This window comes from Pinus tabuliformis, chromosome 2_2 (assembly GCF_031772625.1).
Source record: "Pinus tabuliformis cultivar Carrire ecotype Pingquan chromosome 2_2, CPIR1, whole genome shotgun sequence".
Taxonomy (NCBI): Eukaryota; Viridiplantae; Streptophyta; class Pinopsida; order Pinales; family Pinaceae; genus Pinus; species Pinus tabuliformis.
This window is the reverse complement of record NC_142300.1, coordinates 369,547,550-369,619,638: the sequence shown is the minus strand read 5'-3', so window position 1 is coordinate 369,619,638 and position 72,089 is coordinate 369,547,550.

Genomic DNA, 72,089 nt, shown 5'->3' with positions numbered 1-72,089 from the left:
TGGGCATTGACACCTTGAGGAATGACTCTGCCACATGTCCAAACTCGCTCAGCGCAGGTAGTTAGTGTTGGAGTTGAAATTCAACGCAGGTAGCCAGTGTAGCAGTTGACATTCAGCGTAGATGCTCAGTGGAGCAGTTGACATGATCCAGAATTGGCTTGTTTTTGAGTGTTTTCAGGTGGAGAACTTCTGTGAATTGCTGTGGTTAGTTGGCCTTGTTCCTCTAGGGGTAGGAACAACATGTTTAGGGACTTTGGATCCCTTAGATTATGGACATTTCATGCTCGAGGCTGTGGGGCACAAAAATGTCTATAACAGTTGCCCCCTAAAGTATGAGGCCGTTTATCGGGTGAAATGCTTTATCCAGGAGGGTCCGAAGTTCATCCATCTGCTGGGAGGAGACCTGTAATAAAATACAATACAATACATTATGATTCATTCTGCTTTCATGATCTAGCTGAGGCGGGCATTCCCATGCTCAGCTTTATAAATTCATTTTTGTACATAGAACAGACGATCGTCTGATGGTAGACTTGATAATTTTGGCGAAATTATCATCCTTTGAGTAGGATGATCATCTGCTGCAATGATGTACATGTCAAATGTCTTTATCTTTCCTGAATATATATCGCAGCCCGGATGGATGAAACTAGATCCGGGGTCTTCAAACTCGTTCGATCTTCACTCTAAGTACAAGTCGATCCATGTGAGAATTGCGCTGAAGTCGAACATGGAAAGACATCGCTTGATTACCGGTCAATGATGTAAACCGTTAACAAGCACGAGAGGAATCACCGATAATGATGATGACCCTCAAGGTACTGCAGTACAATTCACGTGGTGTGAATAAAGGACTTGGCGTCGAACACCACGCAAAATCTTCTGGTCGAAGGTCATTGATGTATACCTGTCGCCGGAAGTGAGAAACTTGCCATTGAGGCATGCAAGCTTCAAAGTACTGAAGGGGTTGTTCCTAGATCAACTTCTTGGATAATGAGCTGATGTCGACAAGAAGCGATCCGTCAAAGGAGGGCCTTGATGAATCCCACATCAGTGACACGGAACGGAGCTAATGATTTTAATGGAGGTGAAAACGATCTGTGACATATGATTCAGGGTGGCGGTCATGGATGGATGAAGGATAATGTATGGCAGTGGATGGGACCCGGTTGACTCTTTCTGAACGACTTCTCTTGAACATATGGCGACACTGATGCGATGGATTGGTAGCATTACCCCAAATATGGATGGTATGGCGAGACCATGGTGATGTGACCGGTGAATGAAACAACCCAACTCGAATATGGTACGGAGGAAAAGTGTCATGTTCAAGAGCGACCTGCTACCATCAAAGTTTTCTTGATTTTTCCCAATTTTTTCCCCAGTCATTGCTGACCAGTACCTCTTTATTTTTGTCAAGCTTGAGGAGGATAACATATGCTTGTTCTATAACTTGCCCTTCGGGCAAGCCCATCGCTATGTTTTAACGAGATTAGCGATAGTGAAACTCGTTCTCGTCTAAAGACAAGTTTGTCGCTATTTAATAATTTTAACGAGTCTAACGACAAGGATAACTCGGTTCTTTTCATTTTTAGAGAGTCTGAAAAGATACATAAAGTCAACTCCAAAATTCCTTTTTCGTCATCTAATCTCTTAAGTCCGAAAAAGTATAAAACAATACAGAAGGGATGAGTTTTCGATAATTTTAACGAGTCGAATAAAACAAGCGCTCGACCTTTTTGTGCAATAATCCCTCAGGTCCAAAAAGATTAAAATCTAGAGGAGGGATGGCTCTTCCTGTCCTTTAACGAGCTGGAAGGCCAAAACTCGGCAATCTTTTCATATTTTACGAGTCAGTTGAAAAGAGCTTAAAGAAGACTCGTCTTTTGAGGAACGAGTGATAAACAGGGATAGCAACTGATTCCAGGTACAGGTTGGAATTTTCCAATCACGGTAGTGTCACAAGGATGGCTAGGTGAAATCAAGGGAGCAACATTGTAACTTATGTTTTTTTTTTTTTTTTTTCTCGGTAAAGCTATCTATTCTATTATATTATGTACAGGAAAACATTACATTCAAAAAGACAGGTTGCCCAGGGCCGACCGTGGCACTTTGGGTGGCTTTTCTCGACTCAGAATTCGCCCTCGCAGGGGCAGCGCTACCAACATGACATAACACAGAATTGTTTTCAGACCATACCAAAATATCCCGCGCAGGGGCTTCAGAACAAAATTTCTCCCTCGCGGGGGCATCAAAAGACTCGTAACAGTATCCTTGCAAGGCCTGCTGCCCAGACCATAGTAAACATGGACATAAACAAGGACTAGAGAGACACAAACAGAGATATATAACCTAATCCAGACCCCAACAGAGACCAAGGACCTATACCAGACCTGAATGAGAGAAATGGTTGACAGAGTGTGCCGCTGGAAGCTATTCCTCTGGCTTTTCCTCAATAATTCTGCACCACCCGTGACCTTCTGGGTAGCCCTCCCACATTGCCATGGGGTTCTGCATGGATGTCGACGCCTTCTGCTCTTGAGGTCGAATAGGGGTCTGCTCAGGTTCCTTCGCTGGCGCTTCCTCTGCAATTTCCATTTGCACAACTGGGTGTTTCTCCCCACTGCCCTCTGGGTGTTCCTCTGCAATTCCCGGTTGCGCTCCTTCGTCATCTTCCGGAGGAGCCTTAGTGAAAAGAACCGATATGTGCGCGTTAATGCCAGAATTGTCCCTCGAGCTGCCAAGGGTGAATATGGCCGAGCCAAACGCTGGGAGAAGGTGCGATCCAGCATTGGAACTGCCAGCCTCCATGAATTGACTGGCCTGTATAGGAGTGGCCCCTGCCCTTCTATAGCAATAACAACAGCAACAGTGATGGTGGGCATCCGCAGCAGGGTGACGTGAAGAACCACCTCGCCCCGAACCTCTTCTACTTGGCATCCTCTCCCTGGGTCGTGCCATGGTTGCAGGGACGCCAACGGTTTGTAACCGGGCAACGCTTGAGGGCTTGTCTGGTTTGAGTCGCCCGCCAACTGAATTTCGTCCCCAAACTGTTCCGTGACAGAGCTCAGCCGCACAAAAGCAGCAATCCCCCGAATAAACAAGCAAGAAGTTTTCTTTGGCAATTTGAATGCCGTCACTACCAGCAAGAACAGAATCCTTAAAGAGACACTTACCCTCAGAGATCTGAACTGCGTGTTCTGCACTCTGAGTCTGAAACCGCAACATTCCTTCATACTTAAAACTACAGACATTCCCTCGATTCTTGCCCGCTTTAATTGCTCTCTGCAGACTCGCCATAGTACCTTGCTTCCTCATTAAGAGCTCTGCTCTGCGCCTCCCGTCTTAACTCCTCGGCGGCGAGGGGCATTAAACTCCCATTGCGTTCACGAGGTGGCACATGTCTGGCATGTGGCTCCTCACTGCCTGGCATGTTGACACCCGCATCCGGGGAACATTGTAACTTATGTTGGTATAATAGAAATATCAAATTCCCCCCTAGCAACATGTTTTTTCTATATTATAATTAATGTATGTTTATGGGTTTTCATGATGTTCATGTTGATATATATATATATATATATATATATATACGCAGTGGTTTTATGCTTTGTAGGTTATACGTGAAAGGATCTAAAGGTCTAAGATATCTAAGAGTTTCACCACCGAAAGAACCAAACACCCACGTTCCATGATAAGGTGCCCTCCCTTTCTTCTCCCTTTTTAGTTTTATTAGGCATGCATCTGTCATCCATATTTCGAGTTAAGTAGATATCTAGCACACTATTTACCATAGGCCCTGGGTAGGCCTATGGGTCAAAAGTACTTTGCTATTGCAGAGGAAATAAACAGAATTGGTGACTCCACTAGGGAGTCTCAATGACTCTCTTTGTGGCTTTTATTTTCTCATTTAATTGCTTTTGTTTATTTTTCTTACTTTTGAGTCATCATTATGGGTCTTAGAAGACTATTATATATATATATATATATATATATATCTCTCTCTCTCTCTCTCTCTCTCTCTCTCTCTCTCTCTATTAAATTAATGCTTGAAAAACTTTAGAATGAGGTCTAAAACACATCAACTCTCCTTTGAATTCTTGACCGAGTATTAATGGCTTGTCCAATGCTTTGTCTGCTTGTGATAGAGCATTGCAACTTTCTATTTACTCTGCGACAAAGCATTGGAGCACTCAAAGTGGGGTTTTCAAGGCTTTTCTCTAAAATTTATCATGTTTTCTTACATCATTTTGAGCCCTAGGTTAGGCCAAATTTACATCTAATTATTTTAGTCCTCTTCTCAGTTATAACACCCTAAAATTCACTTCAAATAAGTGGGCTTGCAATATTGTATAATGGTTTTGAATCCACTTATGTTTGATTCCAACAATGACATTGGGGGCTAGGTGTCTCTCTATCACCATTGTCTTGTAGCCCTTTTTCCTTTTTTCCTAATGTGTGAGTATGATATAATCTCTGGGTCTTATGTTTTGAGTGTCTTTCTTTTTGTTTCCTTTGGATTTTTATTTGATTGCATGATCTTTTCAATTATGATCTATTATTATATGTCATAGTGATAAAGGTGAGAGTTGTAAGGACGGTATTCATACTACATATGAATGATATAACTCTCTTATTGATATTTTTCATCGAAAGAAAAGATTGCACTTTCACATTTTGCATCTCTTTCCTTGAAGCAAGTCAAAACACCATTGAGTTTCACGCCATATAACTCTGACTAAAAAAAGCAGCCACTAAAAGCAATGATTTAATAAAATCTATCAAACATTTTTCATTTCTCTAGTAGCACACCAACATTAGCTTAGGATTTTAGGGCCTTGGAATAGGTTGGTGAGGACACTCTCTAAGGCCATAAAAAAAATGATAGAATCTTGAGTTAGGGAGTGTAAATTTAGTTATAATTAGATGTTACCTGGGAATCCCTTCTAACACAAGGGTCAAGCACTAGGTCACATTGGGGATGGTGGAGTGACCACCCCACTTCATTTGGTCTTGGTGGTGTGGTATTCATACAAATTAGGATCACTTTTGAGAGGCTATAGGCTTGATACCCTACCCTTGTGTGTGGACCTAAGCCATGACTCTTCCCCAAGGTCGATTGATTGTAGGTGGAAACCATAGTGGCCATAATCTTAGGTACATTACATAGTTGACAATAGGAAAGTTATACTTGTTGTACCTTGGATAAACGTTGGTCATTATTCACTCGGATCCCTAGAGGATACTCGTGCATAATCAAGTGTACTTGCACTAGGTACAAAACCATTAAGTAGGAGGCCAGGGTAACTGTCCCAACCATATATTCATGGCTAACTTGGGCCCTGATCAACCAAGCTCCAACTGTGGGAAGATCCCTTTGATCTATCGGTTTGCTTGCGTTCACCTTATATTTGCTCAGTGTGTGTTGTTTGGTCGAGTTTGGTTGACATCATGTGTCATTTATTTTTTATTTTATTTTTGTGTACATCCTTTCTAGCTACTATGGTTGGGATTAATCCATGTCATTATTGTTGTCTAGAGGTCCATTCTCCCAAGGAGGAGGGTCTACCTCACCGTAGACATAGGATCAACTCCACTACTACCATAGACTTACCTACTTCAAGGGCCTCTTTGGGTGATTCTCATGGGGTTGAACCCATGGTTCATGAAGTGGTTGATGAAATTCCACTACATCATTACTATTCAATATGATCCATATTCCATCACTCACCTTCCTCGGCAGGGATATAGACTTGACTAGACCTTTCCACTCAAACGATCTTTACCAAGAGTCAATTACGGCTTGTGTCAACCATATGGCATAGCCTAGTGTGTCCACACCTAGTGTCACTAGAGTTGTCCCCAAGACAAAGTCCATACCTTCAACCACTACCATAGGTCATGTACATACCACATTCGCTGAAACTATCTTCTCCTTATGGAAAAATATGCCAAGATCCCATCTCCCTTTGCTTAATACATCCAACATATGTGCTTCCACATCATCAACTATGGTCCCTCTATTCACATTCAAAAAAATCTCTTGTTCAACTATGAGTAGCATACCCTTGTCAATTGTAGGAGGCTTGAACCCTGCATCCACATTAGGGTCTCTAGGTCCATGTCTTGGTCCTCGTATATTTATAGGTAGTTCATTCACACCTAATGTTGGATTCCATTTTGGTTGGAATAAACACACTTGGTCCATGTTGTTCCCTAACACATATGGGGGAACACACATTTTCAGTGTGTTTATATTTCCTTGGGGTAGTCAATCATTAGGGAGGTAAGCTTTCTAGGGGAATATTCCATTTCCCCGGAGTGTCCAAGGGTTTGGGGTATTTTCCCCGGTAATGTGTTCTATCCTTGGGGTACTAACTATTTTAGTCAATATTTTGGTCCAGGAGGATTTTCTCTTCATGCACCCTTTGGTCATGGAGGTCCACAAACTTTCAAGATTCCCTTTGCTACTGGGGGCCCATCTTCTAGGGGCACTAACCCTTATGACACCACCATGGGTACTGAATCTAACCTGTCTAGTAAACCTAATTCCTCAAGTACCACTTCCAATTTTGGAAAGCATGTTATTGGCAGATCACAACATCCATTTTGGATGAAAGGGATATCCATTCCTCTCTAGACATCGTTCAATTCACCTTTCTTAGGAATTCTTGCATTTCCTGATCTCTCAAAGTTAATGAATGATCCCATTGTCAGGCTAATCTATGGGCATAGATCAAGGCATAATATCTAAATCAATCCAAGTGTTCATAAACTTAGAAGCACATTGCAATATATAGGGAGTTAAACTAGGGTGGTTTGTCACATTAAATTAAGACTAAGTGGTAAAGTCAACTAGCAAAAGTTAAGGTCTAAAATTCTAAAGGAGTAAGTTAAAGAAGCATGAAACAAAACTTTCAAAAGTAAATTTAATCTAATCACACTGCTTGGAAAGTAAAGCACACATACTTGAAATCCATAGGGTGATTGGGCATGCACTAAGGTCCCAAAACATAGAAATTCATAGTCTTCTACGCAATCATGTTCAATCTATTTGCAAATTTTCACACTGAAATGAAATGCTTGTAAATGACAAACAATGGAAATGATGCGTTAAGAGGTTTTGTTTGGTGGATTGCTAATGCATTAGGGTTTTTTCTATTGGTGTGAGGAGATGAACACTCCAATAGTCTTTTATTAAATCCAATAAAGTCAACCTAACACTACTTGAAAAGTCAAGACTTCATTAGGACCTTTTCCACTTGTGAGAGAGAAAGTGGATGGACACTATGGTAGTGTTTTACTCAACTTATGAGTTAGTGTATGGTTAAGTCATTGAATAATCTAGGAAAGTAGGGAACTATGATGCCTTTTAATGCATCACTAAGTGAGAGGCTAATAGATCATTAGGGCCCTTTTCGCCAAGAAAGGTAGTGGATGGGCACTCCTGATCCTTTACTTAACTTATTAATTACCTTATCCTCATAAGCAACAATTATTCTATGATAATTTTGGTTTATGAACATAAATTTAACCAATTAAATAAGGACAAAAAATAAAATAAAATAAGTATTGACAATAAAAAAAAATGAACAGTTAACAAAATAAGTATGGACACAAAGCTTTGTAAACTAGTTATGAGCAATTATGAGCATATCAAGTATAGAATTGTAAGTATATACAAGATAACTAAGAAAGTACAAAAAAGGAAAATATGCTAGCATCAAAATAACATGAATAATATATACCATAAGTACACATGATAAACAACAACAAAAAAGGAAGTGTATAAGTCGAGGTCATGGGGGCCCTCCACGCCTTAGCATGCACACCTTTAAGGCTACCAGTCAAGAAAATTCAATAAGTTTCATATATTGATGAAATAACTATGTATAGGGCTACAACATAACCCTAAAGGTCTGGTACTAAAAATCATTTTCTCAAGACAGAAATTTAGAAATTACAAACTTACTAGTCTTCACACACTTGGGTGTTTATATGCAAAGTTTTGAAACTGAAAACGATGTGAAATCTCAAGCCATAAGTCAAAATACTAATTTAAAGAGCTATTTGGTTCGAGCTTCACCCTTGGAGGTCCTCAAAATCTAATCAAATCCCTTATAAACCAAAACAAGTTTGATTTTTAGGCTTAAAGAGGGTGTTTTCTTGAAAATTTGCTTGAGTTGACCAAGCGTTGACCAGGAACATGTGAGTTTACTTTTGGAAAGAAAAATAGGTATTTATCCATATATGATTCCCAAGGAATAAAACCCATGTTTTAGATTTTGTCCATTTTCGTGCACATATTCCAATGAAAGAGCATTTACGAAAAGGTTGATGTTTTGATAATTTTTTGATTAGATTTATTTTCCTAATGCAAAAAATTTGTTAGAAATTCATAATTTAAGAAAAAATGTCTTGAATACCTTGTTGATGTATTTGTGGGCCAAAATAAGGATAAAGTAAGCAACATGAGGTGTAAAGTAGGTTTATTATCCTGTATTTGGGGTTTAGGCTAAGGAAAAATGGTCGTCAAAATTGTACCCAACATCTCCCCCAAAGTTGAGATGTTGCATGTCCTCATGCAACCAAGAATTTTTATAGATCCCTTGCTTCTTGTGTTTCCTTTAGAAGAACATCCATATTAGACTTTGTTGGGTTGTGAACCTCTTCCTGAACCTGTCCCTGTTGCATGAGCAATCTTACCTTTACAGATTTTTTCTTAGACTTCAATGTTTTCTTTTGTTGGAACCACTTGTATGTTTGTTTATATATTAAAACATTGTTCTTCTTATGATTTTTATTTTCCTATTTCAACCTCTCATTTTCTTCCATAATAATTCTACTTTGAATTCTAAGGAGCTCATTTTGAACTTTAAAAAACCATCCAAAACTTCCATTTCCTCCACTTGCATTTTTAACCTTTTTTTTTTTTCCTTTGGATTTATAAGAGCTTTACCTTTGATTTTTTCTAAAATTCTTCTTACTCTTTCTTGAAGATTTTCTCTTCTTCAAATTGTATATGTTCATTAAACTTTCCCTCTTCTTCAAATTTTTCCTTTTTTTAAAATGGTACCTGTTTTTCATGTGAAGAGGGTGGTTGCTCATCATATTTTTCATAAGTTATGTCATGCTCCTCATAGATGGCATCATGCGCTTCACAAATGGTTTCATAGAGCTTTTAATAAATTGCATCATAATGAGCCTCCTTAGCTTTCATCTTTTGTATCTTATTTGGAAGGTTTTGGTGGCTTTGGTCCACTTATTGACTAGAGGTATTGGCTGAAGAATATTTGGTTCTTGGTCTCTTAGCAATGGTTTTTTCATCTGTAATTTTTTCTCATTTTGGTTTTCTTGCTTCTTGGCCATTTTTCTTGCTACTCTACTACTAATAGTGGCTTTCCTTGTCTTCTTTTGTGGTTTCTGGTTGATAGATTTTGGTGGACAAATTTCCCCCACTTCTTCTACTTCCATCTCTAACTCTTCCTTATCACTCCCTAGTTCAACAAATTGATTTCCAATCAGAAACTCCTCCCAACTCTTATTGACTTTTTGAAATTCACTTTGGATCAATATTTTTATCAAGCCATAGTGGTACATACTCCTCTCTGCATTTCCCGATTTCCTTTGTACATTTTTCACCATTTTGGTGAGACTTTTAAGGAGGTAAAAATGCAAATTGATGAGCTCTACCTTGTAAATATGTTGAAATAATCTAATATGATATAACGAAATTAACAACCAAATAAACCACATCATCCCAAGGGTGTTGCAGTTAGGTTCTTGGAACTCGATAAGTCCATTTCACTGATTTCCTATACTTCTCAACGAAAGGAATCCATATATTTTCCTTGGACTATGTATTTTTGAACCATTTATCTCCTCCTTGTAACAATCTCGTAGCTTGAGTAATGGTATGCTTTGAGAGAAGTAATTTCAAATTCTTAGTCTTAGTTATGAAACCACCAAAACTATATGCGAATTCCTTGGTTACTGCATTATTATATCCTTCAAATTTATTCAAAAATTGTGTCCATCCTGCTTGTTGGAGGAAAGTTAGAGTTTCTTCACTGAAATTTTGAGCTTGAAATCTTTGTGGCTCATATCTTACAACCATTAAGATTTCCTTCAATTTGATGCCACTGTAAAAGATTTACAAAATGCAACCAAAAATAAAGTTTCAAAATGAATTCTGACCTAAAAAAGGTATGCGCCGTGCTTTCAAAAATGGGATATGCTCATAATACTTTCTTTGTTTAATTTTTTTTATCATTTACTAGCACTTGAGACAAAATTCAAGGCAGGCCTAGTTTGATCCAAAAACCCTAGATTTAAAATTTTGATCCTGGAAGCCATGCTCTATAATCTCTATAATTATTTAACTCTTAAAAAGGGTAAAAATTTAGTTCTCTTATACATTGTGGTGTCTCATAAATACAACCAGAAAAACAAAGCTTTAAGTTCTTTTGTCATTTATATAGAATAAATTTCAAAATATTGTGGGTAAAGAACTATATCCTTCCATAAATGAAACAAAAATCATTCTTGAAGTATGTCTTTGTTCATACATGTTTTTTTTAAGACAATTTAGGAAAGAGGAATATTGTTTGAATCATACTCGATTCAACTCTGAAACCGTGATACTTGGAAACTTGACTTTGAAACTTTTGCATAATACATTGTAAATATGTAGTTCTTTGAAGAAATTGAGAATTTAGTTTACCCTATTTAGTGAAGCTTTTATTAATTGAAAAAAGAAATGTACCACGACAATCATAACAATACATATTCTCAACATACAGCCAGAATATGAAATCTCAATGTATCAGCAGTGGAATAAAGTATCTGGGCTTCCGGATTAAAGCAAATGGCTACTCGAGATCCGATTGGGACTGGATTGTGGACAGATTCTACAGGAGAATTTCAGCTTGGGAGTTTAGATGCCTTTCCTTGGCAGGGAGAATTATATTAGTGCAATCTGTTTTAAATCAGCTCACTGTTTACTGGGCGCACCTATTCCTCTTTTCGGTGAGTATCATTAACAGCATGAATAGGCTATCTGCTAATTTTATATGGGGGGTCATGCTGAAAGGAGAAAATTTCATCTTATAAAACTCACAAGTATTTCACTTCCTAAGAATATGGGGGGTTGGGGTTTATCCAATTTGCGAATTTTTGGAAAAGCTCTACTGTGCAAGTCGTTTTGGAGAGCCATTCAGGGTGAGGGTCCGTGGAGTCACATGATTCAGACGAAGTATTTAGGTAAGAAGAGCCTCCATTTCTGGTACCGGAAAGGTTCTATTGGTGTATCATATGGATCTCCAATCTGGCTTAGTTTCCGGAGGATTGAATCTTTCTGCTTGAAGAATTTAATCTGGCATCTACAATCGGGAAATAAAATCCTTATTGGCAAAGACCGCTTCAAATGTGGTGCTGAAGTTTTAGATATCCCTGAATCCTTACTAAATTATTTCCACAGAAGAGGTTTCTTTTACTGGGATAGTTTGATTGCTGAATGGCTTGGCCCCATCCCGCGGTGGAAAGACGCTGATGATTTGAATATGCCACATGAGATCGCGCAGCATTGGAATCGCATCAAGTTGAGGCTTCAGAACAGCGGTATTTTCAGATCTAGGGACTCGGACTTCCTTTCTTGGAACATATCGAAAGAGGCAAATGATGTGACAGTAAAAGAGATTTACCAATAGTTGATAATGCAGTAGTCTCCCGGCTACTCTATATTTCCTCAGATTTTCTGGAAGGATGGTTGCCCATCGAAAATGATCCTATTTGCTTGGCTTGCTTTTCGCAATACAAAATTTAACTTGGGAGAATTTAATGAAACGGGGATGGCCCGGACCAAATGTCTGTTCATTATGCAGATTGGACGAGGATTCAAATTTCCATATATATTTAAAATGTAAAGAGACATTTCAGATATGGCAGGAATTAGAAAAAGCTTTTGGTTTTATTCTTGGTGCGCAGGACTCAATTCAAGAGTGGATAATATGGTGCAGCGGGCAGAATGTACAATGGCGAAGGATCTGTATACTTTCCCTGTGGTTTATTTGGAAATGGTGCAATCACAACATTTTTAACAATTCAAGTTTATCATATGCGCAAATCATCGATTGGATCTCTGTAAACTTTGAATCCCTCCCACAGAAGACTATCAAGCAAAAGAAAATTATTCCCACCCTGCCTTCATCGGATCAGCCTTCACTGCCTACTGCTTTCTTTGACGGGGCCGCACAGATGGGTCAATGTGGTTGTGGTTTCTTCATCAAGATAAATGAATCCACACAATATTCTTCCTTCTGGCACGGCGGTCACGGCTCCAATAATATGGTTGAAGCTATCGCACTCGCTGGACTATTAAAATTTTGTATCTTCCTTGACATACAACAGGTTGCTATTTTTGGAGATTCGAAAATTTTGGTTGATTCGGTTAATAGGAGAAATCACATATTGGCATGCACCTGACAGGTTGGAGAGATAGGATCAGCTATTACTGGGACTGCATGGTTGGTAGTACTATTGAGCACACCAGCAGGGTCAAAAATTCTTCAGCTGATACTCTTTCTAAATTGGGACTCCATTCTACTCCTGGTCTATGGTTTCTCAAGATTTTCTCGGAGGGAATAACATTCCAGATCCATGAATTTACATTACTGGAATTTTAGTCTCAGATGATTTATAGCTTTGTCTCATCTGCATATACTTTTCTATTTTGTATTTTCATAATGCCCCTCTATACTATGTGTTCCTGTACTGGTTATAGGACATAGGTAGTTATTTAGTTATTTTGATGTTCTGTTATATCATCCATGCAGATCATAGGAGCATATAAGACATAATATGGCTTATAGACTATATTAGACCATCTCGGATGTATCTATTTTTTGGACTCTTATATTTCTCATATAATATATTGAAGCTTTTTTTGTTCTGAAAAAAAAAAAAAAAAAAAAATAATAATAATATTCCCAATGCAATGTGACTCTTTGTTGAATTTATGCCATTTCCAGTGGTTTCGAATTCACTCCCACGCAGTCTCGATTCACTCTTGTCAAATATTGCTTAAATTTTGATGAATTTGATCACATATGGTCACGTAATCCCTTAGATTTGGGTTGACCAATTTAACCCAGATCTGAGTAGAATTTGGTGCAACCATAATGAGGATAAAAACAACTCTCAAGAAGCATTTACCTTGTTGTATTTAATGATAGTTAACATAATGTAATTTCATATCAAATGCAGACTATGTGGAGTGTTAAATGACTGGATGCATAATTTGAAAGGCTAACATGTAGCTTCGACCTAGATTCAACACTTGCTTTTGGTATTATCTGCCTTTGTCTCACTAATTAAAAAACTGCACCCTCATTCCAGAAAACGTTTTTCATACAAACTCACATATTTTTTTGAAATGATACTTCAGGCAAGGAGAAAACATATTGTATGGAAACAATGTTAGAATTGGGCCTTTTCAAACATCATATCATTTCGTAATACCTCTCAACACTTTTACCAATGATAATATCATTTCTATATATTGCGAATATGTGCTTGCAATTTCATCATTGAAATAGGTTGCATTTTCTAATCATTCCTGTAGGTTATGAAATCACTCTAAAAACAAAACATTCTTGTAGGTATATTCCTTCATAAATAAAGCATTATTTTAATAATGGCTCATCAAGATTTAGCTTTCAAAATAAAACTTCTCGTATCACATGAATTTGTTGTACTTCCATGAAATAGTTTTGTAGTATTTCTTGAAGTTTGTTTCCATATAGGTAGAAGATAATTCAAAACTTCTTCTTGGTTATAAAATGGAACCAACCAGCAAAAAGCATTAACGCTGCAAAGATCAATGCACCAATTTCAGTGCAGTAAAGTTGTAATTCACTGGTTATTCCAGATGCTCGCCAAATCTGGAAGAACCCAGAGGTTATTTGTATCCCTCGAAAACCTCCACCTACATCCCCATTCAATGTCGCAGGTTCAAATCCTGTCATCCCTACCTTTCCCTTCTTTTCTATGGAAAGAAAGGAATGAAAGATCATTTGATATCGATTCGACGGGAACATCAAATAATTGAATCGTATCAGATGCGAAAGTGTTTTGCTCTAAGAGTATCAACAAAAGGTATTTTTCCTTCATCTCCGAATATTAAAGAAAGCGTGCTTTCCTACACGTTTGTATGGTATATAAAGGAGACTAAGGGTTCTTAGAAAGTAAAATGTTTAGTTTTTATAGGTCTATGCTAAAAATGTAAGAGATTTAAGCTAGGATGAATTTATAAGTAGGAACAAGAAAAGGTTATAATGGAAGATGATATAATAGAATGAAAGTTGGATTTGAATACAATGTGGTGTTGACTTTTGAAAATTGAAAAATATCGAGGATTTAACCATCAAAATTTTTGGCAAAAATGGCATATAAAAATTATTTTTATCATCATCTTTTTAAATGAAAAATTCTAGCAAAATTTGGGAGTATTAAAAATTAAACCTTACCAAGTTGTATTCACATTCTTTGATCCTTGTGATGTATGTCCTTTCTTTGGTTTATGTTAGAGCAATTGTACTTTAAGGCTTTTACTCTTGAATTGGAGTACTTTCTTTCTCTAATGAAGCTTCTTATTTTCTTCTTTCAACTATTCATTTTCTTTCTTCAATTGTTCAATTTATTTTACCAAAGTCAAATCATGTCCTAGAAGTATTTCATTTTGAGCTTTGAGATTTCGAGGTATATTTCCTATGAGTTTTCCAAAAGTTGTAATATCATAGAGCACAAGAAATAGACTCGTAACTCTCTACAAATTCCAAGAGAAAAATTGTAATTGTGATGCCTGTACTCTTCAATTTTCTTCTTTGATTATTATTGTTGTATATGGATTAACTTATTGTTAGTGGACTTCTTTGTCTTTACCAGGTCACGATCTTGTCTTATTTTGGAGATTTAAAAGAATTTGGCCATCTTGAGTTGGCCATTTACAAAATTCTTCAAAGATGAGAGTAGTTGCCTTGAAGGTGGATAAAATGTCGATGGTATCTCTATATTAGAAAAATATTAGAGCCTCTCAAAGTAAATATAGTAATGCTGATAAATCCTTTATACAACATTCTCTTGAACTTATATACAACCTCTGAAAATAAAGATACGAACTTATGTATAAGAACTGATTTTTGTTGTTGTTGATGTTGTTGTTTATATGAAGTATTCCCCTCTAATTATCATCTAATCGTCATTAGAGAGTAATTACAACTTTGAAACATAGATGAAACTACTGGATTGATCTTTTATTTGGAATTTTCATTAGCTAATTGCTTGGGTTTTTTATGAAAATCCAAGTTTAGTTGTAGTAAACAAACTGTAATTTGTTTGATATTGAAGAATTTATATATATAATTTCAAATAAAATAAAATTGGTGATGCTGCAAATGAGGGCCCCGTTATAAATACTAGGCGGGGTTCCCTTTCATATGAAGAGATGTGTCTCTTTGATAAAACACACCTTTACACTTTTTCATTAATTATTATTTCTTATTCTATTTGTTACATTGTTGCCCTCTTAAGGAATGCTTTGTCCTCAAAGCATCATAAGAAAAATTCTCTTTAGTTGTGCACGTCTTTTATCTATTTTTTTTAGGTATGACTTCGACATGTCGATGTTGATCTTATCTTCTTCTTTTTCTTGTTTTTCGACATACCAAATTCATACCTATAAAAAATAAATAAATGACATATGTAGATAAAGATAATTTCTACTTTATTTTGATGGTACGTTCAATGTACCATACAATGTTTATCTCTAATGGTCACACTACACAAATCTTTGCCATTATTGTGCCTCATTCTTTGCTTTTTAACAAAATCTCTGGTCACTATATCTGGACCAACAAATCCTCAAGAACACTGTAGCCATGGCAATTGATGGCTTAGATGCCGAGAACATTGCAACTTTTTGACAAAGCTTTTGAAAAGATGTTTGGAGTCATGGTTGTTATTTGAGCCCACAATCTACTTTCCAGTGTCAACCTACTTAAATACTTTCATAACTTGAGATGGTTGTGCATCGACCCTTTGGCAAGTGCTATCTTGGTTATGTCCCTTTGCATGTGTTTCTTCCTTTTGTAAGAATTTCCTATAAAGCACTTGAAAGAGTCCCATGGTTTCTCAAACTTTGGAGTGAGTGATTGTTCCATCCCCATTAGATTGCCCGTGTGCATTACTAATAGTACCATCAAAGGGTATTAGAGTGAAATTCACAACATGAATCTTGTGATTCTTCGTCTTAGATGTGCAAGAGAGAATATTTTATTCAACTTCTTATTGATAGTACGATCACCATAACCATAATGTGCATTAGAGGTTTTTGTTTTTGACTTATCCTCAATAGTCTAATCAACAGGACCATAATGTTTGGGAAATACTTTTGTTTTTGGCTTCTTGTTAATACTATGACCACTGGCAATATTTCCATTCATTTTGAAAGTTTGTGGGTTTTTGGGCTTGGGCAGAGATCACGAAGGACTTTGTGAATCCATTGATTCTTGTCCACCTTGTAGGTTATCTAACTTCTTTTCAACGATCCAATCACTCTCAATCTCATTTGGCATGGAGGGGTGCAAAGTTTTCATCTTGGGAGGAGATTGTTGATGAGCCAATGAATCCATAGTGTTGATGGCATCCTCATGTGAGATATTGTCTCACACAACAACTAAAGGAACAATGACTTCTACATTGATTTTGTGAACCAAGGACATACTATTCTCAACATATTTGGGGGGCTAAGGATCCTTGAAGGTTTCTTTTGTTGGGAAGACTTGGACGTGTGGGAGGATCTGGTGTGAAGAGCTACAACATATTTGAGACACTCTTTTATGGTTGTTGGGGGGCATTTCGTCTGCATCCAAATTGAAAATCACAGAACAATGATATATGGCATGAAAGAAGTTTAATGGGTGGCGTTGAAGGAGAAGAGGCTTCCATTAGTAAAGGGAAAATACCCATTTTAGCAGCATAAGCAATAGGAGGAGAAGATGGACATGAATATAGCTTTGTATAATTATTCTCATTTATAACTTTTACATCTTTAGGTGTTTGTACCATAGAAATTTCTACTATGCTTTTATTCTCTAAGCTCTATGTTGAAGAAATATCCGAAGATACATGTTTTTTGGTATCCACAAACTTGGAGACATTAGGCTTTGTAGGTGGAGTAATTTCCAACACCTCACTTAAATTTAGTGACATAGGCCATTTAGGCTCTTGGTATTATTTGAACTTGCGTTTAGGTTCTCTATTTTTCCTTACAGTGTCTGCATACGCTGGTTAAAATTCCATCCTCTGCGCATCCTTTTCCTCGATAGAACATTCTTCATTGCTAGTTTCTTTTATGTTAAAGTTAACTCTCATTGTAGGTGTTGAATCCAATGTTTCAAAAATATTTAGCGATTTTGTAATTGTTTTTCCACATTTCTTGTAGTGATTCTTGAGTCTCACTTAATTCTTTGAAATACGTGTTCATGATTTCAGGACCTAGAGCATACAAAGGTAGCCTAATGTGGCTTTGGTGCAACGCTTGAACGACCAGAGGGTCGAAATAGCTCTGATACCACTGTAGTGAACAAACATTATGCTATTTGATATTGAAGAAGTTGTATATATATAATTGAAAAAATGATAGAATTGATGAAGTTACAAATGAGGGGCCCCACTATAAATATTAGGCGGGGTGCCCTTTAATATGAAGAGATGTGTCTCTTTGATAAGACACACCTTTACATCTTTCATTAATTATTAATTATTATTATGTTTGGTACATTACTTTGTGTCAGAAACTTGGATTTTCAGTACAAAAGTTTTTATTATATATATATATAGAAAAGTACATTTCCCGATGGAGGGGTAGGAGTATTGCTGATAATACCCACAATTTGTTGAAATATTTGGGAAATAAATTCTCTATCATTAGGGGGATTTGTTGTAAAGCTTTAGTCTATGGCCATTAACCACAAATGAGACTCCTTCCTTGTCAATTGTCTTTATTTTGACTAATCCATTATTGAACACTTCTTCCACTCCATATGGGCCAAGCTATTGAGTGGTAAACTTTCCCTTTAAGTCATTGTTTGGAATCAAAGAGAAAAGCCCAATCACCAAATTTAAACTCCTCCTTTTTAATGAATTTGTCGTGCCATATTGATCTCTATTGTTGGATCATCATGTTGTGATGCAATGCTTCTTGCCTGATTTCATCTAACCGATTTAACTGCATGCTTCTTTCCTTTTGAGATTTTGATAAAGCTAACCCTAGTTCTACTGCTAATATGAAGGTTTGGATTTGGAATTTAATAAGAAGGAGATTTTTCTTACCAAATACTAGTCCATAAGGAGTAAGACTAGTAGGAGTTTTTGTTTTATATGCCTACGAAGCCTTTGGGAGTCTATTTGCCTAGTCCTTTCTACACAACTAGATTGTCTTAGTCATGATTATTTCCATAATCTTATTAGTAGATTCCACTTGGGCATCGGCTTGTGGGTGATAAGGAGTGGATTTTCTATGCTTGATCTTGTATATTTCCAATATTTCTTGGACTAGTTTGAACGTGAATTGTGCGTCTTGAACAATGCAAATTTCTTGAGGGAATATGAAAATGACAAAAATGTCCTGGGAGAGAAAGTTGACTACTAACTTCTCTGAGGCTCTTGTTAATGCTTTGTATTTTACCCATTTGGTAACATAGTAGGTACATACTAGAATGTACCTCTTTCCTTTTAACATAGGGTTGATTGGACCAACAAAATCTATAGCCAAATGGTTCTAGATGAACTTGTGGCTGCAGGGACATATCGTCAAATGTTATTGGTTGTCCCATATGTTGGCAACTATCATAACTTTGAATAGGAGTGACCAATAGTATCCTTGATGAGTATCTTGTAAGAAATACTTTTATCTACAAATTGTCATCCATAGGGTTCATTATGAAAATATTTTAATATTTATAAGATTTCATCCTCTCTAAAACCATTTAATAACAAAATCAGGTCCTGCATAGAATTTTTTTCCATTAGTACAACTATATTTGACACTTTGAAGTAAGGTTGAGTAGTAAATTTCCTAAAGAAAAGTAATTTTCCACATCAAAAAACCATGATGTTTTAATAGATATAGCAAATAGATGTTCATTTGGAAAATTATAAAAAATCGAAACAATCTCACCAAGGTTGTTAAGGCGCGAGAGAAATTCCGCCACTTGGTTTTCCCTTCTAGGATGATCTATGATAGTGATCGTGAGCTCTTGGAACAATAACAAGAATCGTGTAATCCTACCATTAGTAATTGGTTTATGAATCATTAGATATTTAATGGAAAAATGGTCTGTATGGATAAAGATTTCATAACCAATAACATTATGTCGGAATTTGTTCATTGCATGCACAACTACCAACATCTTCTTCTCAGTAATAATGTAATTGAGATCAACATGGGTTAAATTTCACTGATAATTTAAATGACATAGGTCTTAATATTTTCATTTTGACCTCGTGATGCCCCTATTGCTGTATCAAATGCATCCATAGAAATATGGAATAGTAAAGCCCAATTATGCCCTCTTAACATTGGTGTTGTAGATATTTTTTCTTTAAGTTTTTAAAAAGAAGTTTGAAAATTGGAATTCCAATAAAATTCCATGTCCTCAACGAGCAATTTAAACATTAGCATGGTTATCTTACTTTCTATGAATCTATGATAATACCTTGAATAACCCAAAAAAATGGACTTCTTGTTGATTGGATGGACTAGACAAGTTGACAATGACTTCAATTTTGGCCAAATCTATAGTCATTATTGTGTAGATATATGGTGTCCCGAAAAAATTCCTTCTATTAATAGCATAAATTATTTCTCATTGCTAAGGGCCATACTAGTTTCTATGCATCTTTTTAGAATTTTTTCAAGGTTAACTAAAGATTCTTCAAAAGTATCACCATATAATGAAAAATCATCCATATAAATTTCAACGCATTCATATATTAAATCAACAAATATGACTAGGATTTCTCTTCGAAATGTAGTTGGTGCATTACACAAAACAAAGGGTGATACCTTGTAGGAATATGGTCCCCAAGGACATGTGAAAGTGGGTTTGTCCTGATCTTCTAAAGCTATTTTTATTTGATTTTAGCCATTAAATCCATTTAGGAAGGATAAATATTTCTTCCTAGCTAAGGTATATAAGACTTGGTCAATAAATGGTAATGGAAAATGATCTTTAAGAGTAGCTTTGTTTAATTCTCTACAATCTACATAGACTCGCCATTTACCATTTTCCCTGGGCACAAAAATTAAGGGAGAGACCCATTGACTGTTAGGGATAGGGTAGATGAAGTTTATTTTTAGTAATTTTTGAAGTTCTTCCTTTACTATCTCCTTCATCATTCGATCCATTCATTGTTGAGACTACCTTATAGATTTTGCATTGTCTTCTATATATATATGATTAATGCATGTGTTAGGATGAATGCCCTACATATTTGTGTAATCCTAAGGAAATGCTTTGAAATACTTTTTTAACATTTGAATCAATTAGTTTTTTTGAAATGCTTCCAATGTGGAAGTAATATTTATAGTTCTCCTGTAACCCCTCCTCCCAATTTTTACCCATTTCTACAAGCTCGTCAGGGTAAACATGAGACAAGTGAGACAAGTGTCACTATGATATGACCTGACCTCCAAGATCTAGTTATGGAAGTGGGGCCAGCACACCAAAAACTTATAGACATTGTTGGGCATGGGATCCTCCGTAGCATGTTTTGGGGCTCAAAGCCCAAGTTTTGGTCAATTGTATTGTGAGACTCCGCGAATTGCGAGCACAAAGCGCGAAGTCTAGGATGAGGCAGAGGGCTGTCTACCCTAAAATATTGTAATTTAATGTAAAGTTGTGTCGGCCTACCCATGGTCCGCAGACCATCGGATTGTATAAATAGAGCGAGGCTCTAAGTGTAAAGATAGCTTAGAAGAGGAAGAATAGATAGAATAGCGAAGGCATGGTTAGAGCATAGAGTGGAATCTGAAGTGTATTGGGTCGTAGTAGTAGGAAGAGGCTCTGCAGCTGAGTGCGTAGAGGCCTAGTAGAGTCCGCAGCTGAGTGCGCGAACCCCTGTAGCTAAGTGCACAGGGCGGAGTCGGGTCTGTACTTGGAATTGGAAGTTAATAAAGAGAAGTTTATTCTGTGCATTTGTTCTTGAATCCTTATTTTAATGTTATACATTACTTTTACTCTATTTATTTACTGCGCACACTTGATGAATACTCGTATGAATTCTTATATGTGAATTTAATCTAAGTAATCAGCTAACGGAGACTAATTAAGGAAGACTTGGGTAAATAACACGGGTCGCGTTGCGGCTAGAACTGCGCGAAGACAGTATCACAGGGCGTGGGGTGCCCGCAGGTGCGCATAGCACAGTAAGTGCAAAGGTTGGGCAATGTACCAATCACCTCATATCAGACATCCCTAGGGTGTGGAAACCTGGTTCTAGCACCCTCCCATACTACTTTGGGTGAGACCTCAGTCCGTGCTCTACGCACTGTTGCCGAAAGGGCCAGTAGTACCAGGATTTGCTTAGCTAAATCACTTCTGAACCTGGGTCAGGCCCCACTAAGCCAACAAATGGTTCTGTTGCTGGGACTAGGATCTGCATAAGGGATGTCTGATGTCGTGCCATTGGAACCCAACAAAGAAAGAAATTGAAGAGTGATTGGATAAAAAGGTTCACGAGTTCGCGGCGCAGGAAAACAGAAATCCGTGAGTATCTAAGGAACAATGGTTGGATCGCTACTTGTACACTGAAATCCATGAGATTTTCTTTGCATCTTTTCCGTCGGAGCTATACGAGTGGATTGTGAATCTAACAGGAAACCTAGGAAGGTGTAGGCTCGATAAACCAATAGTGTGGACTCCGGAACTAGTGCGCAGACTAGAAGCCTCAGAGGATAAGATATCGCGAGCTGTGGACCACTGGCTCGACTGAATCATTGGAGGATTTATCACTGAGTTTGCGGTGGACACGACCATCAGTTAAAGCGAGGCAGAGCGACGTTTCCTCAAGGGATCACGAGTTAAGTATATTAAATCTTTGAACACCTGGATTAAGATGTTGTTATGTGAAAAGTGGGTTATGCGAATAAATTAATGTTTGGGACTACGCGGAGTGAAAAGATCTACAGAAGAGGAAGTAATGAAGAATTAGAAAACAGTCCCTTAATTTCACCCTCGCGGGAGAGTGAGGACGAGCTTGCGAAGGTTTCTTCGAGAAGCGCGGTCAGTTTGATAAGGCAGCGGATTCCGCGGTTACCACCTCCACCCACACCGCCACTCGCTTCACCTCCCTCACCTCCATCTCCACCCACTCCACCTCCATCACCTCCACGGTTCAGTATGGTGAGCGCGATCAAGCTACCAATATTCAGAGGAGTAGGGAATGAAGATCCGAACCAATTTTGGTTCATGGTAAGAGCAGTATGGGAATCACAAGGTGTCATGGATGAAAATATTAAGAAGGCTACATTGGTGAGCATGCTGCAGGATCACGCATTGACATGGTACATCAAGCACTCTAACGATCACCCAAATGCAGGGATCGCAGAGATCCAGAATGCGCTGAATAGGGAACTTAGCAGGCAAAAGTTAGAAACACAATCAATCATCGGGTTTAAAGAAATCGCGATGCTCTTGGGAAAGACTTGATCCGCCAGATTTAAACAGGAACGCAACAAATTACAGAGATAACCATATACACAAAGATGCAGCAGAAATAATGTTGGGTCCCTATAATACTAGTGATTACCCCATTACTATTGTAGTTATACCCCTTATTTATATTGATGTACCCATGTAGTGCCTATATTGTTACTATTGTGCCACATAGAAGCCCACTATTGTTATTGTTGTGCCCTACAATATTATTGTTATGTAGGCTTTGATTGTATTGGGACCACTTAGACTCCTATATATAGAAAGGAGGTATTTTCATTTGTATCATCCAAGAATTGTTCATTTATGTAATGTAAAGGAGGTTGCCCCCTCGAAGAGGCTGAATTCTAAGGCGTGGATCTCTCTTTTCTATCTTTTTGTGAGCTGGTTTCATAACATTTGGTATCAGAGCTTTGGATTCTAGGGTTTCGCTGCTCCAAACAGGTCATCGTGGAATTTTCGCTATAACTTTTTTTCTGTGACGTTTCAGAAGTCGCAAAAAAAACCCATTTGAGAAGAATTGGCGTTGAACCTTGGGTCTAAATTTCAGAGCGTTTCGCGTGATATTTTCGGAGATATGATCTGAGGAAGTTGGCCTTTTTGCAGACTCCTGAATTACATTCAAACCAGGTGACCTAGGGAAAATCGTCATAACTCTCTCTCTGAGGATCGGATTGAAATTTCATAAAAAGGTACAGAAAGAGGACGGACTGTAGTTTCTTGTATGTGTGTTTCAGATTCAAAAGTTGAAATAGTGACTCGTGGCACGTCGTACAAGTTCTCTCTACTGAACCAGTCTAAAAGCAAGTCACTGTGGGAGATTTCACATAACTCTTCCTTAGAGAATCCAATTTGGCTCAGACTTGTGGCATTGGAAAGAGGACGCAGAAGGCTACTGCAGGTAGCAATTTCAGAATTGGATGATCCGAAATTACAGAGATACATCAGATTCAATATCAGGCTTCTATAAAGTGAAAAAAGGTGTGTAGTTTGTTTTTTTTAATTTTTGTGTAAGCTTGGTTTAACGGAATTCAAAGGGCATAGTAAAACTTTATTATCGGTAACTGATGCCCCGAGGAAAGAAAATGCAAACACCTAGTAAGGAACCTGAAAGCTCTAGCATGACTCATGAAGAAGAGGAAGAAATGCTACATGATATATCAAAATTACAAGAACAAGTGCAACAAATGTCACGCTCACAAAAGCTAACAGAAGCTAAGATAAGTGGCGTGGAATCTAAGGTAAATGGCGTGGAATCTAAGATAAATGGAATGGAAGCTAAGATGGATGGCATGGAAGCTAAGATTGACGCTAAAATTGATGGCATGGACGCTAAAATTGATGGCATGGATGATAAGATGGATGAATTGAAGAAGTTGCTACAAGAAAGGGTCACTAATGGTGAAAAGGTAGTAAAGGAAACTCATGATGAGAATAAAAGAAATGTTAATCATGATTCCATAGACTCTAATGTTGGATCGAAGACTCACCATGTTCCAAAAATTGATGTGAGGAAGTTTGATGGCAAGGATCCCGCCACATGGATATTACAGATGGAGCAATTCTTCGATCTCAATAATGTGCAAAACACACAAAAGGTACGTATGGCAACTTTATATTTGGAACCAAATCAGTTTGTATGGTATCAATGGCTTTGTTCTCGTAAACAATTTATCACTTGGGCAATTTTTACGGAAGAATTGATAGCACATTATGAGGATACAAAAAGCAACACTTTTTTTAGCCAATTGATAAGTCTCAAACAAAAGGGTTCAATAATGGAGCACATTGATGAGTTCCAAAAATTGAACATAAGGGTAAAAGATATTCCAGAGGAGCATAGGATTGATGTGTTCATAGGGTCTTTAAAGGATAATATCCAACATGATGTGCGCCTTTGGGAACCTGATTCATTAGAGAAGGCATTCAGGTTAGCAAGAAAAATGGAAAGCAAAATTATGGCAACTAGGAAGCATACCGTTCACAACTATAAAGACGGAAGTGTTGTTGCCCATAGTCTTCCACAACCTACAAGGTTGACACCACAACAATTGGAAGAAAAAAAAGCAAAAGGGCTTTGTTACAATTGTGATAGCAAATACACAAAAGGTCATAAGTGTGCTGAGAAGAAATTATTCTACATAGATTGTGAAGAGGAAGAAGAAAAGGAGCAAGAAAGGTCAAAAGAAGAGGATATATTCCAGGAACAAAGCCTAGATGAAGAAAAAATAAATCCGACCATATCTTGTAATGCATTGGCAGGAATTACCACTCCTCAAACCATCAAGATAGTAGGACAAATCAAGAAGAAAAAGGTAATAGTGTTGATTGATTCAGGAAGCACCCACAATTTTATTCATTGTAGGGTAGCAAAAGAATTGAATTGCTTCCTATATCCAGCACCAGAGTGTCAAGTGATGATTGCAAATGGAGGAACAATAAATTGTTCTGGAAAGTGCCATAATATCAAGCTATCCATGGGAGAATATGTATTGACTAGCCCAATGCTTTCCATTCCAATGGGAGGTGCTGATGTTGTACTAGGAGTCCAATGGCTACAATCCTTGGGTACAATAGCTTTTAATTTTCAAGAACTTTTCATGAAATTTTCTGTGGAAGGAAAGGAAGTTGAATTAAGGGGTATTGCAGGGAAACCAGGAAAGATAATCAGCTCTAATGGTATGACAAAGCTTCTAAAAAAGGAGCAAAGGGGTGTAATTGCACAATTATGTTCGCTAGATGTTTCCACATTAGAATCATCTATTTCTCCAGATCTCCAAAAAGTCCTGGACAATCATTCCAAGGTATTTGAGACTCCCAAAGGTCTCCCACCTATGCGTGATCATGATCATGCTATTCATCTGATTCCAGGAAGTGTTCCTCCAAACATCAGGCCGTACAGATATCCCTATGTCCAAAAAAGTGAAATTGAACGTATGGTTGCAGAAATGCTAGAGGCTGGTATAATTCAACCGAGTCAAAGTTCTTTCTCTGCTCCAGTAGTATTGGTGCACAAGAAGGATGGATCATGGCGCATGTGTCCGGATTATAGGGAGCTCAACAAGCTCACTATTAAAGATAAGTTCCCCATTCCTGTCATTGATGAATTACTGGATGAATTGCATGGATCAATTTACTTCCCCAAGTTGGATCTTCGTTCAGGATATCATCAAATCAGAATGAAGATTGAAGACATTCCGAAAACGACATTTAGAACTCATGAGGGTCATTATGAATTTTTGGTCATGCCTTTTGGCCTTACCAATGCACCTTCAACATTTCAAGGTTTGATGAATTCAATTTTCAAACCATTCCTTAGAAAATTTGTGTTAGTATTTTTTGATGATATACTTATCTACAGCAAGTCTTGGAAGGATCATGTTGAACATGTCGACAGGGTGCTACAACTATTGGAAGAGAAACAATTATATGCCAAAAGATCCAAATGTTTCTTTGGAGTCCAGGAGGTGGAATATTTGGGTCATATTGTATCTCATGAAGGAGTTAAGGTAGACCCTACCAAAATTAAAGCCATTAAGGAATGGAAAATCCCCACATCCATAAAGCATTTGCGCGGATTTCTTGGGTTGACAGGGTATTATCGCAAGTTTGTTAAGAATTATGGGAGAATAGCAGCACCTCTAACGACATTATTGAAGAAAGATGCATTTTCATGGACTCCGGAAGCAACAAAGGCCTTTGAACATCTTAAAGAGGCAATGTGCCAAGCACCGGTCTTAGCTACACCGGACTTCACAAAAACCTTTACTGTGGAATGTGATGCTTCAGGAAATGGAATTGGTGCTGTTCTAATGCAAGATGAAAGACCCATTGCTTTTGAAAGTCGTCCAATCAAGGGAAAGTTTCTAAGAAAAGCTATTTATGAGAAGGAAATGTTGGCAATACTCCATGCACTTAAGAAATGGCGACCCTACCTAATGGGAAGACACTTCAAGGTAAAAACATATCATGATAGCCTTAAATACTTTTTAGAACAAAGATTATCCTCTGAAGAGCAACAAAAGTGGGTCACAAAGATGTTGGGTTATGACTTTGAAATCATCTACAAAAAGGGGAAGCAAAATGTGGTGGCAGATGCACTCTCAAGAAGGATGAGGATGTGGAAGCATTGTTGTGCGCTATTTCTATCATCCAACCAGATTGGATAAATGAAGCAAGGGAGGAATGGAAGAATGATGAAGAAGTGTGGGCACTTATTCGAAAGCTACAACAAGATTCCAGTACGTCTGATACATTTAGCTGGAAAAATGATTCGTTATGGTACAAGGATCGCTTATACCTCTGTAAGAATTCCCAGCTAAAACAAAAGATTCTTATGGAATTGCACACTTCTCCCTTAGGAGGGCACTCAGGATTTTTAAAAACTTACCACAGGGTTAAGAAGGAATTTTTTTGGGATGGCCTTAAATCAGATATTCATAAGTTTGTGGCAGAATGTTTGGTTTGCCAACAAAATAAAGTTGAAACAATTAAGACACCGGGTCTATTACAACCTTTACCCATTCCAAGCCAACGTTGGGAGGAGGTATCAATGGATTTTATCACAGGTTTACCCAAGTCTGAGGGAAAGAGTGTCATCATGGTGGTAGTTGACAGACTTACCAAGTATGCACACTTTTGTGCATTATCACATCCATTTAAAGCCAGTACAGTTTCTACTGCATTTATGGAAACAATTCAAAAGCTACATGGAAACCCAAAGATTATTGTAAGTGACAGAGATCCCATTTTCACTGGAAATTTTTGGACAGAATTATTTTCTTGTCTTGGTACTCAGTTAGCTCATAGCTCATCTTATCATCCTCAATCTGATGGGCAAACTGGGATAGTAAACAAATGTTTGGAAGGATATCTTCGTTGCTTTGTATCTGATAAACAGAGACAATTGGTCAAATGGTTGCCTCTGGCTGAATGGTGGTATAACACTTCCTTTCATACAGCAACAAAAATGACCCCATTTATGGCACTTTATGGGTATCAACCACCATCCATCACATCATATTTAAGAGAAAATTCTAAGGTTCAGGCAGTGGAACATCACATCGAACATCAACAACAAGTCCTCCAACTCTTAAAGGATAACCTTGTGTTGGCACAGAATAGAATGAAACAACAGGCAGATCAGCATCGCAGTGAAAGAAGTTTTGATGTAGGTGATTGGGTATTCCTACGGCTACAACCATATAAGCAAATGTCCCTCAAGCAAGCTAAGAAGGATAATAAATTATCACCAAAGTATTATGGTCCGTACAAGGTGTTGCAAAAGATTGGTACTATGGCATACAAATTGGAGCTTCCTGCAGCTTCTCGATTGCACCTAGTTTTCCATGTTTCATGCTTAAAGAAGGTTATAGGCGACAAGCTCCCAATTCAAACAATATTGCCAGAACTTGACGAAGAAGGAAAAATTATATTGGAACCGGAAGCAGTTATAGAAACAAGAACTCGACAGCTACGAAATCGATCAATTTCAGAGTACCTTATCAAGTGGAAGAACTTATCCACTGAAGATTCCACATGGGAGGACGAGAATTTTATGCAGAAGTATCCTGAACTACTCAAGCGTTGAGGACAACACTTTTTTGAAGGAGAGGGGCATGTTGGGTCCCTATAATACTAGTGATTACCCCATTACTATTGTAGTTATACCCCTTATTTATATTGATGTACCCATGTAGTGCCTATATTGTTACTATTGTGCCACATAGAAGCCCACTATTGTTATTGTTGTGCCCTACAATATTATTGTTATGTAGGCTTTGATTGTATTGGGACCACTTAGACTCCTATATATAGAAAGGAGGTATTTTCATTTGTATCATCCAAGAATTGTTCATTTATGTAATGTAAAGGAGGTTGCCCCCTCGAAGAGGCTGAATTCTAAGGCGTGGATCTCTCTTTTCTATCTTTTTGTGAGCTGGTTTCATAACAAATAATACTTCATTTCATTAATGGAAAATACTGAAATATGCTTACAACCAGAAATGGAAATAAACCAGCTAGGGCGATGGTAGCTTATCTCTGAGAAGAGATGTGGTGGCTACATGCCTCTGAACTGTTCTCCAAAAACTGTGTTACAATGAGGCTCGAGGGCCTATTTATTGTTGAGAAACAATGGAAAACCCTTCACATTCCAAAACCTAACCCTAGAAGATGAAACGCCAAATTGTGGGCCCCGTTTTTGGGTAAGTTGGTACATCAACTTCCTGGGGTCGCGAATTGGTCGTACTATCTCCGTTTGACACGCATGATAGCCCGTTGGAAAGATCTCTCCGAGGACTACGACGGAAAAGACGATTTTTAGGTAGAAAAATCGTTGGCGGTGGATTTCCCAAAAAACGTCGTTTAGGGCCTCAAAACGGCTCCGGAAGTTTAGGACCCGAAAAACTGCTAAAAATAGTAAACTGTGCTATAATTAAGGAAACAGAAAAACTGAAAGAGACAGTTGTGGGGGTCCAAATGGGATAGGTGGGTGGCCACCAACATCCACCTGGATCATTCCTTCCCCCTTAGGAAGCAATGGTCCCCATTGCGTTGAGTTCCTCCTTGATATGAGGAAGCTTCTGCTAAGCTGGGTCTCTGGTGAGCTGTTCTGCAATCTTTGGTGTGTCTAGGAATGGTGGGGAGCATGGTCGGCGACGGCCCACATTGAACACTCGGTGCAAGCGAAGGAATGGAGGAATTCTGTGCTTCAAAGCATTGTTTCCCGTAGCCTTGTTACTGGTGCAAGGACCATGTCGAAGTGGTCTGAGTTTCTGATGGGTTCTGGTAAGGCACTCCCTCTGCAAATGTAACCAAACTTTGTCGCCCACCTGAAACTTGTGTGGTACCCCTCTGGGTAAGGAGAAGTTGTTCCTGTGTTCTGTCATGACTGTATTCCTCTGTTGCTGCTGCTGCGTGGAGGAACCCTTCACGGGGGTCATGGATGTAGCAACGATCTTCCCCTTACTTTGGGAGCGAACCAGACAGAAAATAAATTTCCTAGTCTGTGAGATGAGCTTGCTACCTTTCTTAGCAGTGATCAAAGAGGTGGAAGTAGGTGGGGCTACCTCCGGTATCCTGTATAATGAATTATCCAAAGAAATGATGATAGCGCGAGGCCTCGACTCATACACAACATGTCACCTCCACAAGTATGGTTGGCCTAATAGTACATCACAAACATCCAGAGGTGTAACATCACACAATACCTCGTCTGTGAAGGGCTTGATGCTGTAGGGAAGGCGGCACTGCTGGCGAACTTTGAGATCTCGTCCTTCGTGAAGCCAACCGATACTGTATGGCTGTGGGTGTGGTGTAGTTGGTAGGCCCAACCGCTTCATGACCTCTGTTGAAATGAGGTTCTTTTGGCTGCCACCGTCGACAATGAATTGCAGCGGCGAACCCTTCACCCACATCTGTGAGTGGAAAAGACGTTCCCCCTCCTCTGGATCTTCGGGCTCATTTTTCTGGATCTTGGTAGTAGCAACAGTGGCACTGGGATCTGCATCAATGATCTGCTTCCCTTTGTCATTCCCCTTGTCGGGTTTTGACTCAGAGTCGGAACATGCATCTGATTCGGAAGCCTTCAACTCGGCCACCAGCGACTGCTTGGTCCGACACTCACTTGTGTAATGAGTGGGACTCTTGTGGAACTCACACCACTTTCCTGTGTCCTTCTTCGGCTTCGTGGTGTTGTTCTTTTCTTGCAGCTTCGACGGGTTGTCTTGGGTCATCCCGCCTTGGCTTTGTCCTTTGGGCTTCGGATTTGCAGATCCAAAGTCTCGCTTCTTCTGTTTGAACTTTTCCTCGATTTTGACAGCGTATCGGTATGCTGTGCCGAGTGAGGAGATGTTCAAGAACTCCATCTCTTCTTGGATGTATCTGTGTAGGCAGCCACGGTATTTGAGTACCAAATGCAGCTCAGAATCTTTGATACCCAATTGTGTGCGAAGGGTATGAAAAATGTTTGTGAACTCCGGCACATCTTGGTCTCGTCCTTGCCGCAGTGTGGTCCATTTGATGTATTTGTCCTCATAGCTTTTGACAGGGTAGTACTGCTCCTTGATGGCATCCCGGAAGTCATTCCAAGTGGGTGCGGCTGAAAACAGTGAGCCTGTACTTTCATCCTTCTGTTCGCAGTAGGTTTCCCACCAGTCCTTGACGTGGGGGGTTGCTTTGAGAAGAGCGAAAACAATCTTTTCCCGACTTGAAAATTCATGAACAGAAAAATACCCATCGAGCAGATTTAACCATTTATCTACGACATCTGCGTCTATTTGACCCTCGAAGATGGGGATTTCAAAATTAACTTGTACCTTAAATGGTGTGGCATTTCCAGAGTAGCTGTTGGAAGCCGATGCGTCGCCTCTAGGTAGCCGCTGAAGGATTTGGGCAAAGCTGTCCATCATCGCGTTCCTTTGTCGCTCGAGGGCTTCTTCGAGCAAGATTTTGATAGGATCTCCTGCCCCCTCGTTTTTCTTCTCATCTGCCATGGGAGGTCGTCGAGATTTGCGAGGCTGGTCTTGCAAAGGTTCGACCAGTTCCAGACCTAACTCCTTATATCCCGACCTCGTTGGGGACATGCAAAGAAAAATAGAGAAAAAGCAGACCGCTCTGATACCACTGATCCGGATTTAAACAGGAACGCAACAAATTACAGAGATAACCATATACACAAAGATGCAGCAGAAATAATACTTCATTTCATTAATGGAAAATACTGAAATATGCTTACAACCAGAAACGGAAATAAACCAGCTAGGGCGATGGTAGCTTATCTCTGAGAAGAGATGTGGTGGCTACACGCCTCTGAACTGTTCTCCAAAAACTGTGTTACAATGAGGCTCGAGGGCCTATTTATTGTCGAGAAACAATGGAAAACCCTTCACATTCCAAAACCTAACCCTAGAAGATGAAACACCAAATTGTGGGCCCCGTTTTTGGGTAAGTTGGTACATCAACTTCCTGGGGTCGCGAATTGGTCGTACTATCTCTGTTTGACGCGCATGATAGCCCGTTGGAAAGATATCTCTGAGGACTACGACGGAAAAGACGATTTTTAGACAGATAAAATCGTTGGCGGTGGATTTCCCAAAAAACGTCGTTTAGGGCCTCAAAACGGCTCCGAAAGTTTAAGACCCGAAAAACTGCTAAAAATAGTAAACTGTGCTATAATTAAGGAAACAGAAAAACTGAAAGAGACAGTTGTGGGGGTCCAAATGGGATAGGTGGGTGGCCACCAACATCCACCTGGATCAAGACTCCCTAGTATCTGGATCAACGACTAAAGAGTATGATCGCGAAGCCAATATGAAGTTGACAGATGGACAAGATCGCGCATGGTTTGTAGCATCTCTGGCACCACACTTGAGGGTGGCACTGCCACAACAAAAACTTTCCACCTAGGATGAAGTGTTGGAAATAACAATGAGATTACATGAGACCTCGATACAAGACCCTGGGTTGGGAGTTCAACAAATCCACGCGCAACTATAGAACCTGTGTTTGGAAATGCAAAGCTTGAAGCAGGACAGGGCACCGTGGCCAGAGGCGCGTGAGGAAGTATGGTGCATAAAATCCAAAGGCCAGGGCCATGACAAGGATCATTGTCTAGTGTTCGTGAACTACTTAGCAGGAGGAGGGCCAATGCCGTTGAGACCGGAGGTGCAGGCAGGGCCGAGTGCAACACCTACTTTATGGTGCGCGATCTGTCATATAGGAGGGAAACATACGACGGATAATTGTCATTTGTTACAGAAGTATACATAGATACCCCAACAATTGTTTTTTAATTTCTACAGGTCGGTAGGCCATGATGAGCACACTTGCTGTAGTTATGAGCTAATGATGGATCAGACCCCAACCTATAGGATGTAAACCAAAATGTGAGCCCTCGACCCAGATGCGGGGATGGCGTGCACTGGATTTTAGGGGCGAGGTCGAGGAAGAGGTGGAATGGGACCAAGAAGGGGCCGTGGACAGTTAATTTGTTACAATTGCGGAGGACCAGGGCACTATGCCCACTACTGTACCAACTCGATGAGGATATCCTATTCGTATTATGATCAGTTTGATCATGAAACAATAGACTTTCCTACGTTGATCACAAAGATGCGCGAAAAAGGGGTATTCCAGCCTCCCTCGACTCAGAATATACAAATGATGAGGTCTGAACTGCACGAAGAGGACCCAAATGTAAAAATGATGCTCATAAGCGGTACGACCATGGGAGAAGATACGGGGAAGTAGCCAGAGGGAAGTACATGGGTTTGCAAGGCTCCTGCAAAGGAACCCGAGTTTGATTTAGAACGCGCAAAGGAGACATTCATGGAAGCTAAGAAGAGCTTCGCGAAGGCCTCCACTTCGGGTAGTAAGGATCAATCAGAGCCAGGAATGGATCCTGCAATGTTCACTACCTTTTTGGAGACATGCATGAAATTGCTGCACGATAACAAGGCGGTTAAAGGACTACAAGAGCTGATCGCCAGGTGCGTGGGGTCAGGAGAACCGCGCGTAGTCAGGAAATTGGGAAAGCATGCATTGTGCACTGGAAGGGAAATGAGGTTGACTGCACAGATTGGTGAGCATGAAATGGATCAGGTAATCCTAGATTTGGGTTCGGACGTGAATGTATTACCAAAGCAAACATGGGAACGCATGGGCAGGCCCACATTACAATGGTATCGTATTCAATTACAAATGGTGAACCAACAGAAGATTTTGCCCATGGGGAGGTTGCAAGGGGTAACAATTGATATTGAAGGTGCAAGCGCGTAGGCAAATTTTGAAGTAATAGAGATTGTTGATGACAACAATCCCTATCTTGTGCTGTTAGGAATAAGCTGGGCCACCGATATGAACGGAGTCATCAACCTAAAGAAGCGCAAAATGATCTTCAAGAAAAAGTCACTACGCATAGTAGTCCCACTGGACCCAGCCGAAGGAGCGCGATACACTAAACCAGTGTGCGACGATGATAACGATGATGATCTTGATTGTATTTACAAGATAACTGCACGAGACCAGGATTGGGTGAATCCAACTATAGATGGGAGGATCTTGTGGTAGTGTGAAAGCTCCTGCATTTCAGATTCAGACGAAGAAGTAGAGCGATGGCAGAATCAGTTGCACGAAGTGACGGTGCTGAATTGCAACATGATGATTAGATCACTGCGCTGTGTGACAACAGAGGCAAGAGAGGTGCCGACATATGATGGATTAATGGCGGTGGATGAATTCCTAAGAAAATTTGAAAGCGTAGTACCAGAACAACAGCGGTTCAATGCATTGAAGTGGGAACTATGCGCAACACCTGCACGATGGTGGGGTACACATCAAGGAAATTTTGAGGACTGGCACAAATGTAGAAGGATGATGCGCCTATGGTTTGGAAGCCCCCAGCTTCGAACCAGAGTTGGTTAACAAGGATGAATCAATTTGCGTGCCCACTTTTCTTGATGAGTACAGACATGTGCTGTGCAGCCCACACAAATGAACACCAACCTCAGGATCGAAAATCGGAACAGGACGCAGCAGCAGGAAAGGCGATGTGCACCACAAACGTTCCACATGGAAGCATTCAATAAGGTATGCAGAGTCCTGAACAGGGTTCACAAGGTGAGACAAATTGATTGGGACCTGCACGTACCAGCGATTCGATGGGCCTATAGGGCCATGTGCAAAAACCTGAGTGCGGAGATGATTCCAAAGTTGAGGAGCAGAGTCGAGACCAAACTTTTGGAGTAAAGGAATCCCCACGCTATAGGTCCCATAGTTGGGACAATATGCGAGGACTAGGGCAAAGGAATTATGCAGCTACGCGAGGGAAAACATATGGAGATTCAGGAAGCCATTCGGCGAGGGAACCTTAAGCTTCGCGAACTCGAAGATGGTTGGGTACAACTGAGGAAGAAAATCATGTTAATGGATGCGGAGATCAAAAAACTGGAAAACGAAATTGCGTAAGAAGGTCTCGTCGGTAAACTAAGAATGACAGGACAAGACATGGACAACCATACTACTGCATTAGAAAATTGTTGCCGAGAATTTGTGGCTCTGCTACCATGGCTGCGATCGCACCTTACCAAACAAAGTAACCAAGGGAGTGCACCACATAAGGAAGAACGCACAGCACTGACTGTCGTGAAGATAATTGAGGAATGCCCACAGACTAGGCTGGAAGGTGAATTGAAGCCTCACACAGGTGGTGCGACCACTTGACTATCCGTAGGGAGCATAATCTCAGTGCATCAAGCAGTTGAAAGAGAGCGCGGGACTATAAAAGAGTCTATGAGGGAGGTGCGCAATAAGGAGGTTGCGTGCAGGATCGGCATGTCACAAGGGTCTCGCCCATGTAGAGGGGGCTGCACTGTCACGCGGGTAGGCTGGGAAATGACCATTGGTGTCATTGTTCATGACAAGATATCAAATTTAAGACAAAGAGGAGCGGGCGACAGGTAATTAAGACATGAATTAAGAGCTATATTTGGGACGATTTGCCGCTAAGAAGGCATCAATGACTCAGAAGTGGTGGGAATGGTCGAATTCAAATTCAAAAGATGCTTATAAACCCCCGGGGCTAGCCACGAGACAACACTTCGTTGTTTGAGATTTGAGCAGTTACAGAGCATTGAGTGTCAAGCACTCTTACCACCTTTGAGTACGTGAGCAAACAGATCCTGTGAAAACACGATGACTGCTACCAGACTAGGAGTGCGATTCGCCGAAGATACCGCTGGTGAGACCGCGAAGCCCCATATGGCCCATGAGGAGCTCAGAGAGACTGTGGTTGCGCTAGATGTTCCAAAATCACCACGGACACTGCGGCCGAAGAAAGATAAGCAGAATATGGGACAAGTCTGCGTATCCCCAAGAAACCCACGGTTCGGAAAATTGTCAATGGAAGAGAAAGGCAAAGCCATCACCGTTGAATCAGATGCAGAGGAGGAAGACTTACAGGCTCTAATTGATCACATAGAGGTGCAAGACGATGTGGAGGAGGATTTTCCACCAATGCCTTCTGCAACAAACTTACCCACGTACATCCCTCCGTGGAAAGGGAAAGTTAGGGCAGCCAAAGACCTGGAGGCCACGAAGAGTATGCTCCAAACCCCGCTCCTCCCCGACGGTATTGCTTTTGAAGGTCTGCCCCTTGGCCGGGTGCCTACTTTGAAGTTCGAAGATTGGGACCTTGCAGACAGCGAGAAGTTCCCGCACCTGACGATGGAAATCTTGATGAAACAGAAGGTGGAGGGGCCAGTGATCATGTTGGAGCCGTAGAAATGGCTATGCGATGTGGAGAAGGCTAGGATACTTCATCTACGATGGATACCCCACTTTCACCGCGCGCCCATCACCATTTTCATCATGAGGCAGCCACTGTGCCTGGTGCATGATGGGTATCTATGGTTGGAGGAGCCGATTCCCATCACGACGGAACTTATTCACAAGATTTCTTAGCTTCCCTGTAAGGGAAGGGACCCCGCAGAAATAGTTGGTAGAAGCAGTGATTTGGCTCTCGCGAAAGCCATGAAAACCAAGTACAAGCTAGAGAAGAAGAAGTGCGGCTATGCAATTGCGAGTATCAAGGACAAAGGCGTGCACGTAGCCACCCAGCTCCTGGATGACAAATTAATGCGAAAGTACCGTGTCGATGAAGTACCAGTTCCTGTGGTTGCGCTGGCCGAGCAATGCATGGAGGGGGTCCAGTTCAACTGGGCTGAGTTCCTCTGTGAGGAATTTTTGATAAATTGCAAGGAGGCCCAAGAGCAGGGTAAGACCTTCCACTATGCGTGGTTGCTCTTATCCATTGTGCTGGTAGTAGGCGAACTACCAGCAGATAGCTAGTTCCCGCCTATCGACCAGGACCTTCCTGAGGCCGCGAAGTATGCTTCGCTCTGGGCCACGAAGGACGCAAAGCGGATTCACGCGGTCAAGGTGTTTTGGGTGCTGATGGAGGCGAGCATCTGGATATGGATCAATAGAAGGCCACGATTGTCTCCCACAATGTATGCCACTCTGTGGAGCTTTGCAGAGTTTAAAGCGGACATGCACAACATTCATGTCTGGGCGCGGAAGGATCCAGCGAAGGAATGGACAAAGCTTCCATTTATTGCTACGGATGACGCCATCTTCACAGCATTGGAAACATGGCCTCTGGAGTGGCATGCCCTAGACTTGGCAGGAATGGAGAAGGCTGCAACCCAACAAAAGAAGAAGGACACCAAGCTGCGCATCATGCAGTTGGCCGAAAAGAGGCGCCAGGAACAAGAAGTAGCCGCACAGTAGAAGACGGCCGATGCAGCAACAGCGGCGCAGACAGCAGAACCAATGCCAATAAAAGAGGCAGAGGAGGGCCATGAAATGTCCATAGGGAAGGAGGCTGAGGACATCGACCTAGATAGAGAGCACACGGATCCAGAAACTGCCTCGTAACAATTGAAACGACCGCGCATCCATGAGAAACTGGTCCCCAAAAAGAAGACGAAGGCATCTAAGACGTCCATTGACCCAATCACGCTTACAAAAGGCGATCTGTTTGACACTGGCAAGATGGTTCGCGGTGTCACTAAGGACGCACTCGAAGAAGTGAGGATGGAGCAGAACACTTTGTTGGGGGTGCTACAAATGCAGTTACAAGGACTACAGGTGCAGCCCCCACAAACAGGAACGATGGCTTGATATGTCACAGTAGCTACATCAGCGACATAGCAAATGTTGCGTGCTAGCGTGACCAACACTTTCGTGTTCGCTGAGGGCACGTTAGGGGCAGTAAACGAAGTTGACCAAGTTGTGGTGGGCAAGATTAAGGGGTTGAGAGTAAACTTGGCTGCCCTTCTGTGAGAAACCCTGTACCAGTTACAGGATGGGGTCATAGCCAAGCTCCGCGCCAGAGAGGGCCATGCACTACAGGTATTGAGTGAACAAAATATCAATATGGAATAGCTCAACCAATAGCGTGATGAACTCGTTTCATAGACTCAAGGACTGGCACAAGCGATGGACGATGCTTATAGAACTATCTTAGAATTGGATGTCCCGAGAGATCTACCAGTAGGAGAGCGAATTCACAGATTGGTCAGTGGATTCCGTGAGGCAAAGGAGGAAGCAACGAGTATACAGCTGGACCTCAACCTTCAGATTGTCGAACTGCGATTAAAGGCGTAGTCATCCACACCCCCGGAAGTTTGGGAACAACGTGCTGACGCTATCCAAAATGGGCTGGAGGAAATAGGACAGGCAGTGCAAACCTGTATGAGTACGTTGGAAGAATCATTCGCTGTCCTGACTTCCTTACAGGAGGACCACACCATACATAGCTTGGAAACAGAGGTGCAGGAGCTTCAAGTGCAGTATGATAGTGTGCGTGGAAGGACACAGACAGTTGTCCTGACTCAATGGTTGGCGAAGCTACAATAGGCGAAGGCATTGAAGGAATAGGTGGATGCCCTGCAACAGAAAGACACTGTACTTAAAGCGCGCGTCCAGCCTTGGATTGATGAGGCCTTCCTCATCACTGCCGATATCAAAGGAAAGCTCGCAAAGATGAAAGTGATGCATGTCGTAAGTCAGGGATCTACCCCTGACAGTGAGCATTCGGCAGAAAAAGTAGAGCAGATCCAGCAGACGACAGAACAGTGCGCTGCAAACCTTTGCGCAACACATGCACAGTTGGAGGGGCTCCGTGCCAAGATTGCCGCATCAGCAGAGTGACTCACGATGAGTCACAATGATTGTGTTGGAGGCCTGTTGGGCATGGGATCCCCCGCAGCATGTTTTGGGGCTCAAAGCCCAAGTTTTGGTCAATTGTATTGTAAGACTCCGCGAATTCCGAGCACGAAGCGTGAAGTCTAGGATGAGGCATAGTGTTGTCCACCCTAAAATATTGTAATTTAATGTAAAGTTGTGTTGGCCTACCCATGGTCCGTGGACCATGGGATAGTATAAATAAAACAAGGCTCTAAGTGTAAAGATAGCTTAGAAAAGGAAGAATATATAGAATAACGAAGGCATGGTTAGAGCATAGAGTGGAATCTGAAGTTTACTGGGTCATAGTAGTAGGAAGAGGCTCTGCAACTGAGTACATAGAGGCCTAGTAGAGTCCATAGCTGAGTGCGTGGACCCTTGTAGTTGAGTGCGCAGGGCGGAGTCGGGTCTGTACTTGGAATTGGAAGTTAATAAAGAGAAGTTTATTCTGTGCATCTGTTCTTGAATCCTTATTTTAATGTTATACACTACTTTTACTCTATTTATTTACTGCACGCAACTTGATGAATACTCATATGAATGCTTATATGTGAATTTAATCTAAGTAATAAGCTAATGGAGACTAATTAAGGAAGAGTTGGGTAAATAATATGGGTCGCGCTGCGGCTAGAACTGCGCGAAGATAGTGTCACTGGGCACGGGGTGCCCACAGGTGCACGTAGCACATTAAGTGTGAAGGTTGGGCAGCGTACCAATCACCTCATATCAGACATCTCCAGGGTGCGGAAACTTGGTTCTAGCACCCTCCGATACTACTTCGGGTGAGACCTTAGTCCACGCTCCACGGACTGTTGCCGAAAGGACCAGTAGTACCAGGATTTTCTTGGATAAATCACTTTTGAACCTGGGTCAGGCCCCACTAAGCCAACAGACATCCCTCAGGGACTATAGATCACTCAAGGGCCTGGAAACCACTCCAAATGGTTAATCCATGATATGGAGCTCTTTTCATATGCGAAACCCCCCAACTGCACCCACAACACAACATCAATGTGGTTATGGGGTCCTAACCACACACAAGCCTGCTTCCATGCAGTTATGACCTAAAATCTCTAGTTCTGTGCCAATGATTCCTAGATCTAAGCCACTTTTTTAGGCTATCCTCCAGACCACATCCCATAATTTCTTGTAACTTCTCAGAAACATAAACAAGATGATGACAAGGCCAATCAATCGAAACTCTAACAAGAACTTGACTTAGATGTCTAATCTGGGATAGACATTTCGCCAAACATATGGTAAATATAGAAGCTATAGGTCATGAATGCATATATGCTCATAGGGATCTAAACTTCATCTGAGAATCATCAAGAAGGTCTAATGCCCTCTTAAGATAGCTGCAATAACACTTGTTAGCCCATGCATTCATCAACCATTTAATGAATTATCAAAACATGTCAAGAGCCATAGATATACAACATCATATAACCAACATATAACTAGAATAAAGACCATAATAAATTATCCATAATGTCAACATGATAACCAATACAAGTGCTCATAGATCAGGATAGGAAAATAACTCGTATTAAAATATGAAAATGCCAACTAAGTTAGGGACTTCCACGGACCACTCGACCATAGATTGGGATGAACCAAATCTCTCTTTCAGCCAATCACCCTCGCACCATATTCTAAGCATGAATATGGGGTCATAAGGGTTAAACAAAGAAAAAAAACTAGGGCTTCCAAAGGCCAAACCACCTCAACCCTCAACCATAGTGATCTCACCTATACTGTAACACCCTCCTCCCATATCTACCCAAGTAACCATCCAACTGGGGTAAACATGTAACGAGAGGCTACTATGATATGATTCAACCTCCTAGGTATCCTTAAGGAAGTGGAATCGACGGAAACCCATAAAACATACCTTTCACATCAGCAATAACACTCTGAGGAGCCATCCCAACGATATAGGTATCATGGCCCTGGATCCCATTGATTTTTTAAGTTATTAAACCTTTGGACGCTCCCATGTTATGGGCATGTTAGTGTCCAGAGATATTTGGATGCTCCCACAAGCCTACATGCCTGCGTCCAGGGACTATTTCCAACAGACCTATACTAGAGTCCGCGGGATTTAAGGCACTTTTCAAGCCCATAATTCCGGCCACTGCCTAGAACTTGCTATAACTTGCAGCATCCCTTCCAGTTAGAGAACCAGCTTCCAACATTTCTTCCAGGTCGAGAACTAGCAGCCAGTGGAGATGAATCCATTAAACACATGATGAAAAGACTAATAAACGAAAAACTACCTCGAGGACTAGGCTTGACCATCCCCAACCGGGATTGACATTCTGTCAAACACTTGGCATCAATGCTATCTACAGGTCTAAGATACAAGAAAAAGGATGAAAGACTGAAAACTCTTATGAGACATGACAAGAAGGATCACCATCTTCTCCCTTGAACTATTATGACATCACTGTAGGTCTTGCATCCATTATCCTTTCAGTTACAAGTAATTACATGCAATAACAATGACAATAAACAATTAAATAACCATGCTTATAACCATCATTAAACCATGAAAATAATAGTGAGATATTAGCCATTAAATCCACATATTAATGGTAAGTACAAAAGCAAGAGAACTTAGCGTTTACTAAACATAGGATAATCCTACCAGGTTCGGGACTTCCACATACCACCTGACTGTAGACATGGATGAACCAAATATTTCTTTCAACTAGTCACCCCTGTGCCATTCCAATTATGAATGCGGGATCTCATGGATAAACTAATCCAAAAACAACCAAGGGGATCTAGAGGTTAAACCACTGCCACCCTCACCGAACCGTGATCACACCAAACCGGTGCTCCGATCACAAAACCAAACTAAACTTGGAATGCCATCCAGATTCCATCACTATCCTTGAGGAATTTTCCATCTCCTTGTCTCTTAGTCTTTACTGTAATCTAATCCCGGATCACTAGGCCCTAAATCGAGACACCTCCCTCAGGCTTTACTGTGTATCCCGCCAAAAATAGGTCCAGGGATTCCTAAGCCTTTGGGAATGAACCTTGAGACCAACTCTGCCCCAGATTCCAAAATCCATCCGGCAATTCCAAATCTCAAAACCAAGACCAACATCCCAACACACCATGGCATCCGGAAAAAGGCAAGGCTAGTGTTGAAGCCCAAAATTGTCTCTTTTTGATAACCTTCTTACACTCCATCCTCCTTCTTTTTTACTCTAATAACTCTAATTGAGAATTGGTTTACAAGGTTCATGGCAATAGAAGGTACTTAAACATATTTTATTTCATAAGTTTCATTTTTCTTTATTATTAAACTTAATATTTGCATAAGTTACTGAATTGCACCAATTCTGCAACTAATGATTGATTATGCAGCACAGTTGAAGGTTCGATGGGTTCCGAAACTCTAGCCGAGGAACGAGACATATGGGCAGGTGGCTAATAGCTGGTATAATGATATTTACCTATCTTCATGACCTGGATCGATGATGATAACATCGCATAAGCCCAGCCAACGCGGAAGTCAACCAACGAAGAAGGAGTCGAAGGTGAATCCGGCAAGCGAGAAAATTAACGGAAGCAAATATTTAGCCCCATTATTTGCTTCTCCGATAGCAAATCATGAGATATTATCTTCTTATGTTATTTTTAGTCTCTATCGAGTAGGGTAGGCTCGTAAATCTCTAAAAAAATTATTGATGGAGGTTATAAATCTACCTCTCAGCATGATAAATGACAAACTTGAATATTATTTTTGAAACACTGTTTACAGTTATAAAAACTCTATTTTATTTGATACCTTTTCCGTGCGTTATCTTAACATGTATATAATCCTTTGAAGAAGTCGTGTTGTTACCTGCATCTCGCAGGAGGGCCCCCTAGAGCTGTAAGGTTTTATTTATTTTTAGACAATATTCAGTTTTGCATTTTAAATCACTTTGAATTATTTTATCTAACCTTTCAGGTTCGATTGTTAATGAATGCTTTTGATAGTGATAACAAAGTATGTTTTGTTTAATCATTTTTCTCTAGGATGAATGAGTGAATCCGAGATCTCTTATGCACATGAAAAATAGTATGACAAAGTGTGGATTGATTTACATTACATTTGAGTGAAGAAAATTTCAATTTCTAATTACTGTGATTATAGACTTAATTTCTCTTTTTCTCTTAGAGTGATATAGATTTAATTTCATTATTTAGTTAAGCAAGTGTGATATTTATCTCTACAAGTGTGATCTTTCTTTTGAGCAAGTATGATAATTCTAGTTTTATATTTCTTTCAAGCAAGTGTGATAAATCTAGTTTCATATTTCTTTTAAGCAAGTGTGATAAACTTAGTTTCATTTATGTTAAGTGGGACATATTTACTTTCATGTAAGAGTGATCGCTGTTAGAGAGAACTTGTGCATCTCGATATCTCAATTTAATCTAGGAATTGCTTGAATAATAAGGACTTATAGTACATACAATGCACATACACTTCATCAATATACTAGCCCTGGTCGATAATTTATGTAGTAATTTAACATCAATTAAATTACCAAAAATTTTGGTGCTATTTCCGGGGAAGTGTATATAATAGTCTTTTTGCTTTTATAAAAAAATTAAAAATGATATGCATAGGGAAAGAGATTCTGGAGGTAGATTCGTAAGTAGAGGTAGGAGTTCGATTCCAACATCACCACTTACCCCGTCACGACCTCGTAATGCCATACCATCCACCCAAACTCATATTCCATCAATTGCAGGCAAACATAGACTTCCTAAGGTACATAGATATGAAATCCAACCTAAAGATTCACCAACTTCCTCTATTGAAGCTGTAGTAGAAGAAGAAGATCCTACATCCCCAAAAGAAGGAGTAATATTTCTATCTTTAACTGGAGAACAACTTCTAGGACAAGAACTAGAAATCCCCAATGAATAAGAAGAAAAATAAACCTATTTTAACATTCCATTGATAGAAGAACTAGAGGAGGAACTAGAAAATCCAATTGTCAAACCTTATATTAGCTCCGAGGAATCTACAATGGTAGGAGAAGGGGAAGGAGAAGTGCATAATGTGAATGATGAACATAGGATTGGAGGTGGAAGAGGAGGAAATAGAGGAGGTGGAAGAGGTGGAGGAAGAGGAAGAGGAGCTGGTAGAGGAGATCCATAACCTTTTGGATTTCCCATCTTTGATGAAGATACCACAACCATAATGAAAAATATCTCACCCTCTATCCTCCCTAATTTCCATGGATTAAGAAATGAGGATCCTGAAACATTTCTCTTTGAGTTTGAAGTCTTGTGTAGATCCTATGACTACTTTCTTGATACTCAAAAGTTGAAATTGTTTCCATCCACTCTTAAAGATGCAACATTAAAATGGTTTATGGGCTTAGGAGCACATTCTATAAGAACATGGGAAGAAATGAAAAATGTGTTCTTAGAAAAATACAAGGATTATTGCATGCCCCATAACCTTAAAGATGAATTCTTTAAAATGATGCAAAAAGAAGATGAAAATCTTGAAGATTTCATTGAAATATTTGCTTATAATGTAAAAAGGGCTGAAATGCATACTTTAGATGAAGAAACTTTGAAAGCTCTCTTACTGAAATCTATCATAGATGAGTTGATAGATATTCTCAATTTTATGGGTAAAGGAGACATTTCTCAGTTATCATTTGGAGATATTTGTGAGTTATGCATACATATTTCAAGAGGAAAGGCAATAACTAGGAAAAATCCAAGAGATCCTATTATGTCTAGGATTAATAAATCTGCAGCTTGGATAGTAAGTAGGGCTGAAATAAGCAATTTGCTTGATAACTTTAAAAAAATATTTTAGGGAGTCTTAGTGAACGAATAGATACCCTTAAAATACAAAACAAGAAAAAGGTTGAAAATGTTGCTTTATCTATCTTTTGTCCAAAATGTAGAAATACGCATGCCTTGAGAGAATGCCCTCTTGACTTAAAACGTGTAGAAACCTGTGTGATATGTGCATAAAATCATGATACAAAGGAATTCCCTTCAATACTAGGGCTTAAAATGTCTATCAAGAGGAAGTAATGCTAAATCAAGTAGAACCTCTTTGTTTTATTGCTAAGAGACCATGGCAAAATCCACAACCAAATATGACTCAAGGTTTCAACACTCAAACATATGCACAACTACCACAAAGTAATTGGACTGCACCCATGCCTTGGCAACCTTGGCCTCAACCTTGGGCACAAGTGTTGTTGGGAAAAGTATCCAATTCGGAATGCCCCTATCCCACTCTAAGAGGTGATAGTGCCTTAGCAACAAACAAGAGAAACTAATTGAGTATTCTTCTTTATGAGATGTAAATGAGGAAGAAGGATGTAACTAACCGGTGTCTTCCGCTAGTTTGTCGATCCAATTGCTCCTCTCTTCAGCAGCTCCCAGCTCCCAGCTCCCTCACCGGCCCAGCTTCACTAAATTCCTGCAAGATCACAAGAGAGAGAAACTACAAGAAGATACAGATATACATTCATAAAAAGCTCAAGATCAGATTAAGCTAAACATGTAAGCATAACAAAACATCATTGGTACACAACATGTAGGAGAAACTCAAATAGTTTATTGATAGAGTAATAAAGTCCAAGAGGAGATACAACCAAGTGAGGCCCGATCCAGCATCTACCTCCCAGCAAAGGAAACCCTTCCTCTCCTCCAACAAAGCATAAATCACCCAATGTACTAATCTCAATCTCAAACCAACAACAATTCTCTGCAAAGTACAAAATTCCAGCCTCCTGAACCTCTGGGTGAGAGATCCATATATAGATGTAAGCAGAGAGGATGAGTCAGCTTATGTTTTGACTTGTGGCTTCTCTCTGTCAGTTCTTGCTTCCACTTGGAGGTTGAGAACCTCTTACTCATCACTAGTCGAATCCATTGAGGCAAGTGTCATTGGAGAAGATTCTGGAAGCTTCTAGGGTCTTTCCACCTCGTTGAATGAGCTTGCCATTTGTCATTTCCTGCTCAGCGCACCCTGGTAGTGCTTCCACTTGCGTTGCAGTGCACCTAGCTAGTGCAACTTCTGCATTTCAACGCAGGCAGCTAGTGGAGCCTCTGAATTGATCCTGAATTGACTGTTTTTGAGTGGTTTTTGGTGGAGAACTTCTGGGAGAAGCTGTCATTGGTTGACCTTGTTCCTTTAGGAGCTGTAACAACATCTTTAGGGACTTTGGATCCCTTGAATTATGGACATTTCATGCTTATAGTTGTACGGCACAAAAATGTCTATAACAGTTGCCCCCTAAAGTATGAGGCCGTTTATCGGGTGAAATGCTTTATTAGGAGGATCCGAAGTTCTTCCAATGCTGGGAGGAGACCTGTAATAAGATACAATACAATACATTATTTTTCATACTGCTCTCATGATCTAGCTGAGGCGGGCATTCCCATGCTCAGCTTTATAAATTCATTTTTCTGTACATAGAACAGACAATCGTCTGATGGTAGACTGATGATTTTGATGAAATCATCATCCTTTTGGTAGGATGATTATCTGCTGCAATGCTGTACATGTCAGTGTCTTTATTTTTCCTGAATATATATCGCAGCTCAGATGGATGAAACTAGATCCGGGGTCTTCAATCTCGTCTGATCTTCACTCTAAGTACAAGTCGATCCATGTGAGAAATGTTCTGAAGTCGAACATGGAAAGACATCGCTTGATTACCGGTCAATGAGGTAAACCGTTAACAAGCGCGAGAGGAATCACCGATAATGATAATGACCCTCAAGGTACTGCAGTACAATTCACGTGGTGTGAATAAAGGACTTGGCGTCGAACACCACACAAAATCTTTCGGTCGAAGGTCATTGATGTATACCTGTCGCCGGAAGTGAGAAACTTGCCATTGAGGCATGCAAGCTTCAAAGTACTGAAGGGGGTGTTCCTAGATCAACTTCTTGGATAATGAGCTGATGTCGACAAGAATCGATCCGTCAAAGGAGGGCCTTAATGTATCCCACATCAGTGACACGGAACGGAGCAAATGATTTTGATGGAGGTGAAAACGATCTGATGATATATGGTTCAGGGTGGCGGTCATGAAAGAATGAACGATAATGTATGGTAGTGGATGGGACACGGTTGACTTCTCTGGATGACTTCTCTTGAACATATCGGCGACACTTGTGTCATGGATTGGTAGCATTTACCCCAAAAGGTGGATGGTATGGCGAGACCATGGCGATGTGACCGGTGAATGAAACAACCCAACCCGACTCAGGCACGGAGTGGAAGTGTCATGTTCAAGAGCGACTTGCTACCAATAAAGTTCTTTGAGTTCCTTCCCAATTTTTCCCCAGTCATTGCTAACCAGTACCTCTTTATTTTTGGCAAGCTTGAGGAGGATAACATATGCTTGTTCTATAATTTGCCCTTCGGGCAAACCCATCACTATGTTTTAACGAGCCTAGCGATAGTGAACCTCGTTCTCGTCTAAAGACAAGTTTGTCGCTATTTAATGTTTTTAACGAGTCTAACGACAAAGATAACTCGGTCCTTTTCATTTTTAGAGAGTCTGAAAAGGTACGTAAAGTTAACTCCAAAAGTCCTTTTTCGTCATCTAATCCCTTAAGCCCAAAAAAGTATAAAACAATACAGAAGGGATGAGTTTTCGATAGTTTTAACGAGCCGAACAAAACAAGCGCTCGATCTTTTTGTGCAATAATCCCTCAGGTCCAAAAAGATTAAAATCTAGAGGAGGGATAGCAATTCCGGTCGCTTTAACGAGCTGGAAGGCCAAAACTCGGCAATCTTTTCATATTTTACGAGTCAGATGAAAAGAGCTTAAAGAAGACTCGTCTTTTGAGGAACGAGTGATAAAACGGGTTAGCAGCTGATTCCAGGTAAGGGTTGGAATTTTCCAATCGCGGCAGTGTCACAAGGATGGCTAGTGAAATCACTCTTTGCAGCTGTTCCTCAAAATGGGTAAACAATCAATATGGAGGTGAATGATCGGCCAATGGAAAAGTGGAGGTGACAGTGCAAACACGACCAAGGCTTTAATGGCTGATAATGTTACATTCACAGTGGTTATTTACCGGAGGGTAGTTCATTTTTTAACGAGCTTAAACGCGGAAAAACACTGCTCGGTCTTATGTTTATTTTTTAACGAGCATGAACTATGTGCTAAAACTGCTCGATTATCCAGTCATATGATAAGAATGTCTCATGTAAGATTCCATTTTTTATGGAGCTTGCGCCTTACCAAAGCTATGCCCCGCATCCTTTTGTTATGCAAGTTCGGAAACGACTAATCCTACGAGTTTAAAGGGTTAGAGGTCCTAAAAATTTAAAAAATAAATAGCCGCCCCTTGCTTGCACTCCAAAAGGTTTGCATGCCCCCAGGTATAAAGTACGATTTCAAGATTACCTCTCAATTTGTAGATAAAACATTTGTTCTACCAGGAAAGGCCTACCTCTTTCAGGTTACCCAAAGATTGTTCCATTAATCTTTCAAACAAAACACTTCTTCGGCAATGTCTACCGAAATAGACAAAGTGAGAGACTTCGTATGTCAACTCACATAACTTTGACAAAAGAATCTTATTCTAGAATAACCCTCTTCCAGCATGGGCGGGGTACAGACTAGTCATATTCTCCCGCGGAAACCTACCTTATACCCAAAGTTTTCCTGCCGAAGCAAACCAGGACGCATGCCCCCTGGGTTCCAGTCATATCCCTCCGAATTACTCGCGCTCATCGGGAGGACGGACCGTGGGTTGAGACATTTCTTGCGTGAAGAGACCATTTAGGGATGGTATATGACTATTTGTGATGCGTGATCCGGGAAATGAAAGCTGGTCTACGAGCTTGACCACTCTTCCTTCGTGCGGAAAACACATTACTCTAAAGAGTGAGGAGACGATGGCTCCCATGCAATATATATAGTCTCGTCCAAGGAGTAGGTTATAATCCAAGGGTCCTTGAACGACCATCACGTTCATTTGAACGGTCTTCCTTTTCAATGTGATAGGCACATTGGGGAGGATCCCTAAAGGTCGACTGGTTCCTTTATCAAAGCCTGTCAGATTTCTCATTTCAGGCAAAAGCGTTGGCGAACCAAGCGCTTTCCAAGCAATAGAGGAAAGGATACTCACAGATGCCCCCTCATCAATGATGGTGCCAGCCATGACCATTCTATATATTTGGACGATAATTCTGAATGGTATGCTTGTCGGCAAACGGGGTCTGCCTAGTTGGTTCCAGTCAAAGGAGACAACTAGGTTGCTTGGTGGTGGGACCGAGTAAACGGCCGGGTATCGCTCTAACTAACTTCCCTCCTGTGATAAAGGAATGGGGGGAGCACCCCCGTGCTTGTCGAAGTCTGTGTTGATGAAGAGAATTTGGATGGTGTCATCTTTATCCTCTCCAGTGACTGTATCATTCGAAGATAAATCCTCTGAAGGCAAGACCGGGTCAACTGCCGCCTCGACCTTTTGAATTTCGTCAGGTATGGATTCAGCTGGTTCATCTTCAATGACCGGCGCTTCAGCTGACCACTTGAGCGGGCCAGCTGGATTTTCAACTAACGAAGGACTCGGCAAGAGTTTTTTATATCCAGGAGGGAGTCGTAACGGTGAAACCGGACGATCATCCAAAACTCTTTTCGCTTCGTCTAAGAAGGGACAACGGTGGATGGCGTGGTTGCCTTCGCACAGTCTACAGGGGGATTTAGCTCTCCCTTTTTGTCTAAGGAATTCACTCTCGCTAGTTGACGGTATGCATTCAACATGGCTATCAGAGGTTGATGCCACTGGATTGTGCAAACGGGGAGACCAGTCCCTTAGTATCCGAGGGATGCAGGGACAATCTCTGTGGAAGTGGTCTCCCTTGCATATGACACATGGCGATTTAGGCCTAGTCAGTGCTGTGTGTGGATTTCTGTTAGACGACACTTGTTTGCCCCCAGTCGCTTTTGGCTCCTTCTTCTTCTTCTCTTTCTTCTTCTTTTCCTTCTTCTCCTTAGGAACTTGGTTTTTTGTTTTACCAGTTTCGTCAAGCAAAGAGGAAGGAGGAGAAGAAGAATTAGAGGAAGTAGAAGGCTGGTGGGCAACTCTGGACTGGTCTAACTGTTGATTCGACTGTTCAGGAATAGTGGTGTTCTGAACGACATTGGTTGAGAAGATCCAGACTGGCAAGCCAATTGTCAGTCCTGGAAGCGACAATGTGGCCATATGGGGCGCACCAACATCTCCCCAAGAGGAGAAGGGACTAGGATTTCCACCAAGGGGAATTCCTTGGTTGGTGGGTTCCATTTTCTCAACCTAAAGATCAACGCAGGAAAAAGGGGTGATTGTTCCGTTTAAAATAAATTTTAACGACGCTTTAGACACAACTTGCTTTTTCAGTTTTAAAGAGTCGAGAAAAAGCTAAAGATGACTCTAGTCTCCTTCGATGTTTTAACGAGCCCGAAGTGACAAATGCTCGGATGGACTTTTTCCGTTATAGAGTCTGAAAAAGGCCAAAAGGAACTACTCTGGAGTTCTAGGTAGAGGGTGTGCCAAACTTTTCGCAAAACCGTAGAATACTTTTTAAGGTACGGGCGGTCAATCTTCCCGAATGCTATGTTCAGTGCATTGCGATCAGTAGGGCGGCCGACACGGCTTCCTAAGGATAAAGGTTTTATGCCTATAGGGGTCTCCCAATATATACTCGACGGTACGTGGGAGCACAATCCGTACTGGCGCTATCGTCCCTCAGGAGGAATCACCCAACCATCAACGAGATCAACAGTCACCAGGTTTTACGACGCCGGAACACGTCTCTAGCCTAGACCTCTATGTTGTGCGTTAAGTTACAAAGCGTTGTTAAGTTCATTCAATTTATTTTAGGTTGATCTTTCTTAGAAGTTTGCCTTTTTGGATCACCACGAGATGTATGATACAATTCCTAAATGCAGTCTAAAGATGATAAGCAAGCTTTTATATCTTTTCAATAATGAAAATCCTAGCTACAAGGGGAAAAGGAAGACACAAACTTTTCTCAAAGAGCATAGAGCACACTATAATGCACTTTTCCTAAATCAACATGCAAACTATCAAAATGCAAATGCACATATGCATGTATTTCTTTTCGCTTTCTTAATATTGATGCCTAAAAAGAAAGCTGTTGTACAAATTTGAATTTGATTTCAAGTGAAAACATAAACAAGTTCCTTTTTCAAAATCAAAAAGATGATTACGACACTTTATGATTTACTTGTTTCGACACTAGAAATTCATAAATTCAAACCAAACGACAAAAGTAAAATCTCAATCAACTGTGAACAACAAACAAACTCACTCCTAAGATCAAAACGACACTTACGACAGGTCTAGATCTAAGGGCGACAGTATGACTAGTTTACTTTTGTAATGGGAAACTGCAAATGATGTAACAAATACACAAAGAACAAATACAGTTTCTTTATACAACTGAGGCGGAATTGAGGCAAAGAAAAGGGGTTTCAGATAGGTACACTGACTGATAACAGGCTGCAAAAACAGAGATAGAACTGAGCAAAAAGAAGCAGGGAACCACAGCTGCACAAGGCAAGGGCTGATCAGCGCACCCTCAGCACAGAGAAACTGAACTTCAGCGCAGGTATCCTTCACGGGAACTGCGTTGAAATGCAGAACCTCTTCACAGAGTCTGCGCTGAAGCAGAAATGAGAGTTGTTTCTGGGTTCTGGGTTACGGTTTGCAGTTAAATCTACAGTTTTTGGCCGGATCAAAGCTATCAATTAGGTACAATTAGGAGGATGATTTAAAGGAGGACTAAGATCTATCGCAAAGGGCTGTTAGAGCACTTGTGGATCAATTTGTTCAGATCATAAAAACATGCCCAGTGAGTGGACTAGAGTGGCAGATCTCTACTTTGCATTTGAAAATGGCAAATGCATTTCGATTCGGCACCCCTGAGTTTATGAGAAGAACAACAATAGAAACACAAATAAACCAACAAGATACGATCCCCAGCGGAGTCGCCAATTTGTTGTTGGGAAAAGTATCCAATTCGGAATGCCCCTATCCCACTCTAAGAGGTGATAGTGCCTTAGAAACAAACAAGAGAAACTAATTGAGTATTCTTCTTTATGAGATGTAAATGAGGAAGAAGGATGTAACTAACCGGTGTCTTCCGCTAGTTTGTCGATCCAATTGCTCCTCTCTTCAGTAGCTCCCAGCTCCCAGCTCCCTCACCGGCCCAGCTTCACTGAATTCCTGCAAGATCACAAGAGAGAGAAACTACAAGAAGATACAGATATACATTCATAAAAGGCTCAAGATCAGATTAAGCTAAACATGTAAGCATAACAAAACATCATTGGTACACAGCATGTAGGAGAAACTCAAATAGTTTATTGATAGAGTAATAAAGTCCAAGAGAAGATACAACCAAGTGAGGCCCGATCCAGCATCTACCTCCCAGCAAAGGAAACCCTTCCTCTCCTCCAACAAAGCATAAATCACCCAATGTACTAATCTCAATCTCAAACCAACAGCAATTCTCTGCAAAGTACAAAATTCCAGCCTCCTGAACCTCTGGGTGAGAGATCCATATATAGATGTAAGCAGAGAGGATGAGTCAGCTTATGTTTTGACTTGTGGCTTCTCTCTGTCAGTTCTTGCTTCCACTTGGAGGTTGAGAACCTCTTACTCATCACTAGTCGAATCCATTGAGGCAAGTGTCATTGGAGAAGATTCTGGAAGCTTCCAGGGTCTTTCCACCTCGTTGAATGAGCTTGCCATTTGTCATTTCCCGCTCAGCGCACCCTGGTAGTGCTTCCACCTGCGTTGCAGTGCACCTAGCCAGTGCAACTTCTGCATTTCAACGCAGGCAGCTAGTGGAGCCTCTAAATTGATCCTGAATTGACTGTTTTTGAGTGGTTATTGGTGGAGAACTTCTGGGAGAAGCTGTCATTGGTTGACCTTGTTCCTTTAGGAGCTGTAACAACATCTTTAGGGACTTTGGATCCCTTGAATTATGGACATTTCATGCTTATAGCTGTAAGGCACAAAAATGTCTATAACAACAAGGATGGAAAAATCCTTATGGCCTGTATCCTCGATATCCTCAATTTCAACAACCTTACCCTATTTTTCCGCCACAATATTTTCCTCAACCTATTAAACCCTCTCAACCTCAAAATCCAACCCACAACTTTCATTAACATTTCTACGAAAGCCAAATCAAATTCCCGCTTAGCCACTTCCAAATCCAAATAATAAAAGCTCAAAGCTTGTTTACAGCGTAGAAGGGAAAAATTTCCAAACATAGATGATAACTCCATTAGATTTAAATAATGTCCAACTTAGATCTGGTAGAGTATTGGAAAAGAAGTCACCATCTTTTGTTATCTAGGAATCTAAGAAGGATGACCTCTCTGAGAAAGAGAAATCTCTTCATCAAGAAGAAAATCCTCAAAACCCTTGTACTTTCTGATGATACTCCAATAAACTCAACTCCCATTATAGAGAAACCTTCAGTTTCTGTTCAAAATCCACCTTTTCCCAAAAGATTGAAAATTGGCAAAGGGGTAAAAAAAACTCATTGAGTTGCCTGATTATGATATGATAGATGAATTGAATACTGTTTGTACAAAATTCCTTTGTTACAAGCTATCAAATAAATACCAATATTTGCAAAGACATTCAGGGAGTTAAGTACTAAAAAACCAGGAAGAAAAAGAAAAGAAGTTAAAAGAATCCACTTAGTTGGGAAAAATGAATATATCATGATGGGAAAAACAACAGTTCAGAAATATCTAGATCCAGGATGTCCTATTGTGAAAGCACACATTAATTGTGTTGAGATTCCAAATACATTAATTGATTTAGGAGCAGCCATAAATATCATGAGTAAACAAACTATGAATCAATTGAAACTTCCTAATCTTCAATATACACCTACACTGTTATAATTAGCAAATAGATATGTTATTAAACCTGATGGTGTGTTAGAAGATGTATTTGTATCCTTAGATTCTTGGGAATATCCTATTGACTTCATGATCTTGAAACCCAAGAATAATCTAGGAGGACACACATTGATTCTAGGTAGACCATGGTTATCTACAGCTGATGCTTTTATCAGTTGTAGATATGGTGATATATTTATCTCTGATGGAAGTTTGACAAAGAAATTCAAATTATATCCTCCTGCAAAAACAACAATAGAAGTAGAAAGTGAAGCATGGATAGATGATGATAATGAAAACTTTGATATACGACCAATTTTTGCTACTTCACAAATAAATGAAGAAGATCAAATTTTAAATTTGATGGAAAATAATGAATCTTCCTCATATTGTGAACGAAATCAAAGTTTTCAAGAACAATGTAATATTGAATATCTATCATCTCATCAAATGGATTTACATTCTATGGAGAAATTTGACAATTCTTTAATAGATTTTTTTCCAGGGAAAACTTTGAATATTAATGATAATCTGGAAGAATCTCAAAAGAAAGAATTAGTGAAGATGTTACAAGAACATTCATCTGCTTATGCATGGGAATACACTGATATGAAAGGAATTGATCCTAACACTTGTAAACATAATATTTATATTTAAGAAAATGCCAGACCAATCTGACAACCCCAAAGGAGGATGAATCCAAACCTAAGGGAAATTGTTAAAGAATAACTACAAAAATTGTTAAATGTGAATTTCATTTATCCAATATCAAACAGCCAATGGGTCTCACCATTGATAGTTGTTCCGAAAAAGAATGGAAAATGGAGAATATGCATTGATCATAGGGAATTGAATAAAGCTACTTTAAAAGATCATTTTCCAATTCCTTTTATAGATCAAGTCCTTGATACATTGGCACGAAAAAAATATTTTTCATTCTTGGATGGTTTTAGTGGATATAACCAAATCCAAGTAGCTCCAGAAGATCAAGATAAAACAACATTTACCTATCCATGGGGAACTTATGCTTATCGAGTACTTCCTTTTGGGTTATGTAATGCACCCACAACATTCCAAAGGGCAATTTTAGGCATTTTTTTCTGATCTAATTCATGATTGTGTGGAAGTTTGCATGGATGATTTTACTATCCATGGAAACTCTTTTGAAGAAGCTCTTGAATATTAAGAAAAAGTTCTTATTAGGTGTAAACAAGCAAATCTCTCATTAAACCATGAAAAGTGTTTTATGATGTTCACCGAGGGAATTGTTTTAAGCAACCATATTTCAGGAAATGGAATCAAAGTGGATGCATCTAAGGTAGAAATGATTTCTAAATTATCAGTTCCTACTTGTCAAAGAGATGTTAGAATTTTTCTTTATTTTACTGGACATTATAGGAGATTTATAGAAAACTTTACAAAGATAAACTCTCCACTTTTCAAATTGCTTACAAAAGATTGTGAATTCATTTGGAATTTGGACTGCCAGAAAGCCTTTGAAACATTGAAAGAAAAGGTTTCTGAAGCACCCATTTTAAGAGGGCCAAACTGGAAACTACCTTTTCACATTTTGACTGATGCCTCAGATACACATTTAGGAGTTGTATTAGGAAAAAAAGATTTAACTCCTTATGCCATTTAGTATACAAGTAAAAATCTGACCCCTGCAGAGTTGAATTACGCTATAACAGAGGAGGAGTTTTTAGTTGTGGTACATGCCATCAATAAATTTAGACATTATATCACTAGTTATGAGACTTTCATTCACACAAATCATTCTACAATTAGATATTTAATGAAAAAATAAATTACTAATGGCATAATTACAAGATGGTTATTGTTATTATAAGAATTCAATATTACTATTTTGGATAGACTTGGAAAGCAAAACACAGTTGCTGATTTTATATCTAGAATCCAAAATGATAATAATGATGTTCCTATAGAAGATAATTTTCCTGATAAGTATATTTTTGCAGTATCTATTAAATCTCCTTGGTTCGCAGATATTGCTAATTATTTGGCTATAGGGAAGTTACCATCATACTTGTCTCCTCGAGAGAAATGGAAAGTTATTAAAAGTAGTGCATCTTATTCATGGATAAATAAAGAATTGTACAAAATAGGACATGACTTAATTATTCGAAGATGTGTTATAGAATATGAAGTACCAGAGATATTAAAATTTTTTCATGATGAACCATGTGGAGGACATTTCGCTAATAAAAGAACTGTCTATAAAGTCCTTCTCTTAGGATACTATTGGCCTTCTCTTTTTAAGGATGCCAAAGAATATGTTAAGAGATGTGACAGTTGTCAAAGAATGGGAAAGCCTATTTCTTCAGATGAATTGCCTCTACAACCCCAGGTACTTATTGAACCTTTTGTGAAATGAGATTTGGATTTTGTTGGTCCAATCAATCCACCATCAAGACAAAAAAGGTACATTCTTGTTTGTACAAATTGTGTCACAAAATGGGTAGAAGCTAAAGTACCTCCTTTTGCTACTGAAAATGCTATAGTTTCATTTCTTTTTGAGGATATTTTCACTCGTTTTGGTGCCCCAAGGGAAATTGTGACAGATCTAGGTACTCAATTTACATACAAGTAGGTACAGAAGATAATGGAGGAGTACAAAATCAAACATTGAAAGTATATTCCATATCATCCACAAGAAAACGGACAAGTTGAATCTACCAATAAAGTAATTGAAGCAATTCTTACCAAGACTGTGCATCTGCATAGAAGGGATTGGCTAGAACAGGTTCCATAAGCTTTATGGGCATATCATACCACATGGAGAAACACAACAAGGCACACTCCTTATGAGCTTGGTTATGGAAATAAAGTCCTTTCTCTTATTGAGTTCCAGATAAATACTTTTAAAACAACAACCAAAATTGGGTCGTGATCTATCAGAACTGTTAGGGTCAGTAGTTTTGATCGTCAAATGTATTTTCCATGTCCTTTAATTTTCAGTTTTTGATTAAGTTGAGCCTTTGATCACTGCTACTATCATAGTCTCAAAGGTCACTATCTGTCATTGTCAAGTTTTTGTCATCAAGGGTTCACCAAAAGTAGGAAGGAGTTTCAAGTTAATGGGAGTCATGGTCGCTGTGCAACCATAGTGCAGGTGGGTATCAACCATTTAGGACGTTTGCAAGAGTTGGAGAAACTACATCAAGAGTTCTACACCATCACACAAACATTTCAAGCCTACCCATTTGATCCATTTTTCCATAGAAGGTGTGCAACCATATAAAGCATGGAGTGCTACTCAGAGTGTTTGCTGCTTAGTGCTGCACAAATACTCTGTTTCAGCCATCCTTTTGCATAACAGTTTCCGATTACATGGAGGCAAATTTTGGGAAACTGAGAGAATTTTTTCTCAAGAACGAGCCAAATAACAATAACCTCTTCTAGTGTTTGCAAAAATGTCATGGATCAGGAGATTCAAATGCATCATCAAAGCATATTTTTTTGGACTGTGCAAATTGCCTGTTTTAGCCATTTATTTGCAAAGGATTTTTTGAGGATCTGGGGAAGAATTTGAAGAAACTCAGAGAGGTTTTTCTTAAAAACAAAATCATATACAAAAACCTATCTCATATTTTACACAGGTGCTACCGTTTGGGAGTTATAGGTGTTACCTGGAGACCCATGTTTACAATTTCTTGTTGCCAAAATTATGAAGTTTTTTGAAATTCGATTTGTGAATTTGAATTTTTGAAAGGTTTGAGACATCAGATGGTACTACTCCAACTCATCAAATTTTTACCTTGCTATTGTGATGCTAGTGATATAGATAAAATGAATCGATAGGCCATTAGCTAGGAGATAGGATAAAGTACTTTGTGCCTTTTTTAAGGATACAAACTGCAGTTTTTATGTTAGCTTTGTTTAGTTTTTCTTGTTAAAAAAAACATGATGTTACTAAGTTAGCTTGATTCGATCCACTCAGTGAATAAGTGATGCAATGTATCTGGTCATGGGCCTGTTGTGTTGAAAATGTATTTAAGACCATAAAAAACTATGAAGAAAGGATTGATCGGCAAATACAAGAGACAAAATTTAGTGTATGTTGTGATTTTTTTCAGTGATTAATGAAGAATACTAGAGTTATATATTTCAAGGATTCTTGTGTCAACATATGTTGGTGATGTGTTTTCCTCTTTTCTTTTGTGTCCTTTTTCTTTCAGTTACTCATACTCCATTTCTTTCAGTTATTCATAAATCGACTGTCTTTATTATTTGAAAGAGGTTAATGAAAGCAGATTTCATCTAAGATAGGTGCTTTGTTTTCCTCTCAAATAATCTTCATGTTTTTCATCTGAAACTGAGTATAAAATTCATCCCTATATGCTTTATGCTTAGTGGACTGTAATATTGTTTTCCTCCACCATATACTACAACCGATTTTAAAGATCCAAAGTGTTGGCTATCTTGCCCTTAGTAAAGAACTTCTCACTATCCCATTTTAATCATTGATATTTTCTAAACAAGGATGCCCAGTGCATGTTTCTGTCACTTTGTCATTAAAATTTTAAAAACATAAAGCAAATTCATTTCTCCTGTGCTTAAGAGCTAGCCTAAAATATGAAAAAAATCAGTTGTTTAATTGACTGAAAGACCCTATAGAGAGATCCATTTCTAGATCAGAAGGGCTAGATTCTTGTCCAAAAGAGGTTTGTGGTTACCTTTGGGATTTCTCTCCTCAGCCTGGAGAAATTTATGGACTGCTAACTTAGTGGCACTGTTGTCGGGGAGCGAATGGTCACATTTTCCCTGGGTGTGAACGACAAGGATCAAATCTAATTGTTGATGGTGAACAATAGTTTGACATCAAAAGGATGAACCATTCACCTGGCGGCTCCAATCAAGGAGAAACCAGATTTTCAAGTTCCAGTGGTGTCTCCACATTTTCAAGATGAATTCTCAATCTAGAAGGTATGCTCCCATGAATCGAGATCACATTCCAAGTTTTCCAAACTGCATGCCTAATGTATATTGGTAAATTTTTCTACCAAAATTCATGGACGTAGGAGATTATGCTACTCTTCATTTGGTCAAATTTCACATGCATGTACGAAGACTTAAATTTCATGAGGACTGCTTGATGAAGATGTTCATGGTATCATTGGAGGGAAATGTACAATCATGGTATGAAAGCTTTCCAAATGGGTGCTTTTTCTCTCTTAGAGATTTTCATGTTGTATTTTATGAGAGATATAAAGAAAATAATACTTCCTTGTTGGTGGTCCAAGACTGTTGCATACAGCTTGAAAAATTTATTGAGTATTTGGAAAGTTTGTATGAAGATGATCAATTTATGGATGATGAGATTATAGAAGCTTTTCAATTGAATCCTTTTCAACATCAGGAAGAAATATATGAGGTATGTTGCCATGATATTCAGGTGGATTTCCATAAATCAATAGCTTCTCCAAGGTCTGGAAATGAAATAGATCAACATCTTGATGCAGAAATTTATGATTTGTCTCCTGAGTTTGAAGAAAATTTGTAGTAGTCTTGTCAGTTTTTAAGTGATAACGAGGGAGAACTAGTAGAGTTTAGCAACCTTGATACACAAGAACATTTCCAACAAATAGTGTTTTCCGTGACTGAAGACCAGTCAGATTTGCAGGATGAAAGCCATGTTACATATTATGGTTTTAATGATGATTTGCAACAATATTTTAAGTTTTCATGTGACCAAAACAAGGATGAAGATAGTGTTTCAAATTTTCCTTCATGTCATTCCTCTGCTGAATTTTTCTCTGATGAAAAAGTCTACGAAAATCAGATTTATGAAATTATTTGCATGGAAAATTTAGGCAGTGAATTAGTCCTTGTTGGTAGCTTCTTACATATGTAGGAGGATCATGTGCAAGAACTTGTTTCTCTTCACTCCTTTGAAATTCAAAATGAACTGTCTGCTGATATTTTTGAGGATGATCTTAAAGCTGACTACATAGAACATGGACAACCAACAGTTATATACGAAGCTTCCATTTTTCCTTGTGTTCATCAACAAGAAGGACATATTCATGATTTTTGGGATTCTTTTGCATTTATGTTGCAAAAATAAGAGAATGAGAAATGTGCAATATTCTTGAAATTAGTCAGTGGATTTAGCTTCTTAAAATCGAGAAATTTTAAATTTGGGTTCAGATTTCATGTTGTTGGGTCATCTCTTAGATTTTTCTTTCCATCTGAACAAAATGGAAGCGGAAAGCAATCAAGTAGCCATTTAATTGATTGGCTACATTAGTGGGATCATTTCACATGAGTGTATCTTTATCTTCAAAAGGTGTGGGAAATTATCATTGGAATTTGAAGCCTGAGAAGAAGGCCTTGAGATTCCGGTGATCTGCTGCCATAAGTAAGTTCAGTCAGACAATAGTTAAGTTTTCAGCATGGCAGTCATATTTTCAGTTTTTAGTGTTTGACTCCATTTCCCAATGGCCTAAATAAACTACTAGTCCATGGTTTTTGTTCTTGGCACCTGACTAGGAGGCTACCATTGCCATTGGGGCCAATGTTAGGGTCAATGGTTTTCATCGTCAAATGTATTTTCCATGTCCTTTAATTTTAAATTTTTGAATAAGTTGAGCCTATGACCAATGTTGCTATCATAGTCTCAAAGGTCACTATCTATCATTGTCAATTTTTTGTCATCAAGGGTTCACCAAAAGCAGGAAGGAGTTTCAGTTAATGGGACTCATGGTCTTTCTGCAACCGCTGCGCAGGTGGGTATCAACCATTTAGGAGGTTTGAAAGAGTTGGAGAAACTACTTCAAGAGTAATACACCATCACACAGCCATTTCAAGCCTACCTGTTTGATCCATTTTTCCAGAGGATGTGTGCAACCATACAAAGCATGGAGTGCTACTCAAACTGTTCGTTACCCAATGCTACATGAATAGTTTGTTTTAGCCATCCTTTTTCAGAACAGTTTCCGATCACATGGATTCAAATTTTGGGGAAATGAAAGAGGTTTTTGTCAAGGATAGGTCAACTAACAATAACCTCTTCCAGTTTTTTCACATGTGTCATGGATCGGGAGATTCAAATGCATCTTCAAAGCATATTGTTTAGACTGTGCAAATTGCCTGTTTTAATCATTGTTTTAAAAAGGATTTTTTGAGGAGACGAGGAAGAATTGAAGAAACCAAGAGAGGTTTTTATTCAAAAAGAACTCCTATACAAAAAATATATCAGATTTTACACAGGTTCTACGGTTTGGGAGTTACGGGTGTTACTTGGAGACCCATTTTTACAATTTCTTGCTGCCAAAATTATGAAGTTTTTTAAAATTTGATTTGTGAATTCGAATTTTTGAAAGATTTGAGACATCATATGGGTCCTAATCCAACTCATCAAATTTAGACCTTGATATTGTGATGCTAGTGATAAAGATAAAATGAATGGATAGGCCATTAGCTAGGAGAGAGGATAAAGTAATTTGTGTTTTTTTTTAAGGATAAAAACTGTACTTTTTATGTTAGCTTTGTTTAGTTTTTCTTGTTAAAAAAACACGATGTTGCTAAGTTAGTTTGATTCCATCCATAGTGGATGAGTGATGCAATGTATCTGGTCATATGGGCTTGTTGTGTTGAAAACGTATTTAAGACCACCAAAAACTATGAAGAAAGGATTGATCAGCAAATACAAGAGACAAAATTTAGTGTATGTTGTGATTTTTTCAGTGATTAATGAAGAAGACCATAGTTATTTATTTCAAGGATTCCTGTGTCAACATATGTTGGTGATGTGTTTTCCTCAGTTCTTATATGTCCTTTTTCTTTCAGTTACTCATACTCCATTTCTTTCAGTTATTCATAAATCGTTCGTCTTTATTATTTGAAAGAGGTTAATGAAAGAAAATTTCATCTAAGATAGATGCTTTGTTTTCCTCTCAAACAATCTTCATATTTTTCAGCTGAAACTCAGTATAAAATTCATCCCTAGATGCGTTATGCTTAGTGTGCTCTAATATTGTTTTCCTCCACCATATACTACAACCGATTTTAAAGATCCAAAGTGTTGGCTATCTTGCCCTTAGTAAAGAACTTCTCAATATCCCATTTTAATTATTGATATTTTCTAAACAATGATGCCCAATGCATGTCTCTGTCACTTTGTCATTAAACTTTTAAGAACATAAAACAAATTCATTTCTCTTGTGCTTAAGAGCTAGCCTAAAAATTGAAAAAACTCAGTTGTTTAATTGACTGGAAGACCCTATAGAGAGCGCCCTCTCTAGACCAGAAGGGCTAGATTTTAGTCCTAAAGAGGTTTGTGGTTACCTCTGGGATTTCTCTCCCTAGCTTGGATAATTTTACAGAGTGCTAACAAGAAGCCAAAAGATAAAGAATGGAGCAATTGAATGAACTTGATGAGATATGACAAGATGCTATTCATAAAACCAATATAGCTCAACAACAAGGATCCAGGTGGTATGATAAGTTTATCAAAGAAATAAAATTTCAGGCTATAGATCGAACATTGCTTTTTGATTCAAAGTTTAGATATTTTCAGGGAAAATTTCAAACTCATTGGCTTGGTCCTTATGCGATTGAAACTGTCTTTGATAATGGAGCAGTCAGAATCAGAACCATTGATGAAGAGAAGTAACTTTCCTTGTAAATGGTCATAGATTACGAATATATCATAAACAATTAACAAAGGAAGTGTTCATAAGAAATTTGAAAGATAATCTTGATTTGAAGTTGGTTAAGGAAGATTCTTCTTCCTCTCCAACTTAGCCTTCTATTTTCTGTTTAAAAAAAAAATGAAAATATGGTTTTTGTATAAACATGAAAATCAACATTGTTGGCATGTTTATACAGAAAATCTAAGTTGAAAACCAAGAATTCTTGGCAGCATATATTTTCTTTTTAATTCCCCATTCTTGTCCCATTTATTTTTATTCCTCTTTTGAAAAAATAATATAACTACAAAATTTTCAATAATCTGTAGCTCTCATGGAATTCCAGAGCTAACTTGACATATTGCAACTAGGACAAATCAAGATCATGGAAAAATCAAATTGAGTGAAGATCACAACTAAAGCAACTTGAGTACAACGTACAAAAGGAAAATCTAAAATCAGTAAGCTAATATAGTAGATATGTAAATATTAGTTAGATAATAAAGGGAAAAACATTGAATTATAAAATTAAATAGATGAATGATCGTTGCTACCACCATTTTGTATAATGATTACCTTCATTACGACATGACTTCGGTTCTAACAAAATACCTTGTCAAAGGATATGAACCTGATATGAAACCTTGTTATCATTCAAACTCACTCCCTTCCTTCCATATATCATCCCACTTCCTTCGCATACCATCAAAGTTCTTTGCATCATATCCATTCCACTCGATCTTGTTCCATTTTCGAAAACGCCTCACCTATTACCCAAATTTTGTCTCTTTGACCTACTCCATAACCAAACTCCTTCCATAACCCTGTCAAAAAGAGAAATTAGGGGCTAATATTTCTTTAGCATGGGATTCATTGTACACTCAGAACTAAATGGGGCTAAATTTCTTGAAGGATACTCATAGGTGAAACAAGCACAGTCGTTAGGATTTATTGAAAAATTTGATGGGCATGAAAAAGAAGTTATGAAATCATTTTCTAGGGCATATGATGGTATAGAAGTGGAGATTGGAGACACTAATTTGGTTTTGACAAATTCATTTGTAGCAGAAGCTACTAGATTACCGAGAATCGAGGAAAGCTGGTTCAAGAACTGAAAGATTAAGGAGAAAGAATGGGAATTCTTCTTTAAAAATCTAGGTATGGATATCTTTATCTTTAAGAATGGAATTCCAGTAACAACCTTAAAGAATAAATGGAGAAATTTGCTATTGATTTTTCAAAAATTCCTAACTTGTGAAGGTAGGTTTGGAAACATGTTCTTTTACTATGCTCGCCTGATGATGAATTTTATTGATGGTAATGAAATCAACCTGCCATAATTGTTGCTTCGTAGTTTGAGAAAAATGGTTGGAAACATTAAGATGAAAATATAGTCCATAGATAATGCGTTGTACCATCATGGGTTAATGAAATTTTTAATTGAAGCCCATCTGAAAAGCAAAGGGGATAACTGGGAAGATTTTATGATTAGAAATCATTTCAAAGAAGCTGAACAAGAAGAGCCTAGTAATAAAACAAGAAAGAGTAGAAGAAAGTTTCCCTCAAACCCTAAGGAAAACTCACCTACACAAGAAATACAACAAGATCAATATTTTGATGATGAAACCCCTCTTGTAAGTGTGTTGGAAACTCTTAAGCATAAAAATGTTAGAAGAAAAATAACCAACAATAAAAGGGAAAGTACATCAAAAGGAGAAACATAACAAGAAAAGGTTAAAAATCATCCCTGTACTACTGAAAAATCACCATCAAATATAAGAAGAAGTGCAAAGCTTGACAAACCAATACATGAATAGTCTCAGCAATCTCCATAATTCATCAATTTAGAAGAAGAAGAGGAACCGATAGTTCCATCACCAATTGCGAGTCCAGCTAGGAGAACTCTAGAAATTTATCTTGTCGAGTAAGAAATATACAACTACATAGAATCTCTGGAACAAAGAGCTACAGGAAAAATGGTTGAATCATCCTCAAACCAAGAAGAAATTTTATGTGAAGGAATTCATTTTGATCCTCCAAAATATCCCCAAATTGTAACACTCTTAAGCAGGAAATATATGAATTGGAGGTGTTAAATAGACATTTGAAGCAGGAACATGAAACACTAAAGGTAAAAAATGAAATCCAGAGAACTAAAAATGACAACATCTTGTTACATCTTGGTTTATGGTATGAGAAAAATAAGAAATTGAAAGATAAAAATAAATTTCTTAAGAAAAAGGTCACAAGTTTGCAGAACAGGATCTTGATGAAGAAACCAAGGATGGCAACAGTCAATATCAGGAAAGCAAGAAGAACTAACTTAGATGTTCTTGCTCAGGCCTCTGAAGAAGCTCAGTAACAGAGAAGGATTACAAAATTTTGAAATTTTGTGCATGAGGACATGCAATGTCTTCTGTGTGGGGGAATGTTGAAGCCCAAAATTGTCTCTTTTTAATAACCTTCTTACACTCCATCCTCCTTCTTTTTTACTATGATAACTCTAATTAAGCATCAGTTTACAAGGTTCATGGCAATAGTAGGTACTTAAACATCTTTTATTTCATAAGTTTCATTTCTCTTTATTATTTAACTCAATATTTGCATAATTTATGAACTACACCAATTTTGCAGGTAATGACTAATTCTGCAACATAGTTGAAGGTTCGATGGGTTCCAAAACTCCAGCCAAGGAATAAGACATATGGGTAGGTGGCTAATAGCCCAGTCAACACGGAAGTCAACCAACGAAGAAGGAATCGAAGGCAAACTAGGCAAGCGAGAAAATTAATGGAAGCATATATTTAGCCTCATGATTTGCTTCTCCAATAACAAATCATGAGGAAATCATGAGATATTATCTTCTTATGTTTTTTTTAGTCTCTGTCAAGTAATATAGGCTTGTAAATATCTAAAATAGTTATTGATAGAGGTTATAAGTCTACCTCTCGGCATGATAAATGATACCCCTGAATATTATTTTTGAAACTTTGTTTACAGTTATAAAAAGTATGTTTTCTTTGATACCTTTTCTATGAATTATCTCAATGTGTATATAATCCTTTGAAGAAGTCGTGCTATTACCTACATCTCACAGGAGGACCCCTGGAGCTGTAAGGTTTTATTTATTTTTAGACATGTTAGACACACCTCCCGCACTTCCATGTAACATACCCTGAAGTGCCAGAAACAAGACCATCATGCAATGTACTTATTCATATATGCAGCTCAGATCCTCCTTAAAACATTGATTGGAAAATGTCTTGAGCTTCCCCTGAAGGAAATAGCTCTAAAACCCTAATTTGAGAATCATCTCTCTTATGAGACTGAAATCCACAATGGTTGCTTGTTGCATTATACTAGAACCGCGATGCCATCGCTCTGTTTTCTTGTATACTCGTGATGATCACTAAAATGAAATTTTCTAAAAGAGGATGAGAAGCTTTGTGATCTAGAAGCTTCCAGAGCGACGAGCTGGAGGTTGTTCGGTGTAGATGATGTTGAGTTCTCCCAACTTGGCCTCTTGGTCTTATCCCTATAAGCTACCTCCTTGAGATGAGGGCCTACTCCTATCTTTAGAGAGATCCTAACTCCCTTTCCCTGCCTATATATTCACCCCCTCCCATTCCAAAATGGTTGGTCTTTGTCTATTTGCACACTTATGCTAAGATTGTGCCTATATGCTACTAATTTTTCTTGGAGAAGGAGTGCTTGGAGAGCCTAGCTTGGACTTGGCAATTCATTCAAGGAGAGCCTATTGACATCAAGGCTTGTTTGTATGCTTCCTCCTTTATTCTATTAATATACAACTGTTGGTTCATTTTCCCTAAATGTGTATGCTCATGTATCATTTAGCTTAATGCTCCTTGATCTGTTAAGTAAGCTACTTTTGAATACACTATTTGTATTTACATGCCTTGTTGTGTCTTGATCTCTTGTGCAGGTGCATAAACGCTGTGAGCAATGAGACCGAGCCCGTGAGACAAAGGTCTTCAACAAAGGAGACCATGATAGCATTAGAATGAGGTAGGCCATCTTCTTCATATCTCTCATTTCAATTGTAACTTAGGAAAGTGTCTAGTAGATTGTCATGTAGGTTGCTAGTCCTACTCATTGGGCTAGAGGGATCGTCTTTGTCTGCAGAGAGGATTTCATAGGCAACAAGACAACATTTAGTTTTTGATTTTAAATCACTTTGAATTATTTTATATAACCTTTTAGTTTTGATTGTTAATGAATGCTTTTGAGAGTGATAACAAAGTTCATAATAGAGAATGTTTTTTTTAATCATTTTGCTATAGGATGAATGAATGAAGTCAAGATATCTTATGCACATGAAAAATACTATGACACAATGTGGATTGATTTACATTACATTTGAGTGAAGAAGATATCAAATTCTAATTAGTGTGAGTATAGAGTTAATTTTAATTTCTCTTTTTTTTGTCAGAGTGATTTAGATTTAATTTCATTATTTAGTTAAGCAAGTGTGATATTTATTTTTGCAAGTGTGATCTTTCTTTTGAGCAAGTGTGATAATTCTAGTTTTATATTTCTTTCAAGCAAGCATGATAATTATAGTTTTATATTTCTTCTAAGCAAGTGTGATCAACTTAGTTTCATTTTTGCTAAGTGTGACATATTTACTTTCATGTAAGAGTGATAGCTGTTAGAGAAAACATGTGCATCTCGATATCTCAATCTAAACTAGGAATTACTTGAATAATAAGGACTTCTAGTACATATAGTGCACATACACTTCATCAATATACTAGCCCTGGTCAATAATTTATGTAGTAATTTAACATCAATTAAATTACCAAATAGCTAGGTTCAAAACCACTGTCATAACCGAACAAAGCCATGCCACCGACAACAAGAGAACCATACACCAACATACAAATCCATGCATGTCAAAACCAGTTAGGAAATCACACATGCAATATGCTACCTTCAAGTATTCCTGCTTAAACTACTTGACCCTGCTCTTCCTTGCTTGATCCTTGCTTTCATTCCTTTCCCTTTTCTTTCTTTTCCTTCCTTGCTCCAAAGCTAGAGTGCTCCAAGAAAACTCTAAGTGTCCAAGAGTGAGAGAGAGAGAGAGAGAATAATGAGAGAGCTCCAAAACTGAACTGACCAAGCTTCCCTAACCAAGCCTACATTGACCAAGATTACACTAACCAAGCCTGCCAACTGATCTTCAGAAGCCTTTTTATCAATGAGGCCACTATTTTCTTCAATTTCCATTCTTTTCCTTCATTTTCCTCCTCACATGCAACCTGTGACCTTTCACATCCCTTTTCTCCTATTTTCCTTTATTTTCACAATTAAATGTGCCAAAAATGTCTTTTTTCCTTTTTAATGCCTTTGCCTTTGCCAATTTCCTTTGGCCAAAAACACATCCAGTGATGCCCACTAGGATATCTTTGCCCAACATTCAACTTGGAATATGTGTCCCTTACCCATGGTTTTATTTTTCCTTTATTAACTTTTATTACATGAAATTTTCACTAGGGCTGTTACAGAACCCTCCCCCTTGGGGAACACCATCCTCAGTGTTAAACCACACCAAGACCTCAGCAAAACCGTTGAAAAGAAAACATATTGCCCATGGAGATTTATAGCTTAGCTTGTTGCGATATTTACAATGAATGACTTGCTCAAAAGCAAAACATCATGACAACATTACAAACATACTGTTTACTGGAGCTTTATAACATAGCTCATTATGGTATTCATATGCACATTTTCTAAACCAACAAATAAAAGAATATGATGCCTGTATCAATCAATAAGGGAATTGTTGTGGGGAAAAATGCCTATGCAGGATGATCCTATCCACCTAAGGTGTCACAGTGCCTTAGCAACAAACAGAGACAGCTATTCTAGTATTCTTCCTTTATGAATTGAGAATGAAGAGAGATAGATGGACTAACCGGTGTCTTCCGTTTGTCCCTCGATCCAGTTCTCTCTTCTCTTTGGGAATTCCTAGCTACTTGCCTTCTCGCTCGCCCAACTTCAACAGGTTTCTGCAAGATCACAAGAAGAGAACACTACCCAAAGACATAGATTCATATTCATAACTAGTTCAGGATTAGAAATAAACTAAACATACCAATGCGATCATACATCAAAGATACATCAGTATATAGGAGAAACCAAGATAGCTTTATTGATGAATAACAAGGTTCAGGAAGAGATACAACCAAGAGGGCTCCAATCCAGCATCTCCTTCCCAGCAAATGAAATTCCTATCTTCACCTCCCTTCAAAGCATTAAGCACCCAATGATTGCAATCTCAAACCAACAACAATTCTTTGCAATAACAAAATTCCAGCCTCTAGATCTCATGGAGGAGAGATCCATATATAGATGTTTGGGGAGAGGATGAGTCAGCTTGAGATCTGACTAGTGTCCTCTCCCTCTGTCAGTTCTTGCTTCCACTTGGAGACTAAGAGCCTCTTACTCATCACTAGTCGAATTCCTTGAGGCAAGTGTCATTGGAGAAGATTCTGGAAGCTTCCAGGGTCTTTCCACCTCATTGAATGAACTTGCCATTTGTCACTTCCCGCTCAGCGCACCCTGGTAGTGCTTATACCTGCGTTGCAGTGCACCTAGCTAGTGTAATCTCTGCATTTCAGCGCAGACAGCTAGTGGAGCCTCTGAATTGATCCTGAATTGACTTGTTTTTGAGCAGTTTCTGGTGGAGAACTTCTGTGAATTGCTGTGGTTTGTTAGCCTTGTTCCTCTAGGGGTAGGAACAACATGTTTAGGGACTTTGGATCCCTTGGATTATGGACATTTCATGCTCAATGCTGTAATGCACAAAAATGTCTATAACAGTTGCCCCCTAAAGTATGAGGCCGTTTATCGGGTGAAATGCTTTATTAGGAGGATCCGAAGTTCATTCAATGCTGGGAGGAGACCTGTAATAAGATACAATACAATACATTATTTTTCATACTGCTCTCATGATCTAGCTGAGGCGGGCATTCCCATGCTCAGCTTTATAAATTCATTTTTCTGTACATAGAACAGACAATAGTCTGATGGTAGACTGATAATTTTGATGAAATTATCATCCTTTGAGTAGGATGATTATCTGCTGCAATGATGTACATGTCAATGTCTTTATCTTTCCTGAATATATATCGCAGCCCGGATGGATGAAACTAGATCCGGGGTCTTCAAACTCGTTCGATCTTCACTCTAAGTACAAGTCGATCCATGTGAGAATTGTTCTGAAGTTGAACATGGAAAGACATCGCTTGATTACCGGTCAATGAGGTAAACCGTTAACAAGCGCGAGAGGAATCACCGATAATGATAATGACCCTCAAGGTACTGCAGTACAATTCACGTGGTGTGAATAAAGGACTTGGCGTCGAACACCACGCAAAGTCTTTCGGTCGAAGGTCATTGATGTATACCTGTCGCCGGAAGTGAGAAACTTGCCATTGAGGCATGCAAGCTTCAAAGTACTGAAGGGGTTGTTCCTAGATCAACTTCTTGGATAATGAGCTGATGTCGACAAGAAGCGATCCGTCAAAGGAGTGCCTTAATGTATCCCACATCAGTGACACGGAACGGAGCAAATGATTTTGATGGAGGTGAAAACAATCTGATGACATATGATTTAGGGTGGCGGTCATGAAAGGATGAAGGATAATGTATGGCAGTAGATGGGACATGGTTGACTTCTCTGAACGACTTCTCTTGAACATATGGCGACACTTATGCGATGGATCGGTAGCATTACCCCAAATATGGATGGTATGGCAAGACCATGGTGATGTGACCGGTGAATGAAACAACCCAACCCGACTGTGGTATGGAGGAAAAGTGTCATGTTCAAGAGCGACTTGCTACCATCAAAGTTTTCTTGAGTTTCTCCCAATTTTTCCCCAGTCATTGCTGACCAGTACCTCTTTATTTTTTGTCAAGCTTGAGGAGGATAACATATGCTTGTTCTATAACTTGCCCTTCGGGCAAGCCCATCGCTATGTTTTAACGAGCCTAGCGATAGTGAAACTCGTTCTCGTCTAAAGACAAGTTTGTCGCTATTTAATGCTTTTAACGAGTCTAACGACAAGGATAACTCGGTCCTTTTCATTTTTATAGAGTCTAAAAAGGTACATAAAGTAAACTCCAAAAGTCCTTTTTCGTCATCTAATCCCTTAAGTCCGAAAAAGTATAAAACAATACAGAAGGGATGAGTTTTCGATAGTTTTAACGAGCCGAACAAAACAAGCGCTCGATCTTTTTGTGCAATAATCCCTCAGGTCCAAAAAGATTAAAATCTAGAGGAGGGATAGCACTTCCGGTCGCTTTAACGAGCTGGAAGGCCAAAACTCGGCAATCTTTTCATATTTTACGAGTCAGATGAAAAGAGCTTAAAGAAGACTCGTCTTTAGAGGAACGAGTGATAAAACGGGTTAGCAGCTGATTCCAGGTACGGGTTGGAATTTTCCAATCATGGCAGTGTCACAAGGATGGCTAGTGAAATCACTCCTCGCAGCTGTTCCTCAAAATGGGTAAACAATCATATGGAGGTGAACGATCGGCCAATGGAAAAGTGGAGGTGGTGGGCAAACACGACCAAAGCTTTAATGGCTGATGATATTGCATTCACGGTGGTTATTTACCGGAATAGTTCATTTTTTAACGAGCTTAAACGCGGGTGGAAACATTTGCTCGATCTTATGTTTATTTTTTAACGAGCATGAACTATGCGCTAAAACTGCTCGGATCTTGCGTTTATTTTTTAACGAGCATGAACTGTGTGCTAAAACAGCTCGATTATCCAGTCATATGATAAGAATGTCTCATTGAAGATGCTATTTTTTATGGAGCTTAGATCTTACAAAGCTTTGCTCCGGATCCTTTCGTTATGCAAGTTTGGAAATGACTAATCCTACGAGTTTAAAGGGTTAGACCTACAGGTTTAAAGGGAGGACCTAAAAATTTTAAAAATAAATAGCCGCCCCTTGCTTGCACTCCAAAAGGTTTGCATGCCCCCAGGTATAAAATAGAGTTTCAAGGTTACCCCTACTTCATCTTTCGCCAAAACAAATGTTTTACCGAGAGAGGCCTACCTCTTTCAGGCTACCCGAAGATTGTTCTGTTATTCTTTCAACAAAACACTTCTTCGGCGGTGTCTACCGAGATAGACAAATGTGAGGCGCCAAACACGTAGCTTTGACAAGAGAATCATATTCTAGAATAACCCCTCTTCCAACCACGGATGGGGTACAGACTAGTCATATTCTCCCGCGGAAACCTACCCTATACCCAAAGTTTTCCTGCCGAAGCAGACCAGGATGCATGCTCCCTGGGTTCCAGTCATATCCTTCCGAATCACTCGCGCTCATCGGGAGGACGGACTGTGGGTTGAGACATTTCTTGCGTGAAGAGACCATTTAGGGATGGTATATGACTATTTGTGATGCGTGATCCGGGAAATGAAAGCTGGTCTACGAGCTTGACCACTCTTCCTTCGTGCGGAAAACACATTACTCTAAAGAGTGAGGAGACGATGGCTCCCATGCAATATATATAGTCTCGTCCAAGGAGTAGGTTATAATCCAAGGGTCCTTGAACGACCATCATGTTCATTTGAATGGTCTTCCCTTTCAATGTGATTGGCACATTGGGAAGAATCCCTAAAGGTCGACTAGTTCCTTTATCGAAGCCTGTTAGATTTCTCATTTCAGGCAAAAGCGCTGGCGAACCAAGCGCTTTCCAAGCAATAGAGGAAAGGATACTCACAGATGCCCCCTCATCAATGATGGTGCCAGCCATTACCATTCTGTATGTTTGAACGATAATTCTGAATGGTATGCTTGCTGGCAACCGGGGTCTGCCTAGTTGGTTCCAATTGAAGGATACAACTAGGTTGCTTGGTGGTGGGACCGAATAGATGGCCGGGTATGACTCTGACGAAGTTCCTTCCTGTGATAAAGGAATGGGCACAT